The sequence below is a fragment of the Panthera onca genome, chromosome B1 (genome assembly GCF_046562875.1).
Source record: "Panthera onca isolate mPanOnc1 chromosome B1, mPanOnc1 haplotype 2, whole genome shotgun sequence".
Taxonomy (NCBI): Eukaryota; Metazoa; Chordata; class Mammalia; order Carnivora; family Felidae; genus Panthera; species Panthera onca.
The window spans coordinates 82,910,926-82,983,014 of NC_138342.1; the positions used below are offsets into that span (position 1 = coordinate 82,910,926).

At 37.4% G+C, this 72,089-nt stretch overlaps 2 protein-coding genes across 9 annotated transcripts in view; one reads left to right on the forward strand and one right to left on the reverse strand.

Annotated features, from left to right (window-relative positions):
* The first annotated feature begins 4,702 nt into the window (after positions 1–4,702).
* On the forward strand, positions 4,703–58,426 carry CB1H4orf17 (chromosome B1 C4orf17 homolog). Of its 3 annotated transcripts, none has more exons than XM_060654572.3 (9): positions 4,703–4,786; positions 23,679–23,897; positions 30,856–31,065; positions 33,606–33,670; positions 45,131–45,274; positions 53,939–54,020; positions 55,422–55,608; positions 56,548–56,591; positions 58,052–58,426. In XM_060654572.3, the coding sequence occupies exons 2-9, from the start codon at positions 23,771–23,773 to the stop codon at positions 58,252–58,254; spliced, it is 1,062 nt and encodes a 353-aa protein (XP_060510555.1). In that variant the 5' UTR covers positions 4,703–4,786; positions 23,679–23,770; the 3' UTR covers positions 58,255–58,426. The 3 variants fall into 3 exon arrangements, with proteins under 3 accessions (XP_060510555.1, XP_060510554.1, XP_060510556.1); XM_060654571.3 differs by lacking the exon at positions 4,703–4,786 and adding an exon at positions 17,427–17,687; XM_060654573.2 differs by lacking the exon at positions 4,703–4,786 and adding an exon at positions 19,381–19,404.
* Positions 58,427–69,121: 10,695 nt separating this feature from the next.
* The window catches only part of TRMT10A (tRNA methyltransferase 10A), a 22,452-nt gene continuing 19,484 nt past the window's right edge, over positions 69,122–72,089 (reverse strand). For 5 of the 6 annotated variants that reach the window (XM_078445863.2, XM_078445862.2, XM_078445860.2 and 2 more), the window contains 2 exons: positions 71,894–71,999; positions 69,122–70,661 (listed from right to left, as the gene is read on the reverse strand). In XM_078445863.2, coding sequence (XP_078301989.1) covers positions 70,396–70,661; positions 71,894–71,999 — 372 coding nt within the window. In that variant the 3' untranslated portion in view covers positions 69,122–70,395. The remainder of the gene's footprint in view (positions 70,662–71,893; positions 72,000–72,089) is intronic. The other variant, XM_078445865.2, reaches the window with a different exon arrangement.

A 72,089-nucleotide genomic window follows, 5' to 3' on the forward strand; every position in this document is an offset into this window, starting at 1 on the left:
TGCAGAAGTGTTTTAGTTTGATGTAGTCTCATTTGTCTATTTTTGCTTTTTTGGCCTTTGATTTTGGCGTCATATCCAGAAAATCATTGCCAAGGCCAATGTTGACGAGTTTCTTCCCTATATTATCTTGTAGGAGTTTTATGGTATCAGTTCTTATGTTTAAGTCATTGACCCATTTTGAGTTAATTTTTGTGAGTCATGTAAGACAGGGGTCCAATTTAATTGTCATACATGTATTTATCCAAGTTTTCCAGCATCATCTGTTCAAGAGACCATCCTTTCCCCATTTGGTGTGTTTGACTTCTTTGTCAAATATTAGATGATCGTATATGTGGGAGTTTAATTCTGGGCACTCTCTTCTGTTCCCTTGGTTTATGTGTCTATTTTTACACTAGCGCCATACTATTTTTATTACTAAAGCTTTGTAGTATAGTTTGAAGTCAGTAGTGGGATACCTCTGTGTTTGTTATTGTTCTGCAGGATTGCTTTGGCTATCTAAGGTTTTTTGTCGTTCCATACAAATTTTAAGATCGTTTTTTTCTATTTCTTGAACATTGTTTCTTTCAGTCTTCATGGAAACCTTATCTAGTAGGTTTTATTATCCTTTATCCAATGAAGGTCTAATGCAAAGAGAAGTTATATAATTTTATAAGGCCAAACGTCTAGTACAAGGCAGAGCTAGGATTCAAATTAACATTTACCTGACTACAAAACCCATGCTATTAATTACTAAATATGCTTCTTTCTCACAGCTCTTATTCTGGCCTGTAGCTAAGCCTGTTGAATTGTATCATCGGCAGCCTTGAATCAAATTCAGCACGTCATAGTAACACCTAATCTTGCATACTGCTTTACTGTCTGTGGAACATTTTCACATCCATCACTTATTTTGGCTGATACCGTGAATCACTCTGCAGGGACCTGAGCAACATTTACTTCCTGCATGAACCAGAAGCTGTGAATATGAGTGTTAGTTCAATAAGTCTGAGTTAGAATGCCAACTCTGACAAGGTCTGTGTGACCTCGTCCAACTCTCTGAATTTGTCTGGGTCACAGATGTCTTTCTTTTTAATAAATTTTTCTTAGTGTTTATTCATTTTTGAGAGACAGAGAGAGACAGAGCATGAGCAGGGAAGGGGCAGAGAGAGAGGGAGACACAAAATCCAAAACAGGCTCCACGCTCTGAGCTGTCAGCACAGAGCCTGACTCGGGACTCGAACTCACGAACTGTGAGATCATGACCTGAGCTGAAGTCGGGCACTCAACCAACTGAGCCACCCAGGCGCCCCTGGGTCATAGATGTCCCAGTAAGCTGGTATATTAAATAATGCGTGCATGTGATATACTTAGTTCTGACTTTAACTCAGATGTTTGCTCAGCAAGGTTTTTGCTCAGGTTCCCTGTCCCTATTTTCTACTGTACCCTGCCCTGTCCTTCCCGTCCCCCGTCTCCACCAAAGTAGCTAGAGCAGGAGACATTTGGGATTGGGACAAACCTCTGCCCACGGCTTTAACAAGATCAATGCAGTCTCAAAACTTATGGAGTAGACCTTGGGGGAAGAAGGTTGTGGTCTAATAAATAGACATTATTTAATATACTAACTTACACACAAAACATCAACATCGAGTGGCAAAGTGCCTAAGCCCAAAGTCGCATATAGCTGGCAGTCAGAGATCCTGTGCAAGACCCAATGGCCCTGCTCTTTACTATGTGGAATTCTCAGTATACAGAGACAGTTATGAGTCACACAAAACCCTGCACCGCCCTCAGGAGGCACTCTCAGAGCTACAGGCACACAGCTTTATCGATTCTTACTGCCTGAGCAGAGTCAAGACCCCATGGTCTGGCAGTGGCTCAGTGTCCACTAGTCAGGAGTAACAACACTGGGTTTGGAATCTGATAAGCCTCACTTTAACATGTTTGCTATCAGGGCAAATAATTTCATCTCTCTGGGTGTCAGTTTCCTATTCTCTACAATGTACATAGTAATACTTATTTCATAAAGTATCTTAAAGATTAGATGCCATGATGGAGATGAAAAGTTTGGCACAAATTAAGGATCATAAATGGCGGCTATTCACCGTGCATTTTGTTCTCTCTCCTCCACTTGCTCTGGGAAAGCAGACTTCCTCAGTCTGAACCAAGAGCGGCACGCTCCCCCGGCAAAAACCTCTGCGCTTTTCCTTGCTTCCTTTCTCCTTGTCTGTTACTAATTGGCTCTCCCCCCTCTCTGTCTCCTCTCTGCCTCTGTTTCTGTCACTGCCTGTTCTTTTGCTGTCTCTTTCATTCTCCTGTTAAGGCCTTTCCTCCCTTTTCCCCTGTCCTACCTTTCTCAGACTTCACCCACCTTTATGCTATTATCAGATTTTTCTCTAGGACGTTCCCTTTTCAACCAACCACCATGCAGTATGTGCTGAGCTGCTGTGCGCAAATCACAGGGAGGAGTAGGAAGATGAGGAGGACACAGGCCCCAGTGCTCAGAGGCTCCCATCTAGTGTGGAAGAAAGATGCACACTCCAGCCTGCCCCAGCCTGGCCCATCCACCCACTCACTCTGGGGCCTACTGCCCTCCTCAGGCAACTCCTTCACTCTCTCCTGGTCGGCAGGTTATATGTCATTCTGTCCAGTCTCTTTCCCCTTTGTCACATGACTGTTCAAAACATACCTGTTCTATGTCACATTAACTTTTTATCCCTTCCAAGGCCTTTTTTTTAAGTTTTATTTATTTATTTTGAGAGAGAGCGTGGGAGAGGGGCAGAGAGAGAAGGAGCGAGAGAATCCCAAGTAGGCTCTGCACTGTCAGCATGGAGCTCAATATGGGGCTCCATCCCATGAACTGTGAGATCATGACCTGAGCCAAAATCAAGAGTTGGACGCTTAACCCACTGAGCCACCCAAGACCTTAACTAGCTTCCAAGATCTTAACTAGCTAATCTAATGAGATAATTTTCTGTAGTGTGCTCCCAAGACAGGGTGAAATGAGAGGACCCATCTTCTCTGGAATCTTCCCATTTGTCCAAGGTAGGGATTATATATTTTCATGCAAGGGAATATTATTCATCCTTAAATTTTTTAAATGTTTAATTACTTTTGAGAGAGAGAGAGAGAGAGAGAGAGAGAGAGAGAGAGAGGCAGAGAGATGGAGACACAGAATCCAAAGCAGGCTCTAGGCTCTGAGCTGTCAGCACAGAGCCCTATGAGGGGCTTGAACTGACGAACTGTGAGCTCATGACCTGAGCTGAGGTTGGACACTTAACCGACTGAGTCACCCAGATGCCCCTATTCAACCTTAATAAGAGATATCCTGCTATATGCGACATTGTGGATGAGACTAGAAGACATCATGCTAAGTAAAATAAGTCAGTCACAGAAGGACAAATATTGCTGTTCCACTCTCTGAGGTCTCTTAAAAAATCAAACTGACAGAAGCAGAGTAGAAGGGTGGTTGCCAGGAGCTGCAGGGAGGAATGAGTGAGGAGTTGTTACTCAGTGGGTATAAAACTTCAGTTACGAAAGACAAGTAAGTTCTAGAGAACTTCTGTACAACATGGTGCCTGTGGTTAATAATACTACTATATTGTGCACTTAAAAATCTGTTAAAAGTGTATTTCTCATATTAAATGTTTGTACCATGAAAACAACAACCACAAAAATGGAATGAGGAAACTTTTGGGGGTGATGGATACGTCTGGTACTCTAATTGTGATGATGGTTTAATGGGTATCTGTGTTATGTCCAGACTCCTCGGATTATATACATTATATATGTGCAGGCTTTTTGTATATCAATTATACTTCAACAGAGCTGTCATAAAAAATCCATAATCCCTACCTTGGGCAAGTCATATCCCAGCTTGTGCCAAATGCAATATGACATCTTGTGTTGAATATTGAAACAGAACAAGAGGATATTAGTGGGAAAACTGTTGAAATCCAAGTGAAATCTGAAGTTCAGTTAATAGTAATGTACTAATGTTGGTTTCTTGGTTCTAACAAATGTACCACAGTCGTGGAAGATTAGGGGAAACTGGACGAAGGCTATACAGGAACATTATGTGCTATCTTTGCAATTTTTCTATGTATCTAAAATTATTCCAGGGGTGCCTGAGTAGCTCAGTAGGTTGAGTGTCCGACTTCGGCTCAGGTCGTGATCTCATGGTTGACGAGTTAGAGCCTCACGTCGGGCTCTGTGCCGACAGCTCGGAGCCTGGAGCCTGCTTCGGATTCTGTGTGTGTGTCTCCCTCTCTGCCCCTCCCCCGCTTATGTGCTGTCTCTTTCTGTCTCAAAAATACAATAAGCATTTAAAAAATAAAACAAATAAGTAAAATAAATTATTCCAAAATAAAAATTAATAAGAATTATTAAAATTATGAAACCTTTAAAAGTTAACTCACTATTTCCTTACTCTCAGATGAAAACTATGGTAAAGATAATAGAGTTGCAAGCATGAGAGCTCACAACAACATAGTAATCTACCGTTTCTCCTTTGCCAACCTCAGTGCTTCATCTGAGCCTCCTCTGCATCCCCTTGTTCAGGGTCATCTACGTTTGTGGCGCAGAGAAGAAGCCTGACCCACGGGAAATCCTGCAAGTATTCTTCACATCTCCCCTCGTTATGAAAAAAAACATAAGAAGTTGTGAACATGAATGAATGGCTCCCTCATTCATCCAATAAAACAAGAGCACTGACTTGCAATTGTCTTTAAAAGATAAAGAAAACTAAAAATGGACTTTTCCTGCAATGTCCATGCTGTCTCCAAATCACTAGACATCAGCCAGTCTAAAGGTATGTTGTTATTTTCCAGCTCTCCTTTATGCAATGCAGAATCCTAATTATTTAGCTGGTATTGAATTGAATGCTTGGAGACATGCCTCCTTGATCCTTAGCTCAGCTTCTTTTCCCAGGAAATTTAGAAAGCCTTTATCAAGCCTACAGTATTCTAAGGATCTGTTGTAACAGTTATCAAATAATTTATTTATACTCCAAAGATCAGCTTGAAGTCTGGTATCGGTGAAGAGGACTCTTTGTTTGTGTTCAGTTTTGAAATATTAAGGGTCAATACCTGTCAAAGAGAATCCATGTGAGAAGCAGAATGTTTTTGCATCTGGGGCAAGGTGAAAGAGTGCTGTCCAATAGAACTGTAATGTGAGCCACACATGCAATTTTAAGTTTCCTGGTAGCCACATTAAAAAGAGTATAAATAAATGGGTGAAATGGATATTAACAACATTTTACTGAAACTGATCTTTTCAAAATGTTATCATTTAAAAGTATAATGAATACTAAAAGTTATTAATTATTTTATTTTATTTTTCTAATAAGTCTTCAATATTCCATATATATTTTATACTTAGAGCACATCTCATTGAGGACTAGGCATATTTCAAGTGTTTAAGCCTGGCGCGAAGGGCTTCCTTAAAGATATTAGATGTTAAAAACCCCCAGAACAGAATTAGAATGGTAGAACTCATTTCTAAGTGTTTGCATTACATTTCCAAGTTAATCATAGTGCACAGGGCTTTAAATAGCTCTAGAGGTAATCATTAGTTGTGTTAGGCAGGCCGACTTGAGTTAGACCATGACCGCATGTCCTTGAGAACATTATTTAACCTCTCCAAACCTAAGTTTTGTCCCATATAAAATGAGAATAATAATATCTAATAAGAATAATATCTACTTCAAAGAGTTGTAAAAATTGAGATAATCCATGTAAAGTACTCAACACAACACTGACTCTGATTTGAAAACAAGCATTTGATACATAATACTACTATGTTATTATTATTTGGCTGAGTACAAACCATTTTCTCAAGTGTCTGTAAGACTTCTAAGTGGACGTATCCAGTAGACAGTTAAGCATAAAGGAAAAAAAGCAAGAGTGGGATAATCCCCATAGAAGATGCATTCTAGGCCTTTTATTCTACTCGAGTATCCGGTGTAAGATACCATATTGCACTTAGGACAATTAATATTTGATGGATAACCTTTTTTTAAATTTTAATTCCAGTACAGTTAATATATAGTGTTATATTAGTTTCAGTTGTACAACATAGTGATTCAACAATTACATTACACAGTGCTCATCATGATACATACACTCTTTAATCCCCTTCTCCTATTTCACCCATTCTCACACCCACCTCCCTTCTGGTAACCACCAGTTTGTTCTCTATAGTTAAGAATCTGTTTATCTTTTTTGTTTCTTTCTTTCTTCATTTGTTTTCTTAAATTCCACATGTGAGTGAAATCATATGGTGCTTGACTTTCTCTGACTGACTTGTTTCACTTAGGATGATAGCCTCTACGTTCATCCATGTTGTTGCAATATATACATATATAAATGGTATAGATACTACTTCTTTATCCATTCATCTGTTGATGAACACTGAGCTACTTTCATAATTAGGCTATTGTAAATAATGCTGCAATAAACATAGGGGAGAATATATCTTTTAGAGTTAGTGTTTTTGTATTCTTTAGGCAAATACCCAGTGATGGAATTACTGGATTATATGGGAATTCTATTTTTAAGTTTTTGGGAACTTCCATACTGTTTTTCACAGTGGTTGCAGCAGTTTGCATTCCCACCAACAGTGTACAAGGGTTCCTTTTTCTTTGCATCGTCACCAACACTCGTTTCTTTTGTTGATTTTAGCCATTGTGACAGGTGTGAGGTGATATCTCATTGTGGTTTTGATTTGCATTTCCTTGATGATGAATGATGTTGAGCATTTTTCCATGTGTCTATGGGCCATCTGTATGTCTTCTTTGGGAAGATGTCTGTTCATATCTTCTGCCAATTTTTAATTGGATTATTTGTTTCCTTGGTGTTGAATTTGGTAAGTTCTTTATATATTTTGGATACTAATCTTTTATCAGATATGTCATTTGCAAATATGTTCTCCCAGTCAGTTGGCTGTCTTTTAGTTTTGTCAGTGATGTTTTTTTGCTGTGCAGAAGCTTTATATTTTGATGTAGTCCCAATAGTTAATTTTGCTTTCGTTTCCCTTGCCTCAGGAGACATATCTAGAAAAATGTTGCCAGGATCAATGTCAGAGAAATTACTGCCTGTGTTCTCTTCTAGAATTTTCATGGTTTCAAGTTTCACATTTAGGTCTTTAATCCATTTTGAGTTTATTTTTGTGTGTGCTGTAATAAAGTGGCCCAGTTTTCCCAACACCATTTATTGAAGAGACTGTCTTTTTCTCCACTGCCTGTTCTTTCCAGCTTTGTCAAAGATTAATTTACCATATAATCATGGTTTATTTCTGGTCTCTCTATTCTGTTCTATTGATCTATGTTTCCGTTTTTGTGACAGTACCATACTGTTTTGGTTACTACCGCTCTGTAATATAATTTCAAATCTGGGATTTTGATACCTCCAGTTTTGTTTTTCCTTCCTCTTGTACTTTTTGGAAGAGTTTGAGAAAAGTAGGTATTAATTCTTCTTTAAATGATTGGTAGAATTCACTTGTAGCCCTCTGGTCCTAGACTTTTTGTTTGTTAGGGAATTTTTGATTTCTGATTCAATTTTATTGCTACTAGTCAGTCTATTCAAATTTTCTATTTCTTCCTGATTCCATTTTGATAGTTTATATGTTTCTAGGAATTTATCCATTTCTGTTAGGTTATCCAATTTGTTGGCATATAATGTTTTATGATATTCTTTTATAATCCTTTGTATTTTTATGGTGTTGATTGTTATTTCTCATCTTTCATTTCTGATTTTGTTTATTTGAGTCCTCTGTCTTTTTTGTAACATTTATTTATTTTTGAAAGAGAGAGCACAAGCAAGGGAGATGCAGAGAGGGGGACAGAAGATCTAAAGTGGGCTCCACACTGACAGCCGTGAGCCTGAAGCAAGGCTTGAACTCTTGAAACATGAGGTTGTGACCTAAGCTGAAGTCAGACTCTCAGCTGACTAGGCCACCCAGGCACCCCATCTCTGTCTCTCTCTCTTCTTTTTCTTTTTTATGAGTCTTTCTAAAGTTTTATCAATTTCGTTGATCTTATGAAGGAAACAGCTCCTGGTTTCATTGATCTGTTTTATTGTTTTTTTTAGGTTCTATTTCATTTAATTCTGCTCTAATCTTTATTATTTCCCTCCTTCTACTGGTTTTGGATTTTTCCCCCTTATTTTTCCAGCTCCTTTAGGTGTAAGGTCAGGTTTTTTTTTTGAGATTTTTCTTGCTTCTTGAAGTAGGCCTGTGTTGTATAAACTTCCTCTCAGAATAGCTTTTGCCGATCCCAAAGATTTGGGACTGTTGTGTTTTCATTTTCATTTCTTTCTGTGTATTTTTTGATGTTCTCTTTAGTTTCTTGGCTGATTTAATGATTGTTTAGTACCATGTTATTTAACTGCCATATATTTGTACTCTTTCAGATTTTTTTTTCTTGTGGTTGATTTCTAGTTTTATATTGTTGTGGTCAGAAAAGATGCACAGTATGACTTCAATCTTTCTGAATTTGTTGAGACTTGTGTTGTGGCCTAATATGTAATGTAATCTGGAGAATCTTCCATGTGCACTTGAAAAAAGTGTGTATTCTGCTGTTGTTGGATGGAATGTTCTGAATATATCTGTTAGATCCATCTGTTCCAATGTGTCATTCAAAGCTACTGTTTCCTTGTTGATTTTCTGTTTGGATGATCTGTCCATTGTATAAGTGGGGTGTTAAAGTCCCCTACTGTTATTGTATTACTACTTATTACTTCCTTTATCTTTTTTAATAGTTGCTTTATGTATTTGCGTGCTTCTATGTTGGGTGCATGAATATTTATACTAGGTATATCTTCTTATTGGATTGTTCCCTTTATGATTAAATAGTGTTGTCTCTTGTTACAGTCTTTGTTTTGAAGTCTATTTTGTCTGATACAGGTATTGCTATCCCATCTTTCTTTTCACTGCCATTTGCATGAGGAATGCTTTTCCATTCCTCCACTTTCAATGTGCATATGTCTTTAGGTCTGAAATTAGTCTCTTGTAGGCAGCTTATTGATGGGTCTTGCTTTTTTATCCATTCTGTCACCCTGTGTCTTTTGATTGGAGTATTTTTTCCATTTAAATTCCAAGTAATTATTGATAGGTGTGTACTTTTTACCATTTGGTTCATTGTTTTATGGTTATTTTTTGTAGTTCTTCTCTGTTCCTTTCTTCTATTTTATTCTTCTTTCTTTTTTCAATTTATTTATTTATTTTTTTAATTTATTTTTGACAGAAAGAGAGAGAGAGCAAGTGGGAGAGAGGCAGAGAGAGAGAGGGAAACACAGAGCCTGAAGCAGGCTTCAGGCTCTGAGCTGTCAGCACAGAGCCCAACATGGGCTCACAAACTGTGAGATCATGACCTGAGCTGAAGTGGATGCTTAACCAATTGAGCCACCCAAGCGCTTGAGCTGGCTTTCTTTAGTGATATGCTTGGATACCTTTCTCTTTATTTTTTGCATATCTATTACTGGTTTTTGATTTGTGGTTATCATTAGGTTTGTATATTAAGTTGGCGGTTGTTTAAATTTGAACTGATTCTAAAAGCACCTGATTTTTTACTCCTCTCCCCTCTCTTCCCATGTTTTAGGTATATAGTGTCATATTTACATCCTTTTAGTTTATGGGTCATTTGACTGATTTTCATAGATATACTTGATTTTAGTGCTTTTATGGTTCCTTCCTTTTTTACTCCTACTTATGGCCTTTCCTTTCCACTCAGAGTCCCCTTTGACGTTTCTTGTAGGGCTGGGTTAGTGGTGATGAATTCCTTTAACTTTTGTTTGTCTGGGAAACTTTATCTCTGTATGTTTTCAGTCTTTTTGTTGAGGGTCTCACTGAGGTCCTCCACTCTTTTCTCAAGTCCAATGAGTATCTTTATGACTATTACTTTAAATCTCTAACAGGCATATCACTTATCTCCATTTCATTTAGTTTTTTTGCTGTGATTTTTGTCCTTTTCTTTCATTTGGGACAATCCTCTATCTCCTTGTGTTGTCAAACTCTGTTTTCTATATTTTAGGAAAGTCAGCTACATCTCCTGCTAAGTAGTGGCCTTATGAAGAGGTCCTGTAGTGCCCTACAGTGCAATATCCTCTGTTCACCAGAACCTGGCGTTTCAGGACGTCTCCTATGTGTGTTGTGTGCACACTACTGTTGTGGCTGAATCACATTTGCCTTCGGTCCAGTCATCTGCACTTGCTTTCTTTGTTGTGGGCAGTGTTTGATCCCTGTGTTGTTGGTGGACCAATCTGGGACCACCTTGTGCTTGAGTTGGGTCAGACCAGGTGTTTGCTAGAAATGCAGTAACAGCAGGCTGTAGGGCACTTTCCCTGTATTTTCCCATGAGAAGCTTTTGTTGGTGGGTGAGGCCTGGGGTAACACCAGGTGTCTGCCCCCAGCTCACTGCTGGGGCTGCAGTCAGACTATTACATGTGGTTATCTTCTCCTCTCCCCAGCGCAGGAATCACTTCGGAGTGGTATTGGCCCCTGTTGGGGCTGCTTTGCACACTGCCTCATTTGTGGTCCCACACCGGATGGACCCCTGCCAAGGGTGTGTTCGGGTGATAAGTCCACAGGAGAACTCAGAGGCGATGCACATGGTGATAGGCACAGGTTTGTGCTGGTCCGATGTGGAAAGGGACCTGTAGCCACTTTGGAGAACTCTTATCCAGGCCAAGTTGGAGGGGTGGGTCTGCAGGAGAATGTGGGAGTGGGGATTGCGTGGGGCACAGTGCTAGCAAATTAGGTAGAGAATGTTTGCACTGCGCTGGTTCCTGCAGGTGTCTGTGTATCTGGGCTACTCTCACCAGCTCTTTTGTTCTTGCAGAAGTCTCCCAAAGATCCCTATCCCTCCAGCATACTTTCTGAGATTAGTAAACAAATCTCCCTCCCTTAAACCCCAGACATTTTTCAAACTGCTCTTTCTATGGTGTCTCTTGGCAGGGATGTTTGTTGTGCTGTCTATTTAAGGGTAGGGACTCAGTTTCCTATTGCCCTCTGGCTGAGTCTCCTGAACTTTAAATATTAAAATTCCAGGTGTTAAGCTCCACTGATTGTAAAAGTTCAGGAAGTCAAACCCTGTGGTTTTCAAAGCCAAATTCTATGAAGATTTGTCTTCCCAATGTGGGTCCCCCATGCCTGGGGTGCCTGGGGTGGGGTTTGCTCCTCTCTCCTTTGTGCTCATGGTGTCCTTCCCTCCCACAACATTCTTGCTGGTCAGTTAGGCTCCTGACCATGTCTCTGCCCTTCCCACCCTCTTCAATGTGGCCTCTTCTCTACATTTAGCTGTGGAAAGTCTCCCCACTCTTTGGGTTGTTTTCTGGGTTATTTACACTGATGTGGGTATTATCTGGGTGTATCTATGTGCCAAGGAGAGCTTAGGGTACTCCTCCTCCACCATCTTCTCCAGAGTTGACCTTGATGGACAAACCTTAATTCTTCTGGGGACACGCATTTAGGACAGTTAATATTTGATGGACAACCTGAGAGATGATGTATAGGTTTATTATGTGTTTGAGTCTGTTTGAGATATAAATGTATAGAAGTTAAAAGAGGGATTAAGTTCTTTTCATCTAAAGCGTATACTTACAAACATGCTGATCTGAATCAAGTGAAAGTAGATTTTGGCAACCAAACCTGGGACTGTCTCCTTGTTTGAATTATCCTCAAGTTAGGATTGCACAGGTATTGCTGCCTGGAGCTTTGAAAAATTTTCTTTACAAGGAGACACAATGACAGGATAATATCCTAGATTCCTTTTCTCAGCATTAAACTAGCTGGAATGGCATCTGGAACTAAGTTTGTAATAGATAATCAATTTCCAGTATAATGAAAAACATAGGAGACAACAGTAAATTTTGCATTTCAAGTTAAAGTATTGATTGTTCTCTACTGGAGTGCCCTCCCTCCTAACTTTGTGCCTTGCTGAGGGTCTCAACTTAAATATCACCTTCTCAGAGGGGCTCGTCCTGGCTGTCCTGTCTTCCTTACGGGACCCCACTCTTGTCCTTCAGGGCTGCGGCACATGATGCTACCTACCGCCTGCCTTTTTAACCAACCCCCAGTAGTTGTTCAAGGCAGTGATGTGTCTGGCTAAAACGCAACAATTATCAACCTTCCCTGGGACAGAGACAGCAGTGTGACAGTGTCGTGGCCCAGGAGCATAGGCAGAAGCTGCTGAGGATGGCTGGGAAATGGCTGCTTTCTCCCCATCATTGCTGACTCCAGGTTGCTTTCTTCTTTATGGAATGCAGATGCCAGGCTTGGAAGGGCAACAGCCCCCTAGGACCACAAGAACAAAAGATACAGGCAAGGACTGCTGGAGCAGGAAGAGGGGAAAAGGAAAGAGCCTGTATCCCATGACATCTCTCTGCTTTAACCCAAGTTTCCCTACCTAACGTTAGCAACAACAACAACAAAAATTGTACATATATGTTTGTGCATTTCCGTCATCAGTGCCTGTCTTCTTCACTAGACTGTGAACTTTATGAAGAAACAGACCATCCAGGTTTTTTTTGTTCATGACTGTGTACCCAGCACCTTGCACAATGTCTGGTGCATAGATTTTCAAAGGAGATTCTGGAAAAGAATGAATGATATGCAGCATTGTGGAGTGAGACATTTATTAAAACAAAACCATTTTAGCTGAAAGGTAAGAGAGAAAGTAAAATGCAGCAACACAGAGGCCTCAGTTACCGTGAGAATAAAGCTAAGAGTGAGGCAGAGACACTGAGACAGATACTGAGAAGGAAGCAGAAGCCTGAGTTCTCTCCATCTTCTCTCTCTGTAAACTGTAATCTGTAAACTCAGATTCTGCCCAGTGATGTTCTTTTAGTATAAGGGCAATAAAAGTGACTTATTTTCAAAATGTCCTTGCGGGGTGTATGGCACACACAAAATACATGCAAGGTCAAGAGTGACATGATAATGGTGGACACCTGTCTTTTCTTCCTGCACACCCCCTATGTGCACACACACACACACACACACACACACACAGATCTTGGCAAAAATAGTGAAAAGAAAAGGCTTCTGCATAACCCCTCTTTAGACAGTCATCTCTGACTCTCAAGAGTTTGATCCTATGGGCTGTGCTAGGCTCCTGCTAAGGCTCCTTTCTTTCAGACAGGTCTTCCATTTCACTTTCTTTTTAAAGTTTATCTATTTACTTTGAGAGAGACAGAGAGAGAGAGAGAGAGAGAGAGAGAGAGAGAGAGAGAGAGAAAGAGAACAAGTGGGGGAGAGGCAGAGAAAGAGAAGGAGAGAAAGAGAATCCCAAGCAGGCTACACACAGTCAGTGCAGAGCCCAATGCAAGGCTTGAATTCACCCACCACAAGATCATAACCTGAGCCAAAGTCAGACACTTAACTGACTCAGCCACCCAGGCACCCCTCTATCAGACAGGTCTTAAGAAAACCCAGCCTCTGGCTTGCACCACTGATGTTACCAGTAGTGTGTTGAAACTCAAAGGTCCTGGAATTGTAACAGGTTTTGTCATGGGTCTTGGAATGATTTCAAAGCTGTAAAAACCCTGTGAAGTGCTGCACCTGCCTAACTTGTGTCCTGTCTCTACTTCCTGTCCTTCTCACTGGACCATCCATGCTCTCCCAATGAGCTGCCATCTGAGACATTTTAAATTTCAAGTGGAGGCAGTAATCACTTCTCCCAAGGAACTGGTTTGCTTGGGCAATTGTAGATAATCTCTCAAAATTAAGAAGACAGGAATTGTCTGATAATGAGAGATGATATTCAAAATATCAAACAACTACTATGGCATGGATACCAACCAACTGGGAGGGACACAGCTGGTAACAATCAGTACTCCTGTTTAGGGCACACCAGCTGCATTTCAACCTGCTTGGCTTGCTGCCCAAGCACACACACATAGCTGAGAACTGTAACACAACCCTGAGAAGTCATGGATACATTTTAGGATGGAATCCTGTGAACTGTCTCCACAACCTGCCTCACTTGAAGAGATCACAATCTGATACATGAAACAGATACTGTTTTTATAATTGAGTATGGACTATGAATATGCTTCCTAAGTTTCATTTTACTGTATTAATTTTTCTTTTGCTGCCTAATACATTGCTACAAACTTAGCAACTTAAAACAATGCAAAGTTGTTATCTCACAGTTTCCATGTGCCAGGACTGTAGGCATGGCTTAGCTTTAGCTGGGTCCTCAAAACAGGGTCTTATAAGACTGCAGTCCAGGTACCAGCTGAGTTTGGGGTCTCATCTGTGGCTTGGGATCGTCTCCCAAGCTCTCAGGGTTGTTGACAGATTCATTTCCTTGCAGCTGTAGAACTCATGATAGCTTGCTTCTTTAAGGCTAGCAGGAAAGCTTGTCTGATCTTAGGGAAGGCCTAAATCTCCTTTAAAAATTAGGTCAGGGATGTGTAGGTGGCTCAGTCAGTAAAGAGTCCAACTTCGTCTCAGGTCATGATCTCATGGTTCCTGGGTTTGAGTCCCACATTGACTCTGTGCTGACAGCTCAGAGCCTGGAACCTGCTTCAGATTCTGTATCTCCTTCTCTCTCTGCCCCTGCCCTGCTCACGCTCTGTCTCTCTCTCTCTCTCAAAAATAAATAAACATTAAAAAACTTAGGTCAGATCCACCCCCAAACAATCTCCTTTTGATGAACTCAGAGCAATTCTGATTAGGGATTTGAATTGTATCTGCAGAACCTCTTCATCTTTGCCATAGAATGTCACCTAATCACAAGAGTGACATCCATTGTATTCACAGATGTGCCCACAATCAAGGGAAGGGGGTTATACAGGGTATGAACAGTAGTGGTGAGGAAATGTAGAGGCTAATTTAGAATTCTTTCTATTATACTTACATCAGTACTTTTGTTATGCTCTGGCGATCACAAAGTACTCTTTTCTATGAATGCAGATACTTGTTGCAAATTTAGGGCTGAATCATGTGCTTCCAAAATTGACAGAACAAAGTACACGGTGGGCAAGACACCAGATGAAATAAGTTTTATTCTTGTGTTGTTTTCAATTACATTTTTGCCTTTCATAAATAATTTACATTACTTTCTTATATGTTAATCAGACACCAGTGGGATTTTTATAAAAAATGCAAAATGAGGATAAAAATCAATAGGTCTAATCTATTCACAGCTCCAAGATGTGGCCACACTGCTTGTATATGGAGAAAATGCACCTGACGGAGTGTTCTGCATATTCACATGTGTATTAATGTGCTAGGGCTGCCATAACAGAATACCACAGATAGGGTGGCTTACACAACAGAAGTTCATCTTTTCATAATTCTGGAGGCTGGAATTCCAAGGTCAAGGTTCTGGCAAGGTTGGTTTCAGGTAAAGCCTCTCTTCCTGGCTAGTAGACGGACCCCTCCTTGCTGTGACTTCACATGGCCTTTCTTCCATGTGTGTATGGAGAGAGAGAGAGAGGGAGAGGGAGAGGGAGAGGGAGAGGGAGAGGGAGAGAGAGAGAGAGAGAGAGAGAGAGAGAGAGAGAGAGTGTGTGTGTGTGTGTGTTCTGGGGTCTCTTCCTCTTCTTAAAAGAACACCTGTCCTATTAGATTTGGACTCACCCTTAGGACCTCCTTTAGCCTTCATTACCTCCTTAAAGGTCCTATCACCAAATATGGTCACATTGGGGGTTGGGGCTTCAACATATGAATTTAGGGGGACACCATTCAGTCCATAACAATACTCAAAATATCTGTGGACAGTGAACAACCTGGGAGATTTCCTGTTTATGACTACTACAGAAGGTGTTTTTAAATCACTAATCACCATTCAAATATGCACATATTCCAAGAAATCTCTCCATCCATTTTCTGTCTTTGAGTGTCTAGACTAGCAGTTTGTTTCCAAGGCAACAAAGATACATGTGTGCCCTGAGCAAGGGCAGCAGAGTAACCTCTGTCCCGCGTTTCTGACAGAATTACTGCCAACCGTGCCCAAACAAACCAGTTGTATCATTTTTCCCAATAATGAGACAAGGAAGGTCTCATAGGTCTTCCTATAAAGAAAATACAACAGAACCATGTTACATAGCCAGGGGTATGTCTCCCTCTGATGGACGCTTCGCCCTCTCTAATGAAAGGTGCAACTGCGTAGAGTGTCAAAACCTCTTCCACAGGGGTCAGGTATAATGTCAGGATCTGTGGTAGAAACTGTTTATAACCCAATATACTTTATCTCACTCTTCTTTTGGTAACTGAGCCCCTCTTTGAGAAATCAGTGGCAATATGCCCTGTGAAGAAGCTACACTTTCTATCCCCACCTTGCAGCTAGAAGTGATCAAGGCACCTAGATTATTGTCTGGGACTCATGAAAAGGCTTTTATGGAGGGAGCACATAGCCATCATGTCCTTGTCTGTACTCACCCCTCTTTCCTTTTCTTGTCTGCCGGCACTGTGCATTTGACGTCTGTAACATAGTAGCCATTCGGATGACTGGAACTTCAGGAACCATCTTGGATAAGAGTTAGCTTCAAGGAGGGAAGCCACATATCAAGGAAGATGGACCAAAATGTGGAACAAGTCTAGGCTCCAAATGACACCATGGAGCTTCCATACCAACCTTGGACTCTTGGACTCTCTCATGTGAAGGAGAAATAAGTCTCTATGACTAGCTGTGGAAAGCAAATTCCTGATACAAAATGTAGCATGAACATTTCAAAATGTCAAAATTACATTAGAAAATTGTTTGACTCTTCCATAAAATACAGAAAAATAGTGTGGTACAAGTCCTGAATGGGTTATAGGCAAGAGGAGATATTTAGCCTTTAATTCTTGGGGCCAAACAACAAAAAAAATCCAGACCGAATTAGACTGTATCCTTGCATTGTTTTAAACTAGTATTTGCCCTTTAGAAACTATCTACATTGATTTCAGAGACTGATTTAGAAATTAAAAACCATACGTGGTCTGAAAAGAAAAATATTAGGAAGCACTAGTGTATATAATCCGGAGAGCTGAAGGACACATGTATGTATGTGTATATGTGTATGTGCGTGTATGGAATTACTATGTATGATTCCACCTTCCTTTTTCACAGGGAACCCTATGACTTTAACTGTATTATTTAATGTTTCTTTATGACTTTTAATTAACATTTCAATTTTTTTTCAATACTATTGAGCAAGTTGTTGCCATGGACATGCTGACTACCAAGCAGAATGACTGGGATATCCTAAAATCACCCACATTTTCTCCCCCTAGTTTTGGGTAGTATGTATTCTTCAAGCAGAATTATGGAGAAAAGTATCAATATCATTAAAATTGCTCTTTCTTTTTTCTCTTTCTCTTTCATTCGATTCAACACTATTATATGTCTGAAACTGAGAAAAGTCACTGCTACCATGTGGTTTTGTCAAGCTGTGGAGCTCTGAGAACATGGGGTGAAGAGGTTCTGGAACTCAGATTTCCCTAAGGAATGTTACCACGTTGCTAAGCTTTGCAGTGTATCTTAACAACCAGGGAGCCTCCTGGGCTCTTTGTAGCAACAGTGGGAGAAACTGGAGGGAGACAGTGATATTCTACTGGATGCATTAGACATTAGGCTGTCTCTGCCAATTAAAAATTCCCAGCTCAAGTGCAAAGATTTAAGGAAATCGGTGACAACTCAGCATAGACCCATTATGAGGCTTGGAGTGTATCAATAGCCTTGAGTTCCTGTGAACAAGATCACCTTCTTTAAAAACTGTCCTCAGGTATAATTTTAAATTCATCATTAAAATAATTTTCAAAAAGTTTAGGTATGATTTAGTTAATGGATCTCAGGTTCATCCTCTTTTCAAGACTATGTGAAGGCCAAATAAATCTGTTTTGTGGTAATGAGGTATTATCTTTTAAAGTAAACCACCTAAAAAAAAAATAAAGTAAACCACCTGTCTTTGAGGAGATCATACAAATAAAATAAGCTAAGTTTGTGGGATAAAGACATTTGTTCTGTGGATAACATTCAACTTCATTTAACAAATACTGAACACATACTATGTGACAGGTATTGGGAATACAGAACTTAGACTAGACCATTGCCTGCTTGATTATGATATCCTATGGAGAGAAGCGGAAAATAAACACAGAAATGAAAAAAAAAAAAAAAAGCCAGGGAATAACATGCACTTATGGAGATCGCCTAAGGAGAGTTAGGGATAGACAGTGATCCAGGCAGGGAAGATGGTGGGAACTACTTTAGAGAAGGGTAAGGAAGCCTTAGCCTTAGGAGAAAGTCTCCTGTAGGCAGAGCAATGAATGCAGTGAAGATCTTAGGGGCATGCCTTTTAGGCGAGGTGACCTGCAAAATGGTTCAGCATTCATCACCTAAATAACAATCTTTACATCTCTAGGAATTCTTTGTAACTTACAGCTGTTTGTTGATCAGATGTCGTATCCTCTTGTTTTAAACATACATCTTACATAAGTGTTACTTTGGACTAAGATTATTAATATTTAATACAGATTGGCATATTTTATGTTTGTTAAAATTTTTTTTTAGCATTTATTCATTTTTGAGAGTGAGAGAGACAGAACACAAGTGGAGGAGAGGTAGAGAGAGAGGGAGACACAGAATCCGAAGCAGGCTCCAGGCTCTGAGCTGTCAGCACTGGGCCGGACGCGGGGTTCCAACCCACAGACCGCAAGATCATGACCTAAGCCAAAGTGAATGTTCAACTGACTGAGCTACCCAGGCGCCCCTAGATTTACATATTTTAAAAGTAACGATGACCAGATTTAGAACTACATGATTAATCATACCTCTGAAACTCTAGATTTTGAAGATTTTTTGTCATGTTAGTCTAAATAAAATTCAGTGACTTGCTAATATATAGGTAGATTCAAGAGGCTATAGAAAAGGAAATACTGCTCCCAGAAGTGCTTGCACGATTCCCTGAATGACAAAGGGTAATTTTAATTAGATTTTCCATCAGTTACCACTGTACAGGTTTTTCTCTTCCTCTTCAAGGCAAAAGCAGAATGCTGGCATCACAAGTAGAATAGAATTATAAATGGAACTTGGCTACTTTCACTCAGCACATCTTTTTGGACATAGCCAGGAGGGCTCCACCGAGGTTTTGCAACACAGTGAGGCGAGACCCAACATACTTACTGATAATAACTAAAACGCTCATGTTTAGAAATTGTTTAGCTTTTAAAAGGAATTAATAAAAGAAGGGTAAGTTTTCTAACACACCTGTTGGCGTTTAGTTGCGATGACATGTGCCTACCTGTTTGGAAAGATTGGAGTTAAAACCTGTTTATACAGCTCCTGTGAGCAACAGTTACTGACACACCATAGTTGGGGTGATTGATTTTTTTTTTTTTTTTTAGTACTTTGCTCTACCACAACTGTGGAATTCATTCTTTAAAATCTGAACATGGGATGGCGATGTCTTTCTTCCGAACATCACCTGTCATGTGCATCAGGTGGGGAAAGAAGGCTGAGAACTTGCTGCCCCATATTATACAGCAAATACCTACTAAGCTAAAATAGTGGAAACAGTGTGTGTGTGTGTGTGTGTGTGTGTGTGTGTGTGTGTGTGTGTGTTTCTTTGTGGTGTTTTTTGTTTGTTTTGGAGTTAAAAAATACCTATTATTTATCACAAAACTGTAAATAATTCATGGCACATGACAGAAGTTATTATAACTGATTTCGTCTACAGAGTCCGTCCATGATATGTATTGACCAATTTTGCATTGATGGGATGCTCTAATATTGGTTCAGGAAAATGTTTAGTCACTTCATTATAAAATAAATGAGATTTCTGATTCTCTAACAAAGATTATGCTTGTTTATCAACAAGTAAATTATTTTCTGGTCCTCTATTAATTCCTTATTTTAATAACATGTTCTTTTCATGTTTCTCTTGCCTTTGGGGGGAAAAAATCTAACCTTTTGTAGAAGAATGAATGATTCATTTGTTTAGAGTTTATGTCTTAAAAAAATTATAGCCCCAAATCAATGCTTATAATAAAGAGAAATCTTTAAATAGAGAAATATTATTTTAAGCCAATTCATGAACTTTGGAAAGATATCCACTAAAATCAATGCAAAATGTATTATCAGTCAGTTAAGGAGTGTTAAAATCTATATAGGCAACAAGTGGAAGAGAAAGATGTGGGCCATCATTAATAGCAACTAAAATAGTTTTGCTTTTCTTCAGGCTTGAGTTAGTTTCTTTTTTTGTTTTTTACATTAATAGACTTTATTTTTTACAGTAGTTTTTAAGCTTGCAGAAAATTAAGCAGAAAGTACAGGGAGTTCCATATATCGCCCCTGCCCAGTCTCCCCTATTATTCACATCTTCACTAGTGTGTTACATTTGTCACAATTTATGAACAAAAACTATACATTATTATTAACTAAAGTCCATAGTTTACATTACCATTCACTCTGTGTTGTACAGTTCTGTAGCTTTCAACAAATGCATGATGTCATATATCCACAACTACAGTATAGAACAGTATACTACAGGCTGGTTTCACTGTGCTAAAAATCCCCTGATCTCCATCTATTCATTATTCCCCCACTGTCCCTCTAGAACTTCTGGCAACCACTGATCTTTTTACTGTCTCCATAGTTTTGCTTCTTCCAGAATGTTATGTAGTGGGAATCACTCAGTGTGTAGGCTTTTCAAACTGGCTTCTAACAACATACATTCTAACAACATACATTCTTCCATGTCTTTTCATGGCTTGATAGCTCATTTCTTTTTATTACTGAATAGTATTCCACTGTATGGAGGTACTACAATTTATCCATTCACCTGTTGAAGAACACCCTGGTTGCTTCCATTTTTTGACAATTATGAATAAACATTCATGTGTAGGTTTCTCTGTGGACATGAGTTCAAATCCTTTTGGGTAAACACCTAGGAGCACAATTGCTGGATCTATGGTAAGAGTATGCGTAGTTTTGAAAGAAACTTCCAACCTATATTCCAAAGTGGCTGTACCATTTTGTGTTCCCACTGGCAATGAGTGAGAGTTCCCGTTGCTCCACATTCCTGCCATCATTGTCAGTATTTTGGACTTTAGCCATTCTAATAAGTGAGTAGTGCTATGTCATTATTTTAATTTGCAATTCCCTAATGATAAGTGATGTTGAGTATCTTTTTATATGCGTGCTTATTTGCCATCTGATAATCTTCTTTGATGAGGTGTTTATTCACCTTTTTCACCTAGTTATTAATTTGGCTATTTGTTTTCTTAATGTTGAGTTTTAAGTGTTCTTTGTTACTCTGGATACAAGTCCTTTATCATATATGTGTTTCAGAATATTTTCTCCCAGTCTGTGGGAGACATTGTTTTAAGAACTTTTGCAGGGAAAAATATAGTTTCACTTTTCTTCAGGTTTGAGATAGCTTTATTTTTTCATTATTAGATCACTTGCTAGAACAATTCAAAGTACAACTTTGTCCAGACTTTTTCATTTATCTAATTTCTGAAAACTTAAGTGTAAGTCAGACTTTCAACAGTACATAATGTATATTGGATTTTGTAAAATTTTTAATGATATATGTGGATAAAATATTTACATATTGCCTGAATCCCTTTGACATTATTTCAAAACCTCCAAAAGAAACAATAAAAGCCACAACATCAGGTAATTAAATTTTCTGTAATACAAAAGAAAGCCCTATAGCATCTTTTAAAATATAAAAGCAAGATGAATTCCAGACTTCTTGAAGGTACTGTTTTTTTTATAAGAGGAGAAAGAGTTTTCTTCATTGTTTATTGACCTTTAATACCAGAATTTGAAGTATGTCATTACCCTTCAAATTAACCTAAGAAAGGATTAATGAGGGTAAGACACACCCAGTAGAATAGCTGAACATTCTAGCTGATGTCTCAGTCAATCTCATCAGGTTTCAGATGAAAAAATAAAAATCTAGGAAATAAAATAATTGATCCATGGTGACTTAGCTTGTTAATGGAAAAGCTGGGACCATACATCTCATTTTAAAGTTTCAGTTCACTTTAACTTGAAAGTTAACTTGAAAGTTCCACTCTCCAAATTGTCTATTGTACCCTTTTCCTCCAATACAGGTAAAAAATGAATTTACTGACTTAATTGTGCAAAAGGTCCCACACAGAAAGAATGAGTAAGGCTATAGTTTGGGTTACACAAAGAGGCTGGAATTAACTCATTATTTATAAGGAACAATAAGAAAATATTTTTTATTGATAGATAATAGTACTTTATGAGTTCAAATATTTTAACATATTTTATTTAGCCTAGAATAGTTTTAGAATTTATGAACGTTAGGTATTTGTGGTAACAGGACTGATAACATATACCATACACTCTGAATGTATACCATGGAAAACTTGAACACAGATTCTTTGGTCTAAAAAGTAGTCAATGAACTAAAAATGTCTGCCCCAACAAAATCTTGAGAGCAATTTCTAGAATATGGACATATTTTGATGCTGAAAATTATTCTGACCAGAAAAACTCCCTGCCGTGGTTAGAAATAAAATGTGAATTTCCTAGTCCTGCTATCATGAATAAGATAGCTACGTAAGATAGGAAATATACAACAAACACCAGAAAAAAACCCTTCTTTATATTTCAAGATAGCATGCCATTTTTTTAAAGTTTATTTATTTTGAGAGAGAGAGAGAGAACATGAGTGGGGAGGGGCAGAGAGAGAGGAAGAGAGAGAATCCCAAGCAGGCTCCGGGCTGTCAGTGCAGAGCCCAATGTAGGGCTCAATCCCACAAACCATGAGATCATGACCTGAGATGAAATCAAGAGTTGGATGCTTAACTGACTGAGACACTCAGGTGCTCTAGTAATATGTTATCTTTAAGAAAGTTTGTTTAACTCTTTCCTATGTTAGTAATCCAGAACTTTCCCCCCACGTAATTGTAAATTCCCTAAGAGCCATAACATTATCTTTGATCCCTTAGGCCTATGACACTTTAGCTATCTAATAAATAATTCCAGAGTGATTGAAAGAAAATCATTAAATAATACTGAAAATTACAAACAACAACATGTCAAATGTTCTCCAGTTTATCAATTGTAGGTACAATATCATTCTTTTATCAGATTTACCCCCCTTATTTTTAGGTTTTACCATCCTAAAATGGTACAAATTTTAGGATGATACAATTTTAGATGATACAAATTTAAGAAGGTGGTTTTCTAGGGGTACCTGAGTGGCTCAGTTGGTTAAGCATTGGACTCTTGATCTCAGGGTTGTGAGTTCAAGCTCAACATTGAGCTCTGTGCTGAGGGTGAAGCCTACTTAACAAACAAACAAACTGGTTTTCTTAAAGTATAATATGAAAGGTCTTCATATGTATATTATATCATAATATGAAAGGTGTATTCATGTAAAGCACATTTGTGGGTATTGTATTTTAAAGCTATCATTTTCATTTACTATATCAAAATTGATAACCTGTTATTTTTATGTTGGTAAGCTAACAAAGTGACCTTAAATGTAATTAAATATAGAGTGTATTTTAAGCTTCTCACAAATGTTTTGAATTTTCCAGGGAAAAATTCTTTGCTTCCACCCATACCCGAATTCATTTCAATGTTTACAAAAATTTAATCTGAAAGTATAATAGCCTCACATTGCTTTGACAAGGGAAACAACTCAGCAGTGCAAGCAATGAAGAAATATTTGATGTGTAAGAAATGTCAAGAACCCCTCATCAGAATGATTGTCATTTTATAATTTCAGGGTCAGAGCACCTCTGGAAGTGAGATTACCAGGTAGAACCCCAAGACATTTTGTGGCAACAGTGGAGAGGGGCAAACCAACATCCTGAGAACATGAGCCTCAAGTCCCCAGTGTCTGCTCCTCAGTTTGAGAGCAAATGCAGCCATATTATGGCTAGAAATGGAGGTTGTTTTCTAGTCCGGCACACCCCTCATCCCAGAAGGGTGTGCCACATCAAAGGTAAGGTGACTCAAGGTCCTAGAATGTTTCCCTTTCTCAACATTTGGGCTACTTGATGATTCTGGTGGGTAAGCACAGGGATACTGTTCAAAATATGTAACCAATAGGGAGGCCCAGGTTTTGAACATTAAGACCAGATGCCAGCATTGGAGTTAGAGCAGAGGCTTACAGGCATCCTCTGTGCCAGGCATTAACCCTTGGTTGGGAAAGGGACTATAAATTTGGTCCCTTCTTGAACTTCCTTCCTCTCCTCTTGCAATACTTCCCTTGATCTCATCACTTTTTTTTCTAAATATTTTGCAAAGTAAGCTACTTCTCCCCATGGCCATGGTTCTAGCTCCATTCTAGGCCATTCTTATCCCTTGGTCTGACTACTACTTTTGCAATTTGCAGCCTTCTAACTGCTCTACTTCCACCCCTGCCCTCATCCAATCCACTCTCCTAAGAACAACAAGAAAGATCATATTAAAATGTAAATTTAACTGCTTAAATATCCTACTCAAAATCCTTCAGAGACTTCACATGCACTTAAGATAATGACTATCTTGACATAGACTAAAATGTTTCCTATGATGTATGTGGCCTCTGCCTCTTTTGACTCATTTCCTATCAATACCTACCCACCCGTCTTCACTGTACATAAACCACACTGGACTTGCGTAAGTTCCTTGAACACGTAATAAGACTTTTCCAACCTCTGGATTTTCACTCATACTATTTCCTCTTGCCAAAAATTCCCTTATTACTTGCTGTTTCTCATTTTTCAAGTTTCTTGAAATGTAACTTAAAAGAGACATTCTGGGCTCCATATCCTCAATCTAAATTAAATTTCCTTATGTTATATTCTCATAGTATTCTATCACAGCAATTGTCTTAAGTCAGGTTCTCTGGAAATAGACTGTAGTATGGAGAACTGTTTGAAGGAGATTTATTGGGGCTGCTCTCAGGAACAACATGTATAGGAGTCAAGGGAAGCAGGATTTAGCAGAACTTGAGCTGTGATACAGATACAGTAGAGGTCTCAGTCAGCCCCATAAGGAGCCATGGATGGCTTTGTAGAGGTATCTCAACTTGAGGAAAGGGGGTAAGGCCTTTGTAACCCCCACCAAACACTCATTGGTCAAGTTCCCATCGTGCATGAGAACTATCTTCAGCTGGAAGCAATTCCCAGAAGGGACTCAGCATGAGCTATCAGTAGCTGACACATCTGTCAGGTGGACAGATGAGTGTGCGCATTCTGAAAGCATGGTTTTGGGTAGATGCCCCTCCACAGTCATTGCAGCTCGTGACTAAATATTTTTATTTGATTATGATCAAATACCTTCCGCTAATTTGTGAGCTCCTTGAAAACAGAAGACATATCTGTTTTACTCACCACTTATTTCAATTTCCCAAAGAGTGGCTGCCACATGGGAGGTGCTAGGTAAATTTTTGTGTAAGGAAAGAAGGGAGCTTAAATTATACCCAGGTAAAATTTAGAGCCTCTCATAGATTTTTAAACAGAGTTCATGTTCTACCTCAGCTATCTAGTTGTGTGTCCTTGAGCAAGTGATTTCATTCTTTAAAAAATCATTCTAGCTGTATTATAGAAAGTGGAAGAGGAGCAGGGGCCTAACGAGGGGTTGGGAGATAAGTTAAAAGATGGACTTAGTCATCAAAGTGAAAGGGATAGAGAATGGGCCAGGGCAGAGTAAGCAGAGAAGTGAAGGCTGAACTTTGGGGCAGAGCAAGAGGAAAAGCTTAGGTGAGAAGCACAGAGGAAAAAAAAAAAAAAACAAAACATCAGAAGGTTATGAGATAAACCAAGATTCAATGAGAATGGCTGGGGATGATCATCAAAGACAAATTCCTAGAGAAGATCAGGAAAATGAAAGCCAAGAGAAAGCAAACAGATATTACAATAGAAGTCATAGATGACCTCGAAATCTATTGTTGTGGCAAAATCTGATGAAAGAGTTTTTCAAAATCCACATGAGAAAACCATTGCATTTAATTGGAACTTTTTTTCTATGAAGGCAAATACTACCAAATTGAGTGTAATATTTTTTCTGACTTTCAGATACTTGATATATAATATATAATTCTTGTATATGTTATTTCACATTCTGCCTTGAATATCTTATACCTATAATTACAGCATAAAACTGTTGGTAGGCAAGGGATGGAGTTTTATGCCTTCAAACACCCTACAATGCCTACCACAAAGCCTTGCTGATAGTAATATATGTTCATATATAAATATATGTTCAATTGAATAGAAAATTTTATTGGAAATCTTTCAAGGATATCCATGCAAATTCTAGAAAGCCTAGTAACTGGAGTTGGATGAGAAAGAGGAGAGCAGCAAACTGCTTTGTTTTGGCCGTTAACAGCCAGTGCTTTGAGCCCATACTGAGTAAAAGGACACTACAACTAGTTTCACTAGTTTTACGCCAAAGATAATTCTTATAGTCCATTTTACCAATATTCAAATGTTCTAGTCTGTTGAGATCTAATGTTATTATCAGTGATAAATCTTTTAAAAATTAAATCATCAGTATGTTTGTTCAGGGACGCCTGGGTGGCTCAGTCGGCTGAGCAACCGACTTTGGCTCAGGTCATGATCTCACGGTTTGTGAGTTCGAACCCCATGACGGGCTCTGTGCTGACAGCTTAGAGCCTGGAGCCTGCTTTAGATTCTGTGTCTCCCTTTCTCTCTGCCCCTCCCCCACTCATGCTCTATCTCTGTCTCAGAAATAAATAAACATTTAAAAAAAATTTTTTTAAAAAGTTTGTTCAGTCTAAGAAATGTCAAGTTAAAGTCTCTATTTGTGATACATATAGGCACTCTGCTAACAACACAACACAAGCCAGTTTCTGCTCACAGTGTAGTTTGGAGGAGATATAAATAGAAGGAAATAATTATAATACAGTGTGTTATGTGCAATTCTATGGTGAAAGTTGAGGTGTAATACAGAGATAGGAAAATTACTGGAGGAGTATCAAGAATGCATTTCACGGAGATTTGATTGAGAGATACATAGGATAAACATTAAGGAGCAACAATTAGTAGGAGTTGGACCTTTATTGGATTTGGGAATGGAATAACAAGTCTAGAATTACTACCAGTTTTTTTAGCTTGGTTGATTGGGTGGATAGTGGACCAACTATTAGTCTTGAGCATATGGGAGGAAGAACATATATAGGAGGTAAGATTAAAAGCTTCATATCAAACATGTTGTACTCGATGTGCCAATGGAACATTCAGGAGCAAATGACCAAGTAGAGAAACGGATATAAGGACTTGGAGCCTAAGGACTGGATGAGTCTATAAAGTAGATTTGAAAAGCAGGAACATGTAGGTTAAAACTATAATGTTATTGCTCAAGAAAGCAAAGAAATGCCAAAAAACCCTGAAAAACACAGGGATGTATAGACACAGAAAATCCAGAGAAAGAGACTGAAAAGAAAGGGCAGAGATGCTGGGTTGAAAAAATGTTGTCTCTGAAAATGGAAAGAAGTGATTTTAAAGAAAGAGGGAACAGTAAATGGGGTCATCCATAGAAAGGTAAATGCATGTAAGAGACGAAAATTTTTCATTTAATTTACAAACTAGTGATCTCTACAACCTCTTCTATCACATAGAATAGAGAAAGTTTGAATTTATAGACCTGAGGATATTAAAATCTTACATTTGCTTGGCAGAGGTTTTTGAGCTGTGTTCTGGAGTCTTAGAAATCTGGGCAGAAGACAAACATGGAGTAAAATGTGCTTGAACAAAGGACACAACAGCCAAAGAAATTTGAGTGTCACTACTGCATAGAAAAAAAGCATTATATTTAGTCATGGGATTAAATGAGACTTTTCTTGTTTCCAGAACTTTGGCTAAAGCCAAATTTCAAGATCATTTGTGCATGACTTGCTAAGAGGTGATTTAAAAACTCGCTCTACCATGGTAGCCTATCTCCAGGCTCTTTTGCTTTAGAGAAGAGTAAAAGTTCATGAAAAGGAAAGAGAGTGAGGATTTCTTTGACAAGAGTCTTTGGGGTGCTGTGTACTCCCCCTCCCCTCCATGATGAACAGTAGTAGCTGCCTTCACCGGTACCTTCAGGGCTTTCCCAGGGGACCATTTAAGGAGAACGGAGGGTCTAGAGAGGAGACTGAGATCTCACTGGCTAGCAAGATCCTTGCCTGTGCTGTTCCTGGTCTGCCCTGTACTGTTTCTGCAGTGGAATATGGGGAGACTATTCTTGGGGTGAACTTGTTCTGTATCTTCTATGCTATGGAAGACAGAGAATGGTGTCTGATTCTCTTCTAAAATCTAAAGACAAGAGCCAACTGGAGCTGCCTGAAGCTAGCTATGTCAGTGGCACAAAGACTGGGATTAAGTTGCTCTCCCACAGAAGACTAGGCAAAGGGCCTTGTTTCCTGTGGGCTAGAGTGGACACTTAGGAGGAAGCTGGTCAAGAACTGTCTTACAGGTACCCAGCCCAAGAGGACTAACCACTATAATAGGACAACTCCAGCCAAAAGAGGCTGGTGACATTTTGCCTGGTGTGAAGGTGGGAAGGAAGAGATGTTAATAATTTTCTGGTAGGTACATTATCCATGACTGAACAGTATCAGAGATTTCCTCAACCAAGGGTCTCCAAAGAACCCACAAAAATGCCTCATGAGAGAAAGAGCCAGCATTTCTTCTCTGTCTCACAGATCCACTTTCATAGATGCCTCAACACTAAATTAAAACCATTCAGCAAGTAAGACTCTGTGTCCCTTTAACCATTCCTTCATCTTCCACCCCAACTCCAGAGGAGCTGGAAGCAGTGAGTGGGGAAGGGAGAGTGGAAGAGCAACGTGGAGGAAAAACAGACCACACCCCCACTCCCCTGCTGGTCTGTGGAGGTTGGGTCATCCTTGGCCTGGAGAGGAGGGTGTGAAATGAAATGGAATACGAATACTTTTACAACACCAGCTATGCTGATAGTAAATATTTTTGGCATCTTTGGTGGAAAGTTTTGTACACAATAAAGATTATTGCAGTTACTTGTTATTTTTAAATCAAATTTTAAAATAACAATTCTAAACCTTTTTGTTTTAACATTTAAAATTTAACTTAACCCAATATTAGAGCACACTCATCAACTAAGGAAACAATTACCTTGGACAAAGAGATAAAATGAGAATATGTTCTCATTAAACTGGGGCTGCATATTAGAAAATTAGATAGGAATGTGATATTTGAATCTTCTGGTGACACTCTCCCACAAGGTGAGTCCCTCATAATTACAAAGGTAACAGAAATTTGATGCCCTATAGGGGGAGCTGGTCATTCCTAGGCCCAAAACTCCATAACCTAATTCTCCTGTATATTCAAAGCAGTTAATGAAACTCCCACCAATGTTGTCTTAATCTTCTTCACTGCTGGGTTGGGTTTTACATTTCCCTGACTAGCTTTAAATCATTTAATATTGTCCCATTTGACTCTGAAACCACTTTAGTGCCCTTCCACTTTCTACATTTCTCGGTAGTTCTTTCCCAACTGTTGGATAGATAGAATCTGAATTCTTTCGTATTATGTATCACCATTTTTTAATTAAAGGAGATAGCAGAGAAAATAAGGATTTTCCCCTTGATTTGTCTTCATGTTAATCTTTTATTTATTTCATTTGGTAGGCAGTTTTTCACCATACACCTGGGCCAATCACTATCTCAGGTGTTTAAGATAAAATGGTAAGATGTGATGCTATCTTTAAAAATGTTATTCTCATTTCTATATGGAACCAGTTACTATCAGTAAAGTTCTAAGTATCAGACTAAATAAAAGCTTTATATTTGGCTGTGTTATTCATTCATTTGATAAATAATCATAGAGCACCTACTTTGTGCCAGGCACTATTCTAGACACTGGGAATAGAGTAGCAAACCAAACACACAAAATCCATGCTTTCATGAAGCTTACACTCTAGGACAGCTCAGCCCAGCAATGTGCAAACAGATATGACAAGGGACAAATGCTATGAGAAAAATAAAAAGGCATAACGGAACAGAGTGTGAGGGGGTGCATTTCAGACAGGGGTTTCAGCAAAGACCTTTATGATGTCATTTGAGCAGATAGGTAAGAAGGGGGACTGATAGTACTAGAAGGAAATTTAGAAGAAAATGGGCACAAAAACCAAAACAAAAAACAAAAAAACAACACTATCCAGAAGCTTCTTGTGCAACTTCTTGGAAACAAGACAGCTGCCTATTACGATCTCTCATAATTCACGGATTAACATCGAGCAATGTCCTATACACCCTCATTTCCTAAACTGTCCAACACGTCATGACATAGTGTTTATACCGAAAAGAAGATATGTCTATAACTCGATATATGACCCAGAAGCAAATAGCTGTTACAGGAGAGTGAAGGAGCCTAGAAGCCTTGGACATGAGGAAGGAGTTTGCTTTGCACTGCTTTTTCCTTCCTTACCTCGCTCATAATCTACCTCCTCCTGCCTCCTGTTCCTAGCTTATACAGCTGTCTATATCTTTTGCCAGTACGAAAAAAGAGCCAGTGTATGTCTTTTAGGAGGCCTTATTATATTGAGACGTTTTGGATGCTTTCAAACGTCTAAATGTACTGTTCATGAAAAGGGCTAACATAATCCCGCTTGGTCATTATCAAAACTTGGGAAATGAGGCGTCTGTCTGGGATAGAGGCAGATCTATTCCACTTGACTCTCCGACTAAGATCAAAGATGTGAGCCTGGTTCTCAAGGCTAACGAGATGGTAGAACATTTCAAGGAAGCATGTATTGCTAACATAATTTGCTACACTGACTTTCAAAGAATATCCACCTAGCATTCATTCATATGATTTGGAGTCTGACATCTTATATACACTTAATATAGAATTGGGAAATTACTGATCATTCAGAGAAAACCTGCCAGAAACCTAATCTGGTTTTTTTTGGTCTTTTTATCCTTACTCAACTAGGTTTGAATAACATTCCCATCTGTACTGTGAATGATGATGAGAACTCATTGGGAACATTGTGGGGTGTTGGCCAGTTCAACCACTTAGAGAAGGATGAGACACCATTTGCCAAATGCGGTTACCCACCCAGCACCGCGACCCTGGAGAGTCCTGTCAGAGAAGTCACACCGGCCCCAAACCATATCAAAATGCCCCCTCGGCCTCATTCTGGTGAGTCCCTTGCGACTAATGAAATCTTTCCTGAGGTCTCCTGCAAACAACCAGAGGTGGTAGGGGGGATAGTCTGTATGATTGCTAATATAACTGCAGCGATTTTAAAATATAGCAGCCAACATAGCTGCAGTGATTTCTCACTGTGAAACAGGTTATTCATTATAAAATTTTTTTACTCTTCTAATCTCATTTCAGTAGCCCAAGACATATTTGGTGTGGTTCTAGTCTCTAATTCCAACAAAAGTAGCTTAAGAGATACTGAAAATGAATGTTTACCCAACATGATAGGGAACCTACTGCAGACAAAAAGTGAGTCAGGGAAATGCAGTAGGGATGGAATTACATGTTTACATTTCTCCCTGCTGGATGGCCAGCTCCTGAAGGTCAGGGACCAGGCTTATTCCCTTCTGTGTTTCTGGTATCCTTGGTATCTCCCCAGGTCCCAGTACAGCGTTTGATCTTCAGTAAAAAAATTTTTAATTAATTAAATAATGTTTATTGAATTGAAATGAAAAGGGATTAATCAACAGAACACCATGATGACTCTAGTTCACAATACTGTCTTGTATATTTGGAAGTTATGAAAGTAGATGTAAATTTTTTCAGCACAAGAAAAATATTGATAATTTTGCAAGGTGATAGTTAACTACACTTAACTGTGGTGATCATTTTGCAATATATACATATATCAAATCACAGTGTTGTACATCCTGCACTATCATATTTTAAAAAGCACAGCATGGCAAAATCTAAAGGGCTAGGTAAAATAGAAGGAACTCTGGGTATTGGAAATTGCTTCCAGTTCTCCTTCTCTTGTCCTGTACAGTTACCTGCCATTATTAAAAGTTTCAGGGCACCTGAGATTGTTTTGGTATAGTGCGGTAAAATAATATTGTCTTTCAAAAAGCTACAATAAGAGGCATCATTAGTAGAGTACTTCCTATGTGATTCCATTCTAAGGTCTTCACGCTTGCTAACTCATTTCATCCTTTCAAAGAGTTCCTCTTCCTTTCCACTAGCAGTAGAGAATAAAGCCCACACATTCCACCTACTGTCGGGTGTTCCTTCCTATACCATAAAACCCAGAAACTTAACAGTTAGGTTTGCAAGAGTCCCCTAATGGGAGTTAAGTGTTGCCACCTGATCAGATGTATATTTCAGATGTGGGGCTAAGGTCATCGTTTTGGTTGCTGTCTGCTCTCAAGCATGACTGGAGACATGGGGTTTTCCTGCTACAATATCCCAGTGTTCAGATGCTGGATTTATGGGTGTCAGATGCCAAGTCAGCAGATACGGTGGCTTTCAGATTGCAGCATGTTCCAGTGCCTCATCTTTAGCCTCAGTGATGTGACAGCAACTCAAGTGTCAGTGGCATCCTGACTCCCCTTCCCCCATAAAGGCTGTGCCCCCTGGCGGGCCAGGTGCAAGACGTTCTTGAAGTGATTTGTGAGGGTCAACGCCAGAGTTCACTGCTCCAGCCCTTCCAGTGATGTTGCAAATACCGCATTCCCTGTCTTATTTACATTTTTGCTTAAAATAGAGTGGTTTCTGTTTCCCCGAAGTGACCACTACCTTAATAGACCACCACCCATAACTTTGTTCTTCCTACTTCCTGTTCTCTTCTGGAGAGGTAACTTTACAATGGTTTTCTCTCTTCAGCTAGAACTAACGAATTCAGTTACTGTTGGGAATATGCACAAAATCTTTGCATCTTTTAAGAAATTGTTTCTGTTGACTATGTAAAATGATAGCATTATTTACAGAGAATATAGCTTTATTTAAATTAATGCAAAATGAAATTAAGCAAATATTTAAATGGTTTAAAGTGATTTAGTTAGATGATGCTATGAAATGTGTAAGGTTGAGAGACTGATGAAATAAGAAATATAATTAAAAATGTAATTATAACTCAATACACATCCTCTGCTTGTGGCCACAGGGCAAACAGCACACCTATAATCTCTTTAATTAGGAAAAGTGACAGCTATATGGACAGGAAACAGAGAAAAACATGTTTTATATGAAATGTGCACTTTTAAAAATTAGTTTACCCAGATCAAGAAAATTCTTCTAGTCTTTCTTTATATCATCTTCCTGGGCATTGAATTAGTTTTGTAAATATCAATATGCTTTAAAAAATTTTTTATTAGTTTTTTTTTTATTTTTGACAGGCAGAGAGAGACAGAGCGCATATGGGGAAGGGGCAGAGAGAGAGGGAGACACAGAATCCAAAGCAGGCTTCAGGTTCTGAGCTGTCATCACAGAGCCTGATGTGGGGCCTGAACTCATGAACCGTGAGATCATGATCTGAGCCGAAGTCGGACACTCAACCGACTGAGCCACCCAGGCACCCCTTAATATGCTTTTATTATGTTATTCTGGTATAACTCTGCCTGCAAGTTTTTCAACAGATCCCTGAGTTGACTTTAATTAAAATCCAGATATACTCTCATTTATTTCAGCAACTGATGTATATGTTATGTGGTAGAATTTTTTTCTGTTTGATCTAAATATATATTTCTGCGTCATCATTTCAGAGCCCTGCAGAAAAATCAGGGAGTGCTTCAAAACTTCCAGTGAGAATCCCTTAGCAATTAAAAAGGTAAAGAAACAACTATTTACAGTTACCTATTTAATTTGACTTCTGTCATTTCCTCTCCTTCTCTTCACATAACTTTCTGAAAAGGCACATTTCATAGTATCTTTAAGCTTCATTTAGGTGTAATTAACACAATATAAAATACACATATTTAGAGTATACAATTTGATGAATTTTGACAAATATATATCCACATCTGGGAAGCCACCACTGAAATCAAGAGAATGAACATACTAACCACTCCCACAGGTTTTCTCAAAACCCCAGCCCTGGCCCTCCCACATGCAAATATTTATCTGCTGTTGCTCAAAATTAGCATGCAATGTTTTAGGCTTTTATATAATGAAATCATATAATGAGTTATTTTTTTAAATATGGTTTCTTCAGACTCTTAACTCTAAAGAACAAACTGATGGGTGGGGGTTGGTTAAAAAGGAGATGGGGATTAAGGAGTGCATATGTTGTGATGAGTGCCAGGTGATTATGGAAGTGTTGAATCACTATATTGTACACCTGAAACTAATGTTATACCGTATGTTAACTAACTGGAATTTAAATAAAGACAAAAAAATGGTTTCTTTAACTCAGCATCAATATTTTAAGATTCATCCATGTTGTTATGTTCATCAGTAATTCATTCCTTTTTATTGCTGAGAAATATTCAACTGTATGGGTATCCCACAATTTGTATACGTGTTCACCCGTTGATGGACATTTAGTTTGTTTCCAATTTTTGCTGAAGCTTGTATGAATATTTGTGTACTCGTCTTTGTATGGATATATATTTTCTTTTCTCTTGGGTAAATACATAGAAGTGGAATGATTGGGTCTTATAGCAGGTGTAGGTTAAAATTTTTAAGAAATTGCCAATGTGTTTTTCCAAAGTGGTTTTACGATTTTACATTCCTGCCAGCAGTGTATGTTTCTTTTCCTCCACATCCTGCCAACACTTAGTATAGTTAGTATTTTATAATTTTAGCCAATCTAGTGGCTAATGGTATCTCATTAGCCAATGGTATCTCATTGTAGTTTTAATTTGCATTTCCCTGATGACTAGTGAGGTTGATATCTTTTCATGTTCTTACTTACCATCCCTATATGGCATTTTTATGAGAAATGTGTGTTCAAATCTTTGCCCACATTGTAAATTGGGTTGCTGGACTTTTTATTATGAAGTTTTAAAGGTTCTTTATATATTTTAGGTAAAAATTCTCTTGTCACATATATATTTTGTAAATGTTTCTTCTAGTCTGATGGTTACTTTTTTTTGTAACAGTGACTTTTGAAGAACCAAAATTTAGAAGTTTGATGAAACCCAAATTTAAAATTTTTCTATCATAGTTTCATTTACTTTTGGGACAGAGAGAGACAGAGCATGAACGGGGGAGGGGCAGAGAGAGAGGGAGACACAGAATCGGAAACAGGCTCCAGGCTCCGAGCCATCAGCCCAGAGCCTGATGCGGGCTCGAACTCACGGACCGCAAGATCGTGACCTGGCTGAAGTCGGACGCTTAACCGACTGCGCCACCCAGGCGCCCCTATCATAGTTTCAAATCCACATGATGTTTATCTCTCTGTTGTGTCTTATTGCAAAGACTAACCTCTAGCCCAATGTTGAGTAGAAGTGATGAAAGCAGATAACCATGTCTTGCACCTAATCATAGGAGAAAAGCTTATATTTTCACCATTGAATATGATGTCAGTTTACTTTATTTACAGATGCCCTTTATATGGCTGAGGAAGTTCTTTTCCATTTCTAGTGTCCTGAAGCTTTTATCAGAAATAGGAATTGGATTTTGTCAAATGTTTTCTCTGCATCTATTTGAGATGATCATATTTTTCTTTTTTAATCCGTTAATATGGTGAATTGTTTTGGTTAACTTCCAAATGTTAAACTACCCTGGCATTTCTGGGGGGGAAAAAAACTCAGTTGGTCATGATGTGTTACCTTTTTATATATTTAATTTCATAAAACATTGTTTAACATTCTTGTGGCTATGTTCATAAGGAATACAATTTTGTAGTTTACTTGTAATGTCTTTTCTGGTTTTGATAGAGCATATACTGGCTTCCTAGAATAAGTTGGGAACTTCTCTTTAAAATTCTGGGAGATTTAATGTAGAATTGGTGTTATTTCTTCCTTAGAAGTTTTGTAGAATTCATCAGTGAAGCCATCTGGGCCTGGAGTTTTCTTTGAGTCAAGATTTTTAACTACAAATTCAGTTTCTTATTTTCACAGATTTAGACCATTCAGGTTATCTGTTTCTTTAGTGAGTTTTGGTGGTTTATATTGTTCATAGAATTCGTCCGTTTCATCTAAGTTTTGAATTTACTGATATGAGGTCATTCATAACATATCCTTTTAATGATTCTATGATCAGTAGAGATGTTTTGTGTCTCATTCCTGACACTGGGAATTTGTGTTTTCTTTTTTTCCTGATGTATCTAGCTAGATTTGTTAGTTTTATTGATTTTCTTAAAGAAGCTTTTTTACAAAAAGAAAGTTCTTTTCTTAAAGAAGCTTTTTACAAAAAAAAATTATGAAAAAAAAGAAGAAACTTTTGGGACACCTAGGTGGCTCAGTCAGTTAGGCGTCTGACTTCAGCTCGGGTTATGATCTCACAGTTTGTGAGTTCGAGCCCCGCGTCGGGCTCTGTGCTGACAGCTCAGAGCCTGGAGCCTGTTTCAGATTCTGTGTCTCCCTCTTTCTCCCCTCCCTCACTCATGCTGTTTCTCTCTCTCAAAAATAAAATAAAACATTTTTAAAAAATTTTTAAAGAGAATAAGCTTTTCATTTTGTTGATGATACTTATTTTGATTTTTTGTTTATTTTATTGATTTTTTATTTGTGTCTTTATATAAGATGAAAGCTTAGGTCATTGATTTCAGACATTTTTCCTTTCTAATATGAGCATGTATTAATATAATTTTTTTAATAAACAGTGCTTTGGCTGTATACCCCAAATTTTACAATGTTGAGTTTTCATTTTCAATCTGTTTAAAATACTTCCTAATTTCCTTTTTAATTTATTCCCTATTGGTTACTTAAAATTATGTTATTTAATTTCCAAATATTTGGAGATGTCACAGATATCTTTATGTGATTGATTTCTAATTTAATTCCATTGTGGTGAGAGAGTATACTTTGTATACTTTGAAACTTTTTAAATTTATTGAAACTTGTTATATGGTCAAGAATATGGTCAATCTTGCTCAATTTTCCATGTACCCATAAAAAGAATGCTCACTCTGCTGTTGTTGGGTAGACTGTAATATAAGTATCAGTTATGTTGGTTGATACTCTCATTCAGGTCTTTGACAGCCTTACTGATTTAGCTGTCTGCTTTTCTCTATCACTTATTGAGAAAGAGGTGTTGAAATCCCTGACTATAGTTGTGGATTTCTATATTTCTCTTTTAATGCATATCAGGTTTTTTTTGGAGTCCCAGTGGCACAATTGGTTAGCACACAGTACTTATATCAGGTTTTAATCCTGTATTTTGAAGCTCTCTTATTAGAAGTATAACTATCTGGGTTTGTTATGTCCTTTTGATCAAATGACCCTTTTATCACTATAACATTACTAATTTAAATCCTCATAACATTCTTTGATTTGAAATCTATTTCATTATAGAACTATTCAGGGTTTCTATTTCTTCTTGAAGTGATTTTGGTTATGAAATTATTCATTGCATTGAAACATTCAGATTTATTGATAATGGTATACATAATAACCTTATATTATATTTTAAATATATGCAACATCTGTAAGATGTACCCTTTTACCTTTCAGTTTTGTTAATCTATGTCTTCATTTTTCAACAGAAGTTTATCAATTTTATTAGTATATCAAAGAATTAATTTGGGGGGTTTTGTAGATCCTCTATGTTGTATCTTTCTTTTCCATTTTGTTAATTTATGTTACCTTTTCCTTCTTTCCATACATGTACTTTATTTTATTGTTCTTTATCTGACACCTTTGGTCTTTCTGATATATATATTTTAGCTATAAATTCCTCTCTGAGGACTGCTTTCACTGCTTTTGTAATTTTTGCTATCAGCATTAATTTAAAATTTTTTCTAATTTGCACTATAATTTCTTTTTGCCTCATTACTTAGCTGCTGGATATTATGTATGAAAGTTATTTGTAGGAATCTGAAGCTTATGACAAAAGGACTTTTTTCCAAAGAGAACTTGGTGCTTGCCTCTATAGGAACCCAGACGCCTTACCACCCTAGACCAACTTAAATGAAGTTCAAAGCTTGATCTCAGGTTGTATTTCTTCAAGGACCATTGCACTTCTAGGTCACCTTTACCTTCAGGGTGTAGTCCTGTGTTGGCCCTTATTTGGGTCCTGAGCTTTGAGTCTTGTCTTTCAGGCTTTCAGGACCTTTTAAGCTGTCACAAGAAAAGTTTTCACTCTTCAGGATCTGACAATGACCTCAGGCCACAAATGGCTACTGTACTCCCTACAACTCAGGCTTCTCACTTGCCCTTTATGTTGGCCTATTAATTCCTACTTTATTCACTCCTTGACAGCTTTAATTTTTTTTTTATTTTAATCTGCCTTTTTAGTTGTGTCCAGTGGGAGAGTTGAACCCAAAAAAATATATATTGTTATTCCCTAAAACAAGAAGTCTTTTTATATAATAAACTTTAACAGAAGAATGCATCTACATATGGTATAGCTTTACTTTCACTAAATGTCAATAGTTCAATATTGTTCTATCAATTCCAATCATCACAGTTCCCAGTTGTTGGCATATTCAGCCACTTGCGTCTTTGTGTCTGAAATATCACTCACTTCTGAAGGTTAAAAGCCTTTCTTAGAATAAGCACACAGATCTAAGGCTTCTATAACTCTTCTTGAACTTAAAGCTCTTCTAACCTTTTTAAAAAATTCTAAATTTCAGAGTACATTTACTTCCCAGAACAAGAAAATAGCCTTTCTATTTCCTCTTCCAGTTAATCAAGGGAAGTAATTTAGTTGACCTCTAATTCTCTAGCTCTCAGTTGCTGTTCAGCAGAGCAAGGAGACAGCAGTTCACAACATGTAGTGTCTTCACAGACACTGCATGAAATCTTTTGAGTGTCTTCTTCCTGTCATGAAAGAGAAATCTTCCTAACTTAACGGAAAATCTCATGTGGTATCAGTTTGTTGTTATCTGGAGCAGCTAGATAAGTAAAGGTTACACATCAAACATTTAAAAATTATTATCTTGTTGTTTAACCAAGGGTTGAAACCAAGGGCTTAAAATGGCTTCACCAAAAGTAAATAATATCTCACTATGTGTTCTGTATCTAAATGAAAATATTTGATAATTAGATTTTTTTTTTTTTATTTTTTAATATATGAAATTTACTGTCAAATTGGTTTCCATACAACACCCAGTGCTCATCCCAAAAGGTGCCCTCCTCAATACCCATCACCCACCCTGCCCTCCCTCCCACCCTGCCCTCCCTCCCACCCCCCATCAACCCTCAGTTTGTTCTCAGTTTTTAACAGTCTCTAATGCTTTGGCTCTCTCCCACTCTAACCTCTTTTTTTTTTTTTTTTTTTCCTTCCCCTCCCCCATGGGTTTCTGTTATGTTTCTCAGGATCCGCATAAGAGTGAAACCATATGGTATCTGTCTTTCTCTGTATGGCTTATTTCACTTAGCATCACACTCTCCAGTTCCATCCATGTTGCTACAAAAGGCCATATTTCATTTTTTCTCATTGCCACGTAGTATTCCATTGTGTATATAAACCACAATTTCTTTATCCATTCATCAGTTGATGGACATTTAGGCTCTTTCCATAATTTGGCTATTGTTGAGAGTGCCGCTATAAACATTGGGGTACAGGTGCCCCTATGCATCAGTACTCCTGTATCCCTTGGATAAATTCCTAGCAGTGCTATTGCTGGGTCATAGGGTAGGTCTATTTTTAATTTTCTGAGGAACCTCCACACTGCTTTCCAGAGCGGCTGCACCAATTTGCATTCCCACCAACAGTGCAAGAGGGTTCCTGTTTCTCCACATCCTCTCCAGCATCTATAGTCTCCTGATTTCTTCATTTTGGCCACTCTGACTGGCGTGAGGTGGTATCTGAGTGTGGTTTTGATTTGTATTTCCCTGATAAGGAGCGACGTTGAACATCTTTTCATGTGCCTGTTGGCCATCCGGATGTCTTCTTTAGAGAAGTGTCTATTCATGTTTTCTGCCCATTTCTTCACTGGGTTATTTGTTTTTCGGGTGTGGAGTTTGATGAGCTCTTTATAGATTTTGGATACTAGCCCTTTGTCCGATGTGTCATTTGCAAATATCTTTTCCCATTCCGTTGGTTGCCTTTTAGTTTTGTTGGTTGTTTCCTTTGCTGTGCAGAAGCTTTTTATCTTCATAAGGTCCCAGTAATTCACTTTTGCTTTTAATTCCCTTGCCTTTGGGGATGTGCCGAGTAAGAGATTGCTACGGCTGAGGTCAGAGAGGTCTTTTCCTGCTTTCTCCTCTAAAGTTTTGATGGTTTCCTGTCTCACATTCAGGTCCTTTATCCATGTTGAGTTTATTTTTGTGAATGGTGTGAGAAAGTGGTCTAGTTTCAACCTTCTGCATGTTGCTGTCCAGATCTCCCAGCACCATTTGTTAAAGAGACTGTCTTTTTTCCATTGGATGTTCTTTCCTGCTTTGTCAAAGATGAGTTGGCCATACGTTTGTGGGTCTAGTTCTGGGGTTTCTATTCTATTCCATTGGTCTATGTGTCTGTTTTTATGCCAATACCATGCTGACTTGATGATGACAGCTTTGTAGTAGAGGCTAAAGTCTGGGATTGTGATGCCTCCTGCTTTGGTCTTCTTCTTCAAAATTACTTTGGCTATTCGGGGCCTTTTGTGGTTCCATATGAATTTTAGGATTGCTTGTTCTAGTTTCGAGAAGAATGCTGGTGCAATTTTGATTGGGATTGCATTGAATGTGTAGATAGCTTTGGGTAGTATTGACATTTTGACAATATTTATTCTTCCAATCCATGAGCAGGGAATGTCTTTCCATTTCTTTATATCTTCTTCAATTTCCTTCATCAGCTTTCTATAGTTTTCAGCATACAGATCTTTTACATCTTTGGTTAGATTTATTCCTAGGTATTTTATGCTTCTTGGTGCAATTGTGAATGGGATCAGTTTCTTCATTTGTCTTTCTGTTGCTTCATTGTTAGTGTATAAGAATGCAACTGATTTCTGCACATTGATTTTGTATCCTGCAACTTTGCTGAATTCATGTATCAGTTCTAGCAGACTTTTGGTGGAGTCTATCGGATTTTCCATGTATAATATCATGTCATCTGCAAAAAGCGAAAGCTTGACTTCATCTTTGCCAATTTTGATGCCTTTGATTTCCTTTTGTTGTCTGATTGCTGATGCTAGAACTTCCAGCACTATGTTAAACAACAGCGGTGACAGTGGGCATCCCTGTCGTGTTCCTGATCTCAGGGAAAAAGCTCTCAGTTTTTCCCCGTTGAGGATGATGTTAGCTGTGGGCTTTTCATAAATGGCCTTTATGATGTTTAAGTATGTTCCTTCTATCCCGACTTTCTTGAGGGTTTTTATTAAGAAAGGGTGCTGGATTTTGTCAAAGGCCTTTTCTGCATCGATTGACAGGATCATATGGTTCTTCTCTTTTTTTTTGTTAATGTGATGTATCACGTTGATCGATTTGCGAATGTTGAACCAGCCCTGCATCCCAGGAATGAATCCCACTTGATCATGGTGAATAATTCTTTTTATATGCTGTTGAATTCGATTTGCTAGTATCTTATTAAGAATTTTTGCATCCATATTCATCAGGGATATTGGCCTGTAGTTCTCTTTTTTTACTGGGTCTCTGTCTGGTTTAGGAATCAAAGTAATACTGGCTTCATAGAATGAGTCTGGAAGTTTTCCTTCCCTTTCTATTTCTTGGAATAGCTTGAGAAGGATAGGTATTATCTCTGCTTTAAATGTCTGGTAGAACTCCCCTGGGAAGCCATCTGGTCCTGGACTCTTATTTGTTGGGAGATTTTTGATAACCGATTCAATTTCTTCGCTGGTTATGGGTCTGTTCAAGCTTTCTATTTCCTCCTGATTGAGTTTTGGAAGAGTGTGGGTGTTTAGAAATTTGTCCATTTCTTCCAGGTTGTCCAATTTGCTGGCATATAATTTTTCATAGTATTCCCTGATAATTGTTTGTATCTCTGAGGGATTGGTTGTAATCATTCCATTTTCATTCATGATTTTATCTATTTGGGTCATCTCCCTTTTCTTTTTGAGAAGCCTGGCTAGAGGTTTGTCAATTTTGTTTATTTTTTCAAAAAACCAACTCTTGGTTTCGTTGATCTGCTCTACAGTTTTTTTAGATTCTATATTGTTTATTTCTGCTCTGATCTTTATTATTTCTCTTCTTCTGCTGGGTTTAGGCTGCCTTTGCTGTTCTGCTTCTATTTCCTTTAGGTGTGCTGTTAGATTTTGTATTTGGGATTTTTCTTGTTTCTTGAGATAGGCCTGGATTGCAATGTATTTTCCTCTCAGGACTGCCTTCGCTGCATCCCAAAGCGTTTGGATTGTTGTATTTTCATTTTCGTTTGTTTCCATATATGTTTTAATTTCTTCTCTAATTGCCTGGTTGACCCACTCATTCGTTAGTAAGGTGTTCTTTAACCTCCATGCTTTTGGAGGTTTTCCAGACTTTTTCCTGTGGTTGATTTCAAGCTTCATAGCATTGTGGTCTGAAAGTATGCATGGTATAATTTCAATTCTTGTAAACTTATGAAGGGCTGTTTTGTGACCCAGTATATGATCTATCTTGGAGAATGTTCCATGTGCACTCGAGAAGAAAGTATATTCTGTTGCTTTGGGATGCAGAGTTCTAAATATATCTGTCAAGTCCATCTGATCCAATGTATCATTCAGGGCCCTTGTTTCTTTATTGACTGTGTGTCTAGATGATCTATCCATTTCTGTAAGTGGGGTGTTAAAGTCCCCTGCAATGACCACATTCTTATCAATAAGGTTGCTTATGTTTATGAGTAATTGTTTTATATATCTGGGGGCTTGGGTATTTGGCGCATAGACATTTATAATAGTTAGCTCTTCCTGGTGGATAGACCCTGTGATTATTATATAATGCCCTTCTTCATCTCTTGTTACAGCCTTTAATTTAAAGTCTAGTTTGTCTGATATAAGTATCGCTACTCCAGCTTTCTTTTGGCTTCCAGGAGCATGATAAATAGTTCTCCATCCCCTCACTCTCAATCTAAAGGTGTCCTCAGATCTAAAATGAGTCTCTTGTAGACAGCAAATAGATGGGTCTTGTTTTTTTATCCATTCTGATACCCTATGTCTTTTAGTTGGCGCATTTAATCCATTTACATTCAGTGTTATTATAGAAAGATATGGGTTTAGAGTCATTGTGATGTCTGTATGTTTTATGCTTGTAGTGATGTCTCTGGTACTTTGTCTCACAGGATCCCCCTTAGGATCTCTTGTAGGGCTGGTTTCGTGGTGACAAATTCCTTCAGTTTTTGTTTGTTTGGGAAGACCTTTATCTCTCCTTCTATTCTAAATGACAGACTTGCTGGATAAAGGATTCTCGGCTGCATATTTTTTCTGTTTAGCACACTGTAGATATCGTGCCAAGCCTTTCTGGCCTGCCAAGTTTCAAAGGAGAGATCAGTCACGAGTCTTATAGGTCTCCCTTTATATGTGAGGGCACGTTTATCCCTTGCTGCTTTCAGAATTTTCTCTTTATCCTTGTATTTTGCCAGTTTCACTATGATATGTCGTGCAGAAGATCGATTCAAGTTACGTCTGAAGGGAGTTCTCTGTGCCTCTTGGATTTCAATGCCTTTTTCCTTCCCCAGTTCAGGGAAGTTCTCAGCTATAATTTGTTCAAGTACCCCTTCAGCACCCTTCCCTCTCTCTTCCTCCTCTGGGATACCAATTATGCGTATATTATTTTTTTTTAGTGTATCACTTAGTTCTCTAATTTTCCCCTCATACTCCTGGATTTTTTTATCTCTCTTTCTTTCAGCTTCCTCTTTCTCCATAACTTTATCTTCTAGTTCACCTATTCTCTCCTCTGCCTCTTCAAGCCGAGCCATCGTGGATTCCATTTTGTTTTGCAATTCGTTTAAAGCGTTTTTCAACTCCTCGTGACTGTTCCTTAGTCCCTCGATCTTTGTGGCAAGAGATTCTCTGCTGTCCTGTATACTGTTTTCAAGCCCAGCGATTAATTTTATGACTATTATTCTAAATTCACTTTCTGTTATATTATTTAAATCCTTTTTGATCAGTTCATTAGCTGTTGTTATTTCCTGGAGATTCTTCTGAGGGGAATTCTTCCGTTTGGTCATTTTGGAGAGTGCCTGGCGTGGTGAGGACCTGCAGTGCACTTCCCCTGTGCTGTGGTGTATAACTGGAGTTAGTGGGCGGGGCCACAGTCCGACCCGATGTCTGCCCCCAGCCCACGCTGGGGCCACAGTCAGACTGGTGTGTGCCTTCTCTTCCCCTCTCCTAGGGGCGGGATTCACTGTGGGGTGGCGTGTCCCGTCTGGGCTACTTGCACACTGCCAGGCTTGTGTTGCTGGGGATCTGGCGTATTAGCTGGGGTGGGTAGGCAAGGTGCATGGGGGCTGGAGGGGCAGGCTTAGCTCGCTTCTCCTTAGGTGATCCACTTCAGGAGGAGCCCTGTGGCAGCGGGAGGGAGTCAGATCCGCTGCCGGAGGTTTGGCTCCGCAGAAGCACAGAGTTGGGTGTTTGCGCTGCACGAGCAAGTTCCCTGGCAGGAACTGGTTCCCTTTGGGATTTTGGCTGGGGGATGGGCGGGGGAGATGGCGCTGGCGCCTTTGTTCCCCGCCAAGCTGAGCTCTGCCGTCCGGGGGCTCAGCAGCTCTCCCTCCCTTTGTCCTCCAGCCTTCCCGCTTTCCGAGCAGAGCTGTTAACTTATGACCTCCCAGGCGCTAAGTCGCGCTTGCTGTGGGAACACAGTCTGTCCGGCCCCTCCGCTTTTGCCAGCCAGACTCGGGGGCTCTGCTTGGCCGGCGAGCCACCCCTCCACCCCGGCTCCCTCCCGCCAGTCCGTGGAGCGCGCACCGCCTCGCCGCCCTTCCTACCCTCTTCCGTGGGCCTCTAGTCTGCGCTTGACTCCGGAGACTCCCTTCTGCTAATCCTCTGGCGGTTTTCTGGGTTCTTTAGGCAGGTGTAGGTGGAATCTAAGTGATCGGCAGGACGCGCTGTGAGCCCCGCGTCCTCCTACGCCGCCATCTTCCGGAACCCCTCAATCGGGGCAATTCGATAATTAGATTTTTAAGGGAAGGTTGAAACTAACCCCTCTTTACTTTTATGTATGCCTCTTATTTAGATACAATATTTCTCATTCATTTTATATTCAACTTTCATAGAAAATGTGAGTGGATACAAATGCATATTGATTATATTATGCCTTTGATTTAGGAAGAAATTAAGGTAAAAAAGCCACTGTCACCTCCAAAGGCATGCTCTACTGCTGGCTCTTGTTCTTCAGAGGTGATGAGTACCAAGACCGACGTCAAAGAGAACACCATTTGCATACCAAACTATCTGGATCAGGAAATCAAAGTAAGAGGCAGATTTTTTAAATCCATAACTTAGGAACAGCATGAACATACAAAAAGTCACATTACTAACATCCTTAAAACTCTTTAGTGGCTCCCCTTGACAACTGAATTGATTTAAAACCACTTAGCCTGAAATCCAGGGCCTACTTCTATTTTTATTTCCAGTTTTCTCCCTGGAATCCCGTCACTGTTATGGAAACCCAACCTTTGGTTTAGGCATAATGAAGAACTTGGCATTTGCTGAACAAGCTCAGCCCTGTTCTTCCCATGTTTTTCTTTATCATCTTCCCAATGCTTGAAAGGAACTACTTCTTGCCATTAGCTATATATTTCCTGTATATATTTTAAGGCAGAGATTCCTCCAATCAACATCCATCTCTCTCTTATCTGTGGAAAACTGTTTCCTCAAACCTACTCTGGGGTTATAAACTTAGTTATATTTATAGTAATATGTCATATCAGACTACTGGAAGGTTCTTTCCAGCCACAATTATCTCTGAGAATGACATATAATCAAGAATAAACCAATCAGCTGGTATCTGTTTTCCTTCTTTAAATCCTTTTGGTAACCTCCACATTGCCTCGCCATAAGACTCACTACAATAAATTAAAGGTGAAAATACTGTAATGATGACTTTGATAGCAGTTATAAATAAGTCTGTAGTAGCAATTACAAATAGCAGAGCATGTTATTAGGGTTATTATTGAATAATCCTGATAAGGAACTATTTTAAAAATAAAGCATAACAGTGGCATTGGGTATAATTATGCTGATGATTAAAATTGGGAAGGAAAATAAAAGGAAGGGAGGAGAAGAGGATAGAGTATCTGAAGACATGCATTGCGGTGATACATGATTTCCTGATGATTCTGGCTAAAGACTTTCTATTTATATAGAGTCTTCAGAATCACTGTCTGTCTACTCACTACCGTCTGGCACCATAGATCCTTTAAAATTCGCTCATTTCCACCCTTAGGGACTTTCCCTCTCCTTGATCCTCTCAGTGGTCACCTTCTACTCATTAAAGTCTCAGTTTAAATATCACTTAAAAATACTTTCCCTGACCATCCAAAGTCACTACCTAGTCACTCTCTATACTATTACTCTTTGTTATTTTTTGCATAACGCATGCCCTATGTGATATGTTTCTATTTATCTGTTTCAGTACTGTCTCTGCTTCCTTGCTCCACTCACACCAAAATTTAAGTCTTATGGATCTCATACTCATCTGTCTGGTTACTGCTTTATCTTCTGTGCCTAGATAAGTGCTGGGCACCTAGTAATTATTAAGTGAGTATTTATTGAATGTTGAATATAAACATTAAAAAGAAAAGTTCTACCAAGATCAAAGTGGAACTATAGAAAATCAGCTAACTATATAGGTCCTCAACTCAACCAAATGATAAACTGAGTACAGTTTTAGTAAGACTGTCTTCCTTCTTTATGCACATCAAATAATAGACCAGGAACATGATCTTATAGAACTGGGCTTTTGGGCATCTATTTAAAAAGCCTTCCTCTCAAATGCATCTTCTACCTCACAGATTTTGACTTAACTGGACATTAATACAAAATCTACTAAAATGTACTCTTTGAAAGAAGGCATCCTATCTTGTTCACAACTGATTCCTCAGCACTCATCACTTTGCTTGAAAACTATTAACTGGCACACACAGCATGGCATTTTATCTAAGAGTTCGTGGCTATTTGTTAAATAAATGAAAAGAGAAGGAGTAAAGTGAGAAAATAGGTCTTACCCAAGTTTTTTGGCTTGTATAAATGAGTCCTAAAAATAAATCTCATCTTGGTGGTATTCCAACCTTCCATGCTTTCAAAAAAAAAAAAAATCTGAAATATCTTCCAATTTCCTACTATCCAAGCTGGTAACTCTGAATGGCCGTGAAGTCAAGAAATGTTTGTGCAAGTGTGTGTATGAAAGACTGTACGGTTTTACAATTATTACTTTACGGGAAAAGAAAAACAGAACTCTGTGTCTGTTCATATCTTGTTTTTGGATTTCCTCTTCAAAATCTCGAATTTATAGAAATAAGTCTCTTTACTATTGGCACAAAAAGTCTGCCAAACACATTCATTTACTTTACAAATATCTAATATCAATGACAAAATACTAGAGTTTGGGGATATAGCTCATTCCTTCACTCACACAGGTTATGAGAGAGATTGTGCAGGTGTTGTTAAGAACATATAGGAGGAGATTTTGGAGCTGAGAGAGTCTTCAAGGGGAAAGAAACGTAAAGAATGTTTAAGACATAATTAGAAGATGAATAGAAGTATGGAAGAGATCATTCTCAGATGAGAGACCTTCATATCTAAAGGCTAAGAGGTGAGAGCACTGTTTATTCAAGAAATTAAAAACAATATGGCTGATGCAGAGTGCAGGGAGAAAGCTGCAAGAGATGAGGTTGGAGACTTATGCAGAGACCAGAAATAAAGGCTATTATCAGCCATATTGAAATGTTCAGATTCATCTGAAGTACTATGGGAAGGTAGAGTAAAATTTTAAACACTGAGTTATACTGAAATTACTTTGTAAGTATAAGAATTAAAAGGTCAGATTGGACTTTAGAAAAATCACTCTAGATACAATATGCAGAATTAATTTGGAAGGGGGAGGCAAAATTGCAAGGGAGGTACTGTGCTTCCAAAATGTTAGGTTAATTCCAAGACGTAGCTTCCTGCTGTAAACAACTATATAACTGGGAAAAATACATGAACAAACTATTTTCAAGCATTAGGCAACAGACAGTGTAGATTTATGATGGTTGATAGAAAGAAGGGAAACCATTGAGATGATCTCCACTTTCAACCTAGATTTCAGCCTGGGCTTACTCCTAATCATGGCACAGAGAGGGGGAAGCCTAAACAGAACAATAACAGAAGTAACAGCTTCACTAGGTAGAGAAAAAAGAGTTTAGAGCTTGGGGACTCTGAAGTGGCTGGAATTTACAAATAAGATACTAAAGAGGAGGAATCTGTGGAGAGAATGAGCTCCAGAAATCTGTATAGGGTTCCACAAGTCTTTAGTTCAGTATAAGTTACATATGCACAGGATGATATTCTGAGACCTGGAAGAAGAGAGCTAGTGGGAAGTAGGACATTGCTTAGAGACGCTGGCGTTCTGGTCTGCCAGAGTGGAGAGACCTTACTGAACACACCAGGAACTCAACTGAAACCCCAGAAAGTCACACCTGAAAAGAGAGTAGGGTACTCTAGCCCTCAGTAGGGGCTACTCTAGATCTATAACCTCAAATCCTAAAATCAGGATTTAGCAGACCAAATTCACCCACCAATATATTAGGTACCATCGAAAAAAACTCAATGAAAAGAAATCAGGAGGATTCCGTAAAGTACATATTCTACTTCCTCTCACTGAAAGGAGAACTATATTCTCTCAAAGTTGACCACTGAGAGATCTATAAATTAGAAGAAGCTGGGAGCAATGTGCGATCACCATATTGATGAAAAACCCATTAGAGGCAGAGTGGCCTAGGGAATACCATAGGGCTTTTTTTCTTTTTTTGCCATGGCCATTGATTTATTGTGAAATTAGGAGCCAATTTATACTCTCTTCTAGTATATTGCATTATTGAGGACAAAAATCTTAATAATATAACAAAGTTCAATATAGGGCAGTGGATTTTTCTGCCCTTTAATTTCAATTCTGTATCTCCAGCATCTAGATCAATAACAAACACAAATATCTGTTGAATTAATAATACTTCAAGAAACATTTCAGTTGATAAAACTTTAGCTAGACTCATCAAGAAAAAAAGAGAAAGGATTCAAATAAGTGAAATCAGAAATGAAAGAGAAGAAATAACAACTGACGCCACAGAAATACAAAAAAATTGTATGAGAATACTGTGAAAATTTATACGCCAACAAATTGGATAATGTAGAAGAAATGGATAAATTCCTAGAAACACACAATCTTTCAAAACTGAACCAGGAAGAAAAACAGAAAATTTGAACAGACTGATTACTAGTAACAAAATTGAATCCGTAATAAAAAAATCTCCCCACAAATGAAAAGTCCAAGACCAGATGGCTTCACAGAAATTCTACCAAACATTTAAAGAAGAGTTAATACCTTTTCTTCTTAAACTATTCCAAAAAATAAAATAGGGAGGAAAATTTCCAAATTCATTTTATGAGGCCAGCATTACCCTGATGCCAAAATCAGACAAAGGCACTACAAAAAAAAAAAAAAAAAAAAAAAAAAAAAAAAAATTACAGGCAATATCTTTGGTGAACACATATGTAAAATTCCTCAACAAAATATTAGCAAACGAAATTCAACAACACATCAAAAGGACCATTCACTATGATCAAGTGGGATTTATTCTATAGATGCAAAGGTTGTTCAATATTTGCAAATCAATGCAATATATTACATTAACAAGAGTAAAGATAAAAACCATATGATCATCTCAATAGATTCAGAAAAAGGTTTTGACAAAATACAGCATCAATCTGTGATTAAAAACTCTCAACAAAACTACATTGGGGAACATACCCCAATGTAATTAAGGCCACATATGAAAAACCCACAGCTAACAAAATACTCAATGGTGAAAAACTGAAACTTTTCCTCTAAGATCAAGAATAAGACAAGGATGGCCACTCTCACCGCTTTTACTCAACGTAGTGCTGGAAGTCCTAGTGGCAGCAATCAGCAAGAAGTGAAATAAAACACATCCAGATTGGTAAGGAAAAAGTAAAAGTTCCACTAGTTGCAGATGGCATGATACTATATACCCTTAAACACTCCACCAAAAAACTATTAGAACTAATCAATGAATTCAGTAGAGTCACAGCATACAAAATTGACATACAAAAATCACCCGTGACTCTAATAACAAGGTACAGAAAAAGAAATTAAGAAATCAATCCCATTTATAATTGCACCAAAAATAATAAAATACCTAGGGGTAAATTTAACCAAGGAGGTGAAAGAGCTATACTCTGAAACTATAAGACACTGATGAAAGAAATTGACAAAAACAATAGAAAGATATTCTATGCTCATGGATTGGAAGAATTAATATTGCTAAAAATGTCGATAGTACCTAAAGCAATCTACAGATTCATTGCAATCCTTATCAAAATACCAAAAACATTCTTCACAGAACTAGAACAAATAATACTAAAATTTTATGGAACCACAAAAGACACTGCATAGTCAAAGCAATCTTGGGAAATAACTAATCTGGAGGTATAACACAATCCCAGATTTCAAGACATATCACATAGCTACAGTAATCAAACCAGTATGGTACTGGCACAGAAATAGATACATAGATCAATGGTACAGGATAGAGAGCCAGAAATAAACCCATTCTTATATGGCCAGTCAAGCTATGACCAAGGAGGCAAGAATATACAATGGGAACAAGACAGTCTCTTCAACAAATTGTATTGGGAAAACTGGATAACAACATGAAAAACAGAGAAACGGGGCCACTTTCTTACACCACAGACAAACATATACTCAAAATGGATTAAAAACCAAAATGTGAGACCTGGAATAATAAAACTCCTAAAAGGAAGCATAGGCCGTAATCTCTTGGACATTGGCTTTAGCAATATATTTATGGATATGTCTCCTCACGGAAGGAGGACAAAAGCAAAAGACAAAAGCAAAAATAAGCTACTGGGGCTACACCAAAATAAAAAGCTTTTGCACAGCAATGGAAACCATCCACAAAACAAAAAGGCAACCTAATGAATGGGAAAATATATTTGCAAATGTATATCCAATAAAGGGTTAATATCCAAAATATATAGAGAACATATACAACTCAACATCAAAAAGCCAAACAATGCAATTACAAAACTGACAGAGGAGGGGCACGTGTTAATCATCCAACTCTTGATTTTGGCTCAGGTCAAGATCTCACAGTTGTGAGATTGAGCCCCATGTCAGGCTCCATGTGAAGCCTGCTTGTGATATTCTCTCTCTCTCTCTCTCTCTCTCTCTCTCTCTCTCTCTCTGTTTGTGTGTGTGTGTGTCTGTCTCTGTCATTCCCCCACTTTCTCTTTCCCTCTCTCTCAAAAATAAATAAACATTAAAAACAAATGAACAAAAAAACAAAGAGCACATGGCTTAAAAATGTTGGAGAAAAAGTATTATGTAAATGTGTCAGGCACATATTTGGTAACAATATATTATTTAAAAAATGTGCAGAGGGAGGTGCCTGGGTGGCTCAGTTGCTTAAGCATCCAACTTCAGCTCAGGTCATGATCTCACATTCATGAGTTCGAGCCCCCCCATCGGGCTCTGTGCTGACAGCTCAGAGCCTGGAGCCTGCTTCAGATTCTGTCTCCCTCTCTCTCTGCCCCTCCCCTACTCTCTCTCTCTCTCTTTCTCAAAAATAAATAAACATTTAAAAAAATGTCAGAGGATCTGAATTGACATTTTTCCAAAGATGGCCAATAGACACATGGAAATGTGCTCAGTATCACTCATCATCAGTGAAACGCAAATCAAAACCACAATGAGATATCACCTCACACCTGTCAGAATGGCTGGTATCAAAAAGGCAATAATAACAAGTGCTGGTGAGGATGCGGAGAAAAGAGAATGCCTGTACACTGTTAGTGGGAATGCAAATTGGTGCAGCTACTGTGAAGAACAGTATGGAGTTTCCTCAAAAAATTAAAAATTGGAAATACCATATGATCCAGTAATTCCACTACCCAAAGAAAATGAAAACAGTAATTCAAAAAGATGTACGCACCCCTATGTTCATTGCAGCATTATTCACCATAGCAAAGATATGGAAGCCCCTCCAGTGTCCATTGATAGATAAATGGATGAAGAAGATACATATATACATACATACACACCATATCTTATACGTACATACACATACATATATACAATGGACTGTTGTTTCATTATAAAAAAGTGTGAGATTGTGCCATTTGTGACAACATGGATGGACCCAGACGGTATTATGCTAAGTGAATAAATCAGACAAAGAAAGAAAATACCATATGATTTCACTTACATATGGAATATGAAAAACAACACAAAGGAACAAACAAAACAGACTCTTTTTTGGTTAAAAATGTTTTAATGTTTATTTACTTTTAAGAGAGAGAGACAGATGGAGTGTGAGTGGGGGAGGGGCAGAGAGAGGGGGAAACACAGAATCTGAATCAGGCTCCAGGCTCTGAGCTGTCAGCACAGAGCCCAACTCGGGGCTCAAACTCAGGAATCGTGAGATCATGACCTGAGCTGAAGTCAGATGCTCAACTGACTGAGCCACCCAGGTGCCCCCAAACAGACTCTGAAATACAGAGAACTAGTAGTTGCCAGGGGGTAAGTGGGTAAGGCGATGGGCAAAATAGGTGACGACGATTAAGAAACACAGACTTCCAGTTATAAAATAAATAAGTCATGGAGATAAAAAGTACAGCATAGGGATTGTAGCCAACAATATTATAATCATGTTGCATGGTGCCTACATTAATTTGGTGAGCATCGAGTAATGTATAGAACTGTCAAATCACTATGTTGTACACCATGTTGTATTGTATGTAAACTATACTTCAATAATAAATTTTAAAAAAAGGAAAGATTTCAGGCACGCTAGGGAAAAGGATGTTGCAGAAGCTCAAGCAAGAATCGATGATAGTTTAGACTGGGCCAAGGGTGTGGAGATAAAAAGAAATGGAGAGATTTGAGAAATATTTAGAAGAAAGAATTTACTGAACTTGTCTGGCAGCATACTGTAGATGCAAGGGAGTCATCCAGGATGAATCTCAGGGTCTGGCTTGGACATATATTCAGTGTATGCCAGAGCTGTCCATCGAGGTAAGGGAACCAGGAGGAACCAAGTGTGGAGCAGGTTTTAGAAAGAAGAAGATGGGTTTAGTTTTAGATAATTTGGGTTCAAAGTATCTATAGTATATCTAGGTGGATACATTTGGTAGGCAGCTGGATACATAGGACTGAATTTCAGATATGTCTAATTCTAAGAACAGACACAATTTAGAATCAAACTGGAAACATCATTACTTGTGTTTAAAGTTTTGTACTTTAATGCTTATTATAGTCCATTTTTATTAGAATTATTTCATATATTTATCTCCTCTATCTTCTACATTTCAGACCCTAGCTCCGAATTTAAAACACACACACACACACACACACACACACATACACACGTCAAGGAAGGATACTGACTGCCAAAAGTGAATTATATTCCTAGCCCATTGGACCAACCACTGTGTTCAGGGAACTGAGGAAAAATGACTCCAGCTAGATTCACCCACTACGGTACAGCAGGGATAGAGTTGTGTGACTGGAAAACCCCAATTAGAACCCCATGGTGCAGTGGGAAAGGATCCATTCCCCAAAAAGAAGGAAAGTGAATTGCCCCTCCGGAAGATGTGGATACTGAGCAGACAAAACAAAAGGAACACTGTATTACCTAACCCAAACTATTACTTGTGTTGATTTTTTGTTTGTTTTCTCTTTGAAATCTGGTTCCCAGGCTAAAATCCCAATTGACTTAATTGAGCAGTGGGTACAGAGCGACATTTGGGCGATAAGATTGTGGAGACAGTAAAGGAAATCTTGTAACACTTACACCATTTATTTGCTGACTCTGTAATTCTAATATTCTCTGTCAGATTCTGGCAAAGCTCTGTAACGTTTTACGTACTGATTCCCTGGCGGAAGTTCTACAGTGGCTGGTTCATGCCAGCACAAAAGGTGAGATTAAAATAAGCATTTGCAAACACTGGGCTCAGTTTATTGTCAGAAAGTGTGAATGCGCCAATATGTGAAGTGTTCTACCTGGGATTTGCAAAGATAATGTTGCAATATTATTTCCCTAGTACTTCGGTATCAGAGTCTCTGTAGTCCTCTATAACTCTATAACAGTCCTCTATACTGACTGTATGCAACTGGTCACTCAGTGACCCCAAATTTGGTATGCCCCACATTAAACTGCTTTGGGTGGTGTGAAACACGTGTGTCCAGGGCTGGCTTGTGCTTCTTCTCCTAAGTCCATACACCGAGGTGTCTCCCTGAGTATATTTTCTGGCCTACCGTGAACCGTGAACACAGAGCCTGTTTCCTTTCTCTGGTATGGGTGGCTATTGCACAGCCTTCCAAGTTCTAGATTCTAATAGCTCTGCCAGTTCCCCCACCCAAATCATCAACTCAGTCATCTCTCAGCCTCCTTTTGGGCCTGTGTGGCCTGTTCCATGAAAACATATACCAGTCCCATGTGGGCCAGCCATAAATAGCATAGAGTGGCTTCCCTCAAACCTAGCTCGTCATCAGATTGAGGCAAAACTTCTGAGGTGGGCAGAGCCTGAGAATTTGCATTTCTAACAAGTTCCTAGGTGCTGATAATGCTGGTCTGGGGGCTACTTTTTGAGAATCTGCACCAATAAAAGTTAGGAAATATGGATGTGTTAGAGATAGACTCATATCCTTAAATGGGGAGAATTTTGGCAATAGTACTTTACCCAGGAATTCAAGACTACTTGGCAAGCAATTAAGAAGTATTTGGGGGCAAGGAGTCTTTGATTATTATTTTTTCTTTTTAAGAATGTAACTTAAAAATATACACAAGTAATTAAGTACTTATTGTTGAGGGGAAAAACCCAAATGAACCAGAAAAAAAAATATGAGAAAGGAAGAATAATAATCAATAAAATCATTACAGACATTATTTCAGTGACTACTTTGGTAAATATCTTTATAGACATCTTATAACTATTTACTACTTAACTATTAGTCTGTCATTAATGAGATTATATTGTACTTATTATTTTGTGTAGATATGCTTTCTTTTATTTGGCAGCAGCCTGAAAGGCTGGGTTTTGTACTCAATATTTAAAAAGAATTCCACTGCCATTCAGGGACAAGTGCCTCAGTGAACTAACAGCTCGGGGCACTCTATAGTATCACAGGTCAATAGAAATCAGGTTGATGTGAACCAATTTTTCTGCAGAAACCTTGACTCATGAATAAATGCCTACTTGGAAAACGGATTACCATACCAGCCTTTCACACTAGAGTGCTGGATAAAAGAACCAATCCTGCGTTTCTAGTCAACATGATAATTATAACCTTTATGCCCACCCTTGTTCTTTAAATCAGAAAAAGAGTGGATCTCAGCTTTGATTCATGCTGAAATGGCTGAGATAAATTTGTTGACTCAACGAAGAAACATCTCAGCAGAACTAGCAACAGAGAGTAGGAAGCCACCCAAAGTTAAATCGCCCCCAAATTCACCTGCAAAATCTAAAGTACTGACCAAATCGAGGGAAAGACAGCAACCAACCAGGTAATTAGATATAATGGCTAAGTAGATATGGTACAGAAAGACTTTCAGTTTTCTTTTTGTTACCTTTCAAAACACTAAACATTCTGATGTTTTAAGTCTCCTCTTTATTCAGCAGGGGACCACCATGTGTATTTATTTTCTTTCATTTTCATAAATGTAATATGAGAATTATTCTAAATCCTATTTTAGCCACCCAGACATCTAAGAAAATGTAGTTTTTTTATTTGCCCTAAAAATGGAAGCAATAAAGAAAACAGAAATTGTATTATTATTGTATATTTTGTTGAATGCATATCACACAAGTATCACTTTTTGTGTGTGTGTGTGTAGAACAATGCTAGATTAAAATAAATTGCTTCAATTAATTTCTCTGGCACACTCCTGGAGGCTACTAGAGGGAAAAATAACTACTACAGCAACTGTAAATTATTTTAGTAGAAATTTTTCTTAAAACTTATAATTTCAATGACAGAAGAAAATACATATTTATGTGTAATACCATGGTGAAAGAATGTGGTAAGATGTTATTTAAGTCGGGAGAAAAAGTCTTGTTACTTTAAAATTAAAAGTTGGGTAAAACTTAAACTGAGAAAAAATAAATATTCAAAACCCAAGTCACTTTAAAAACGTTTGAGACAGGGGAAAGTTCTGTATTGCAAGTTGTCTCCACTTTAAAGTTTCCATAGAGTTGGAAACTGGGAAATAGGATCAGTCTTTCTAACTTAGTGAATAATATATGATGTACTGTTTAGATATGACTCAAAGTCAGAAGAATATCTCATTGGAAAGTACCTTTAATACTGTCTCCATTGAAAAACAAAGAATTGGGATAAAATATTTAAGATACATATATACTTAGCTTACTGATCATAGTGCAGTCTATAGAAAATACTTGTTTGTATCTGTGAATTTCATTTTCTATTTCTCCATTTGATTTAGAGTGTCAAGTCAAGGATCTGAAGGAAATAAGGAAGTACCAAAAGGTTAAGTACAGTTTGTGATACTCAGTTGGTATAGAGAAACCAATAAGTATCTATCTATTTAGGGACACAGACGAGGACAGGGACCTATGGTTTTAAAAGCAGTGCAATACCATAATGATTTCCAATTACTCTTAAGGGACAGTGTGTGCTGAATTTCTCATTGAGATAAATTTGACATAAACTTAACTTTGTTTTGAAAGGCAAAGTGCCTCATCAGGGACAGACACTCTAAGAAACAAGACAGCAGGATACATAGGTTTGGTCTGGCCGATCCAGGAGAGGCCCTGCACTGACCTAACAAAAAGACAATGATCTCAGGGTTTTGCTTCTTCATAGGTTAACTGTGAAGCTAAGTGATTTTAACTAGAAACCAAGTCAACCATAGAAAACAGTAAAATGGCAATCAGCCACAAGCAGATGCTTTATGAGACAGCTAAAAAACAATAGAGAGGAGTAGTTCTCTGTCCCAGCCACACCCTACAGTTTGGACCAACAAGAATCAAGAGTTGTAGAATGTCCTACTTCGGTTCAGAATAGCCCAACTGAAACATCCCTGTGGGTTTGGCAGCTCCTAATTTAAAACAAGTGTAGCAACGATGACTATAGAGCAAAGACCAGGAGGAGTATGTCTATAAGCCTCGAACAAAAGTCTGTCCTGTTATATCTACAAGTTTCCCTTATACCAAGAATGATATGGTAATCAGAGTTCTTTGAGGTCACTCTAAACCCCAGCAGCTTTTGTTAGGGTTAACACCAAAGAGGGCCAATGTGTTAATAGGCAATAAGAAATAAAACTTAGAAGTTAGAAAATACTCCCTTATACTGACATGCCAAGGATGGTCTATTGTATGATTCCTACCAAACTCCTCACCCTAAGACCACAAAGTCATGACAGTGATGGTTTCTATTACTCAGCTTTACGTCTTACCTGTTGGCCCCAAATATATTTTACCCTATCTAGATATTTGGAAAACTTTTGTATAGAAGCCCCAATCATACTTGTCTCCAGGGGTGATAGTCAGCATCTCCCCAAATCCTTATTCTGGCTTGGGTTTGACCATATAGGTCTTGGGAAGCTCTTATGAATACAATTGACTTGTTTTAATCTGCTTATCTATTTTCTTTTTTGTCTTTCAAAACCATAGATCCTTTTCCTTCCTCTCGCTGTTCCCATTCTTACCTATCACCTCTACAGATCACTAATTCTAATTAATTCCTACCAAAATAATGTTTGATTTTAAGAGGATATAACATATCCTGCATGTTACAAAAAATATTACTCATTAAAAATGAGCAGGTAGTAAGAAAGATGAGACTGGGTTCTTTTATGAATGTTGGGTATATTTGATTCGCCTAAACTTCATATAGTTTTTTTTTTTTTATGTCATTTGCTACTAAAACATGGCAGAAGCTATATTTATGTCTCAATTTTGGCCTTATTTAGACTTTTTCTATTTCAGAGGCTGAACACAGGCCTCCATTTTTTATAAGAAGAAATAAGATGAAAATGCCCATTGCAGAATATTTCAGCAGACCGAAGTCTCCTCCCAGGCCTAAAACTCAGGAAAGCATATCAACAAAACCAATGTCAGCAAGAAGTATACAACAAGGATGCACTCTCTCTCCCCAGAGAGCATTTTATCCTTTAACATTCCAAAGGTAGAAATTCTGGACTGCGCTATTTCTTTCACAAACATGATCTTCACTCCATTACAACATCAAATTATTTTTTTAAAATATTTTGGTATCAAAGAATCAATAACTCCTCTATTTGGTGGCACATGTTCAAAGCACCTGTGTATAATGCTACTAAATAAATATTAATGGAGACAGTATTTCTATTTGTGGTTAATTTTAGCATGATCTGTAAAAGAAGTATGTTTATTTATATACCATATTTCTAGTCTTACACTAATTGCATTAATACATATGCTCAGGGCCCTGATGCTAGAAAAAAACATCCATAACAGAATTAGGCAGCTCCAATTTGACACATTCTCCGAACTCTTGATAGAGGAAAAACAAAAACAAAAACAGAATTTTAACATCTGAGCTAGTTTTCACAATCTATAGTGTTCCATTGTTGTTGGAGCACTGAATGAATTCCACAGTGATTATGAAAAAATAATGACCTTCTCCCAAAAAAGACATAAAAATTACCACTAATTTATGAGCCAGAAAGGAACTAGTTTCTACTCATTGCTAATTGTGAATGACGTTAACAAATTTACTAATATTTAACTTTTTTACATTTTTAAAATAAACCACTCCTGGGCCATAGCTATTATTCTTTCAGTGTATTACTGGATTCTATCTACCAGTTAGCCAATCTTTTAGAATGCTGCATAGATATTCAAGAGATACTATAAATTTTGGGTATGTGTGCATGTGTTGTGCAATCTTAATGACAACATTTATATCACATTTATTGTGTGTCAGGAATTATTCTAAACACTGTAGATACAGTAACATTTACTTTTCACAATAACTATTTGAGATAGCTACTATTGCTGTTCTCTCTCTTTTTTTACAAGAAAACTGAGGTGCAGAGTTGTACTCATTGGGATAGGGTAAACAGTTGTAATAATTGTCATCTTTAAAATACAGAAGAGGATTATTTCTCACATAAGAGTTCAAAGTGTGTGTTAGGTGACTGCTTTACTTGGTGATTCAAGGGCCCAGGATCCTTCCATCTTGGCTCAACCATCACCCAGGGTTTCACTGCCAAATGCATCCTACTAGCAAAAGAGGAAAAGGAGAGTGGAGGAGAATTTTAATTTCCTATGGCTGCTTTAATAAATTATCACATATGGTATCTGTCTTTCTCTGTAGGTTTTCACTCTTATGTGGATCCTGAGAAACTTAACAGAAGACCATGGGTGAGGGGGAGAAAAAAAGAGAGAGGGAGGGAGCCAAACCATAAGAGACTCTTAAAAACTGAGAACAATCTGAGGGTTGATGGGGGGTGGGAGGCATTGAGGGGAGGGTGGGTGATGGGCATTGAGGAGGGCACCTGTTGGGATGAGCACTGGGTGTTGTATGGAAACCAATTTGACAATAAATTTCATATTAAACTAACTAGCTAACTAAATAAATAAATTACCACAAACTTCGTGGCTTAAATCAATACAAATTTAATCTCTTACAAATCTGGGGGCACAGGTCGGAAATGAATCTCACTGGGCTGAAATCAAGGTGTTGGCAGGGCTATATTCCTTTTGGAGGCTTTAAGAAGAGTCTGTTTCTTTTTTTCAACTTTTTTAGTGTTTGTTTATTTTTGACAGAGAGAGAGACAGAATGCGAGCAGGGGAGGAGCAGAGAGGGAAGACAGAATCTGAAGCAGGCTCCAGGTTCTGAGCCGTCAGCACAGAGCCCAATGCGGGGCTCAAACCCACCAGCCATGAGAGCCTGATCTGAGCTGAAGTCAGATGCTCAACCAACTGAGCCACCTAGGCGCCCTGGGGAGAATCTCTTTCTTTGCTTTTTTTCAACTTCTAGAGGTTATCAACATTCCTTGACTCCTGAATCCCTTCTATCTTTAGCACCAGCAATGGCCAGTTGAGTCTTTCTCACAATACATCTCTCTGACACTGATTTTCCGCCCCCTTCTTCTACTGTTAAGGACCCTGTGATTACATTGGGCCTGCCAGTTATCCAACTTATCCAAGATAATCTTAATTTAAGGTCAAATGATTAGCAATTTAATTTCCCCTTACCGTGTAACTTCGTAGGTTCCAGGGATTAGGATCGTGACGGGACATTATTCTGCCTTGCACAAGGAGAGTACAACTGCTTAAAGTGTTGGCCTTGAAATGGCAAACATCACTTCTAGTCACATCCTATGGTTGGAAAACAGTCTAGCTGAAAGAGGGCTGATAAAATTCTTAAGCAGCAATCCTAGTCTAGTTACAACTATATTCTATGGAAAGGAAAGTTGAATTTTGGTGGACAGTTAAATCTCTGACACAAAGGTTTAGTGACTGACTGAGAGTGTGGCTGGAACTTGTATGCTTAACCACTAGGCACTACTGATATGTATCAAAACCATACTCACTTCATAAAATTAATATCAAAGCTTTTTCTCTTTTTCTTGTTATAGAGAGGTTTCAATAGCACTGCACATTCCTTTTCCTTGAAAACGTAGTGAAATTCTCCTATTGGACCTATCAGGTGTTGGGGGATGGTAGCCCTTTAATAATTTTATTCCTTCTATGGTAACTGGTCTGTTTATATTTTCTGTATTTTGGAGGACCAGTTTTGGAAATTTTAATTTTCTTAGAAAATTAAGCATTTCGTCCACATTTCCAAATTTATCTTCATAGAATTGAGGCAGATTTGTCCTAATTCTAAATTCCTTGCTCTGTTTTTTCTGAAATCTCATTTTTAAAAAAAAAAATTTTTTTTAACGTTTATTTATTTTTGAGACAGAGAGAGACAGAGCATGAACAGGGGAGGGGCAGAGAGAGAGGGAGACACAGAATCTGAAACAGGCTCCAGGCTCTGAGCGGTCAGCACAGAGCCTGACGTGGGGCTCGAACTCACGGACCATGAGATCATGACCTGAGCTGAAGTCGGACGCTTAACCGACTGAGCCACCCAGGCGCCCCTGAAATCTCACTTTTATGTATTTGTATTTTTTGTTCAGTTAGCTAATGACTTTTTACATTTTATTGTCATTTTCAAAAAAAATCAGATGAATTTAGTGCTTTGTTTCACAATGTTCCTATATCTATTTCATTAATATCTCCTTTCATTCTTTATTTTAGTTTCTTTAGGTTAATTACTATTCTAATGTCTTGAGTGGGATGTTATTAATATAGGTATATTCATTCATTCTCATGTATTAGCATAAGTTTTTAAGATGACAAAACTCAACACCTTCATGATTAAAATAATGAACAAACCAGGAACAGAAGGAAACTACCTCGACATAAAAAGAGCCATATATTAAAAGCCCACAGCTAACATTGTATTCAATAGGGGAAACACTGAAATATTTTGCTATATGATCAGAAATAAGTCAGGGATGCCCACTCTCAACCATACTTCTATTCAATATAGTATTGGCACTTCTAGTCAGAGCAATCAAATAAGAAAAAGAAATAAAAGGCAAAAAAAAAAAAAAAAAAAAAAGGAAAAGAAGAAAATTAAAATGATCTCTGTTTGCACATGACATGCTATTATTTGTAGAAAACTAAAGATTATATGCACACACACACACACACACACACACACACCTATTAGAGCTAATAAACAAATTCAGCAAAGTTGATGATACAAAAATCAATTGCATTCCTGTACACCAATAATGACCAATTCAAAAAGAAAATTTAAAAAACCTATTTACTATCCAATTTCAATCCAATTGAAATTGGATTGAAAAACAATATTGCTAAAATGTCCACACTATCCAAAAATATCTACAGATTCAATGCAATTGCTATCAAAATACCAAAGACAATTCTTGCAGAAATAGAAAAAAAAAATCCTAAAATTCATATGGAATCTCAAGGGACCTTAAATAACCAAAACAATCTTGAAAAAGAAAAAAGTTGGAAGCCTCATATTCCCAGATTTCAAAACATGCTACAAAGCAACAGCAATTAAGATAGGTTCTGAAATAAAGACAGAAATATAGGCCAATGGAACAGAATAGAGAGCTCAGAAATAAACCCTTGCGTTTATGACCAAGTGATTCTCAACACATATGTCAAGACTACACAATTGGGAAAGTACTGTCTTCAACAAAGGGTGTTAGGAAAACTGGATTCCACATACAAAAGAATAAAGTTTCTTTATACCATATACAAAATTAACTCAAATTTGATTACAGACATAAATGTAAGACCTAAAACTATTAAACTCTTAGAAGAAAATACAGGGGGAAAACTTAAGAACATTGGATTGGGCAATGATTTCTTGGATATGATACCAAAAACACAAGCAACAAAATAAAAAAAAAAAAAAAAGATAAATAGGACTTCACTAAACTTTAAAACTTTGTGTCAAAAGAAACAATATAGTGAAAAGGCAACCTATGGAATTAGGGAAAATATTTGCAAATCATATATTTGATAAGTGGTTAATATCTAAAATATATAAGGAACTTCTATAAATCAATAACAGAAGACAACCCAATTTAAAAATGGGCAAAGGACTTGAATAGACATTTCTCTAATGAAGATATGCAAATTGCCAAGAAGCACATGAAAGCATGTTCAACATCATTAGTCATTAAGGAAATGCTATCAAATCCATAATGAGATACCACCTCACATCCATTAGGATGGCTACTATTAAAAGAGAAAATAAATGTTGGCAAGGATGTGGAGAAGTTGGACCCTTAGACATTGTTGATGGGAATGTAAAATAGTACAGCCATTATGGAAAACGCCAGAAACTACTCAAAAACTTTAAAATAGAATTACCGTATGACCCAGCAATCCCACTTCTGTCTATATATCCAAAAGAATGGAAAGCAGAATCTCAAAGAGATATTTGCATACCTGTGTTCATAGCATTATTCAAAATACCCAAGAGGTAGAGGTAATCCAAATGGCAATTGACAGATGACTGGATAAAGAAAATCTGGAACATACATACAGTGGAATATTACGCAGTCTTAAAAAAGGGAGATCCTGTCACATGCTACAACATAGATAAGCCTTGAGGACAGTATGCTAAGGAAAGTTAGCCGGTCATAAAAGGACAAATACTGTATAATTCCACCATATGAAGTATCTAAAGTAGTCAAAATCACAAAAGTAGAAAGGTATTTACCAAGGGCTGCTGGGAGGATGAAGGTGTAATTGGTTTTTAATGGATATAGAATTTCAGTGTTTCATGATAAATAAGTTCTACAGAGCTGTTGCAAAACAATGAATATACTGAACACTACTAAACTGTACACTTAAAAAGAGTTAAGATGGTAAATGTAATGTTTTATCATAACTAATATATATATATATGGGAAAATATATGCCTTGAACAGCACAGTTAACAAGCTTCATAAAATGAGCATTCCCTCATTTTTAATTATCTACAAAGAGTCTGTGAGATGTCCAATCTACTGGGAATCCTGGGTGGCTCAGCTGGTTAAGCGTCTGACTCTTGATTTCGGATCAGGTCATGATCTCACGGTTTGTGGGATTAAGCCCCATGTTGCTCTCTGTGCTGTTAGCACAGAGCCTGCTTAGGATTCTCTTTCTCGCTCTCTCTATGCCCCTCTCCTGGTCATGCTCTCTCTCTTTTTCAAAATAAATAAACTTAAAAAAAAAAAAAGATGACTACTTTACTTTTGGTATGTCTCACAGATATGCCCATAAAACATTTAGGCCTAGATTTTAAAATACTACACCAGGAGTGCTGATTCATAGGGGCATATGTACCCCAATGTTTATAGCAGCACTATCAACAATAGCCAAATTATAGAAAGAGCACAAATGTCCATGAACTGATAAATGGATAAAGAAGATGTGGTTTATATATACAGTGGAATACTACTTGGTGATGAGAAAGAATGAAATCTTGCCATTTGCAACAGTGTAGATGGAACTGGAGGGTATTATGCTAAGTGAAATAAGTCAGAGAAAGATGACATATGTTTTCACTCATTTGGGGAATTTGAGAAACAACAGAAGACCATGGAGGAAGGGAAGGGGAAAACAATAGTTTCAAACAGAGAGGGAGGCAAACCATAAGACACTTTTAAATACAGAGACCAAACAGGGTTGATGACGGGTTGGGGGGCAAAAATGGGTGATGAGCATTGAGGAGGGCACTTGTTGGGATGAGCACTGGGTGTCGTATGTAAGCAATGAATCATGGGAATCTACTTCTGAAACCAAGAGCACACTGTATACACTACATGTTAGCTAACTTGACAATAAATTATACTTAGAAGAAAAAAATTAAAAATAAAATCTTTAAAAAATGAAATACTATGCCAGTTTGAGTTAAAAATTCTTTGGGGTTTTAAAACAGATGTACATAGGGGAAGGGAAAAAGAGAGAGAGAGGGAAGCAAACAATAAGAGACTGAACTGTAGAGAACAGACTGAGGGTTGATGGAGGGAGATGGGCAGGGGATAAGCTAAATGGATGATGGACATTAAGGAGGGCACTTGTAATGAGCACTGGGTGTTGTATATAAGTGATGAATCACTGAATTCTATACCTGAAACCAATCTTACACTATATGTTAACTAGAATTGAAGTGAAAAACTGAAAACAAAAAAATCCTTTGGAACTTTAATTTTTTTAGGGTTATTTTGGTAATTTTAATTTAGAACTTAGTTATTTCATATGAACTTTCAAATGCATTGACATTTAGTATTTTGTAATATCCATGTTTCCAGTATCCACATTAATTTCTTTATATGTGTCTTCTTGCTCTCCCTCTTAACATTCGGGTTTTTTTGGTTCAATTTTCCCAGAGGTTAACCTTTGCAGGGTTGATTTTTGCCTGGAGCCTCTTTACTGTGTTTATTGCTGCTATCTTTATTTCTTTCAACTTTGAATTTATGCTGCAGTCCTCCTTTAAACTTGTTAAATGCATAGCTCAATAATGCTAGCCTTCCCTTATCTGACTTAAATATTTTAGGCTATAACTTTTCCTCTAAATGTTGCTTTAGTTACATTCCACAAGTTTTAATCCAAGTTTCATTTACTTTTAAATATTTTCTAATTAAATATCTTCTAATTTTCACTTTCTCCTGTAACCAAGTTGTTTATTTTTTTTTTAATTCTCAAACATACACTGTTTTTCAAACTTGTTATATTTTTAAATGATTTAATTGCATTGTGGTCAGATAATGTGATCTGTAAAAATGACCAGTTGTTTTATTTTTTTTTAAGATGACTTAATCCTTTTATTTTCTTGGGGGTAGTTTTGAGGGTTAGTACATGGTCAATTCCATAAATATCCCATAAGACTTTAAAAGAATGAGAATTTTAAAATTGTTGAACACAAATGTACAGATATATTCATTAGGACAAACATGTTATTTGTGCTGTTCAAATTTTATATACCCTAATTTTTCTTAGTGTTTCATTTATCAATTATAAAGATGTGTAATAAAATTTTCCAACTATTTTAGAGTATATTTTGTAGTTCTGTTGGTCCTTGTAATTTTTCCATTTTGATTCATATATTTTGAAGTGATGTGTTAACACAGTTTAAAATTTTATAACGAAGTCATGACTATCTCCAACACTAATTTTTACAATAAGAACCATCTAACATTGAAGACAAAGGTACTGGGTGGTAAAACATTCCTTCTATCTCACAAGTTTATTTCCTACTATATTATGAAAGAAGTTCCTTATTTCTTACATTTGGAACTTATTTTCTTTTGTGCCCTCATATATAAATACTTCTATGAACATTCCATGAGCACTGGAAAACTACTTTCAGCCTGTAGGACTTGATATGTATCAATTATAAGTTTATTAATTATAGCATTTACATCTCCCATATATTTATCTTTTGTCCACTTGAGCTACTGTGGGTTGGAAAACGTGAATTAAAGTCTCCTTATACTAATGTATTTCTATTTCACGTAATTCTCCAAGTCTTTTCTCAATGAATTTTAATACTATGCTACTTAGTGCATATTCATAACCATTAAATCTTCACTAAGGGTTGCATTCTTGAACATTACAACATGCCTTTCTGTTCCTTAATTGTAATGTGTTGAACTTAATTCAGTGTTAAAATTGTGACTTTTTAAAAAAATTATTAGCCCAAAATGCCTTTCTCTATTATTTTCAACACTGCTGAGCAACATTATTTAAATACAACATATATTTAGGTTTGGGGTCTTTTAAAATTCAATTTGGGTGATTTTAGACATTTATACTTGCTGATAGATTTGGTTTTGTGTAGTTAGTTTTATGTTTGCAGTGTTTTCACTGCTTTTTAAAACATCTCACTAAATGATCTGTGATATCTATATTTTGTCTAATATGTATACATTCTGATTATTTAGAAAGTTCACATTTAAAAAAATCTTATCTAAGTCTGGGTTCCTTATCAGAGTCTGAAGCAAATACTTACATATTATTGGGGGGGGGGGGGCAGGCAATGACAAAAAAGAATGAAAACCAAGGGAAACAAGGCAAGTAATGAAGAAATGTCAATATGAGAAAGATTATGAAATTAACTGCTGCTTGGTTTCAAACCAATTGATTGCTCAACCCTAAGAAACAGGATAAAAGGGATAAAACTCCTGTTTCACAAATGAGGACACAAGGACTATGAAGGCTCGTTAAGTTGCCCAAAGTCACAACAGGTGGCAGTGCCAAAATTTAAGCCTACTCTTCCTACTAATTGCATTATCTCTTCATTCTGACGCTGGTTCTCCCCTTCATGTTTATGAAATGCCTACTCTATGTGTCTGGCTAGGAGGCAGAAAAACAGGGGCGCCAGGGTGGCTCAGTTGGTTGGGTGTCCAACTTCAGCTCAGGTCATGATCTCACGGTCTGTGAGTTCAAGCCCCGCGTCGGGCTCTGTGCTGTCAGTTCAGAGCCCGGAGCCTGCTTCAGATTCTGTGTCTCCCTCTCTCTCTGCCCCTCCCCCGCTCATGCTCTGTTTCTGTCTCAAAAAGAAATTAAAACATTAAGAAAAAAAGTTAAAAAAAAAAAGAAAAAGATAAACATCTCTAGGTCAACTGAGATCAAAGTTTAATGAGCACCATAGGCTACTGCTGTCATTTAATCTCTGCTTTCTCTTTTGTCCTTTAAATTTTCTTTTTACAACTGTTGTCCGTACATGTCCTCAGTGCTCCACGGACAATTCTTGCCTTTTAAACTGTATCATCTGTGTCCCTATCTATAACATGAAATGATCTTTCACTTTCCTTTGTAATTGGTAGTAATTGATGAGTCTCATCATTGTTCATTCACCTTAACATTTCTTCAGAATTGCTTCCTTTTTTCTTTTCCAATCTCAAGTATTTTCAGATGCTCCAAGATGGCAACACACTGATTTCTGGAGAATCAATCTGAAGAATGCTCCTTCAAGAATGAGCTTGATTTATTAATACTGCAGGGTTTTTAAAGAAGTGAGAGAAAATTTTATTTTAGGAGACGTATCTTCTTTTGATGTGTTTATTTTAAAGTACTAACTGAATTCCCCACCTTTATTATTTTCCAATACAGGTGACTTCAATATTACTGAAGTTTTAAATAAGGCACCTTCATAAACCAAAACAATGTTGCGAGACAATAATACATTAAAATAAGAAAAGAGATTACTGTTATTTTAAAAAGATTTTTAAATATCTCAGCAATTACTTATTTCTAATTGTAATCTTACCCTTTTTAAATAGAAGGCTTTATCTCCTTGTCATCAACAGCCTGATATGGACTTGTAAGGATAGAATTGTGCGTACATATGAACATATGTTGAACGTGTGAACATTGAACATATGTTCAAGTCCTAGTATCTTGTACCTGTGGGTGTGACCTTATTTGGAAATAGGTTCTTTGCAAATGTAATCAAGTTAATTGACCTCAATATGAGGTCATATTGGATTACAACAAACACTAATCCAATGATTTGTATCCTTATAAGAGGGATACAGACACAGGTAAAGAAGACTGAGGCTAGAAGCCATGTGATGACAAAGCAGATACTGGAGTGATGCAGCTGTAAGAACAGTAAAGATTGCTGGGAACCACTAACAGCCAAGAAGAGACTAGGAACAATTCTTCCCTATAGCCTCCAGAGGGAAGCTATAGGGACCCACCTCGATTCTACAGTTTTCGCCTCCATAATTGTAAGAGAAGAGTGTCTGTGTCTTCAGGCACTTGGTTTGTGATAATTTGTTATGGCAGCCCTAGGAAACTAATACAGACCTTTCATAATTACTGAAGATTGTTATATAGTGCCTGCAGGGATTTTTCCCCTTTCAGAATTAACCTGTGCCCCATTCCATATCAAATAATTTAAGTAAAAGGCATAATACAGTTGACCCTTGAACAACATGGGTTTGAACTGCATGGGTCCATTTATATGTGAATTTTTTTTGATATAGGACAGTACTGTAAATGTATTTTCTCTTATGATTTTAACATTTTCTTTTCTCTAGCTCACTATATTGTAAGAATATAGTATAAAATACATATAACATATAAAATATGTGTTAATACACTCTTTGTTATCAGTGAGACTTCTAGTCAACGGCAGGTTATTAAGTTTTGGGGCAAAGTTATACATGGATTTTCAACTGTGTGAGGGGGTTGGTGCCCCTAACCCCCACACTTTTCAAGAGTCAAATGGATTTCATGCTACTAAACCATATTTACTCAGGAATATGAGCCTTTGAAAAATACAACTTAAGACATAGCTTTGCTCTTCTAGACTAGTAGGGGGTTTTCTTTATTTACATACCTTGCTCACAGATCTTATTTTAAATGGATGACTACAACAGATTACTAAACTAAAGCAACCAAAAGAGACAGTGAACATCGATACTAAATCCAATGAACTTTCTACCAAATGTGTATATAATTTAAGATGCCAATGGGTGAAAAGAACAGAAACTTAATTTATTCAAATTCAGGGAAGGCTTCCAAAATCTTACTTTAGCTGTGACAAAGAAAAATCACTACTTTGAAAATAACTGCTCTACATTTGCTGGTAGAAAACAAAACATCTCCTTATAGTCCCATCTTCCCTTGCCAATATCCTCATACAAATTTTTAGTTACAGATTTTTGCACTTTCTAAAATTCAAATTCTTAGTGTTGTTCAACACAACCATTCATGCAATTAATATGGATATTTGGCAACTCAGTCCTGTTATCATTAATAACTAAGAATCATACGTGATTGTGGACAGATACATATACATACAATTATATATTTTTTTCATACATGCTTATATGTAGAAACATACAGTTACATTAGATTGCATATTATATGCTAGTAGACAGATGCACATATAAGTTAACTTGTTTCACTTTAAGAACAACAAATATTTTATTTAATAAAAGTACATATAGAAGGGAAGGATAACTAAGAGCTGTTTCCTTTTAAATATAAAACAAAATTGAGACTCAACAGCCTTTTAAAATAATCTAGCCTGAAAAATTAAAATTTTCAATTGAAATAATTTACCACCATTATTGAAATTAAGAAAACATATTAAAGAGATTCTTAATTCTTTAGTGATTGCTTTAGAGCCACAAAAAGGCATCACAGAGGAGGAACTCCATAGTACAAAAGAAATAAACTGTTGAGTTTATCAATCTAATAGTTTTTCCTAAATCACTGTATTCCTTTGAAGTAACTGAGTTATTTTTGAAGTACCTTTGAAGTAACTGGATAAAAAAGCTGCAAATAGGAGATAACCTCCCATTTAGAACATTTTGGTAGATTTACAGGAGATTTATAAATATCTATCTCCACAAATAAGTAGACAATAAATCAGAGAGACACTTGATATAAACATAAAAAAAAAAAAAAACCTGAAAGGTTTGAAGGCACATTCTAAAGAATATAATCCAGTAAATAAAAGAGAATGAAGGTTTACCAAAAAAGTAAAATTCTCAAGAAACTGTTATTTGAGGCTTAGAAAACTATTTTAAAAATTAAACATTTAAATTTTATGCAAAAACAAAAAATGCTTTCTTATAAGGGCTTTTTATCATTTAGCTCTAAAGAACGTTTTAAAAATTCACAACAGAAATAAGAGGAAATAAAATTTTCTTCCAATTATTCTATGAAGCACCTCATTTTTTCCTAAGTTTTCCTTAAACTAAAAAAACAAAACAAAACAAAACAAAAAACAACAGATGACATTAGTGTGGTATAGAGTTTACTGTAGATTCACTGCTATTTTCTTTATCCTGCTTTTCTTCATATTGTGAATCTAGTTCATTTCTGCTATTTTCCTCGTCACTAGAATCACTGTCCAATCCACCTTCAACACTGGCAGAATTCTTGTCATGCGAAGAACTTGCACAGGCTTTGTCTGTGGGAACAGCTCCTTTCCGTTGGGGTAAGATAGTAAAAAATGCTTCTTGCCAGTCTCTGGTTTCCAGATATTCCAGAATAATCTCAAACACTGCAACAAAGACAAACTCCATACGTTTCTTAGGTGCATCACAATGTTGCATACTGTATTTTAAATACATTGCTTTTGTGTTAAGAGTATTGAAATGTCCTGATAACTACTTTGTTGGTATCACTTCCTTGCCCCAAGTCTCTCAGGCCTGTTAGCTCTTCTTTAGCTTTTCATTAATTCACTTCATGAACACTCAAAGATTTACCATTATCTTTCATCAATTATAATCAATAGGCAGGAGCCATTTTCATTTCCTTCCTATTCTTCTTAATCCCTTTCACTTCTTTATCCTTTATGTACTAACATAAAAACTAAAACAACAATGAGAAAAGGTCAGCATTAATCTAAATTTCTTCTGTCTTTCCTACAGTCACTCTGGGGAGCACCTTACTTGCTTTCTTTTTTTCTTACCTTTTTTAAAAATTTCACGTTAAAGGTAAAGAATATAAATACTGTCTTCAAGGTACTCTTACTTTAATATATTGCTGAAGGTCTTAATTTACATTACTTTATGGAAAAGTAATTTCTACTATCTATCAAAGGTCTTAGAAGAAGTTCATTCCTTGAATCAATAAGGCTTGAATCATTTCTATAATTCCCTAGAGCCTGCTATAGAGAAAGTGTTTAGCACATAAAAAGAGCCTGGTAAGTAGTTGTGTACTAACAAAAATCTCTACTAAACAAAGCTTAAAAAGCAAAACTCCAGGCAACGACTCAGGTCCGAGACTACTATAATGTTATTTACAAAAGGAAAAAGGAAAAAAAAAATCAACAATAATAGAATGGTTACATTATTGTATATTCAGATGACAGAATATTACATAGACATGAACAATGATTCAATGACATAGAAAAATATAAATGTGTGTGGGAGGGAACACCCCAAATTTATAGCATTTTATGCAACAGAGTAAAAATCCAATTATGTAATAAATACTATATACGCATAGGAAAAGAACTGGAAGGAAATACACCAAAAAGTTAATACTAAGTATCTCTGGGTAGTGAAATTCTAGCTTATTTTTCTTTCTAGTTTTCTACATTTCCATATGAATGCACATTAATTCAGTTCTATAATATGCATGTATTATTTCTATATTCAAACAAATTATAAATGATTACATTTTACAATTTTGTCTCTAGCAAAGTGTATATTTTCTACTCATCCAGAGGTAATGTTATTCTTCACGTTGTTTACTCAGGTATATTTTCATAATTCCCTTATAGCTTACCATGATTAATTGCCAAAACTTTTCTACTATTCATCTTCACAAAATTTCCAAGGGGGAGCTGTGCATGATCAATTCCATGATCTGATGCTTGTTTATATGTGAGTCCCTAAAACAAAGATACTATAACTTGGACTAGAACATTAGATTATTATAACTTAAAGTCTACAACAAAATAAGTACTTTTTAGAAAAGACTT

Coding starts and splice junctions, on each gene's coding strand:
- CB1H4orf17 (XM_060654572.3), top strand. CDS start 23,771: ATGAGCCTCAAGTCCCCAGTGTCTGCTCCTCAGTTTGAGAGCAAATGC. Junction 23,898..30,855: donor AAGGGTGTGCCACATCAAAG/GTAAGGTGACTC, acceptor TTACTCAACTAG/GTTTGAATAACATTCCCATC. Junction 55,609..56,547: donor GAAAGACAGCAACCAACCAG/GTAATTAGATAT, acceptor CATTTGATTTAG/AGTGTCAAGTCAAGGATCTG.